This window comes from Conger conger, chromosome 10 (assembly GCF_963514075.1).
Source record: "Conger conger chromosome 10, fConCon1.1, whole genome shotgun sequence".
NCBI lineage: Eukaryota > Metazoa > Chordata > Actinopteri > Anguilliformes > Congridae > Conger > Conger conger.
In genome coordinates, this window is record NC_083769.1 from 48,846,713 (window position 1) to 48,906,712 (window position 60,000).

General features: G+C 45.3%; 6 protein-coding genes across 8 annotated transcripts in view; 2 read left to right on the forward strand and 4 right to left on the reverse strand.

The window, feature by feature from the left end:
- Positions 1 to 7,463, reverse strand: part of LOC133138078 (nuclear ubiquitous casein and cyclin-dependent kinase substrate 1-like) — a 14,603-nt gene extending 7,140 nt beyond the window's left edge. Inside the window, exons 1-4 of the mRNA XM_061256527.1 lie at positions 7,101 to 7,463; positions 3,100 to 3,149; positions 1,505 to 1,598; positions 693 to 736 (exon numbers count right to left, since the gene is read on the reverse strand). Coding sequence (XP_061112511.1) covers positions 693 to 736; positions 1,505 to 1,598; positions 3,100 to 3,149; positions 7,101 to 7,117 — 205 coding nt within the window. The 5' untranslated portion in view covers positions 7,118 to 7,463. The remainder of the gene's footprint in view (positions 1 to 692; positions 737 to 1,504; positions 1,599 to 3,099; positions 3,150 to 7,100) is intronic.
- A 2,716-nt stretch (positions 7,464 to 10,179) lies between these two features.
- Positions 10,180 to 29,945, reverse strand: LOC133138562 (acidic mammalian chitinase-like). The gene is made up of 14 exons (XM_061257429.1): positions 29,811 to 29,945; positions 27,559 to 27,634; positions 26,880 to 26,928; positions 23,866 to 24,094; positions 22,697 to 22,726; positions 21,737 to 21,938; positions 20,912 to 20,968; positions 18,545 to 18,710; positions 17,227 to 17,351; positions 14,356 to 14,479; positions 12,532 to 12,717; positions 12,215 to 12,331; positions 11,748 to 11,889; positions 10,180 to 11,199 (listed from the first exon to the last, which is right to left on the reverse strand). The coding sequence occupies exons 6-14, from the start codon at positions 21,868 to 21,870 to the stop codon at positions 10,886 to 10,888; spliced, it is 1,365 nt and encodes a 454-aa protein (XP_061113413.1). The 5' UTR covers positions 21,871 to 21,938; positions 22,697 to 22,726; positions 23,866 to 24,094; positions 26,880 to 26,928; positions 27,559 to 27,634; positions 29,811 to 29,945; the 3' UTR covers positions 10,180 to 10,885.
- Positions 19,953 to 32,785, forward strand: LOC133138563 (syndecan-3-like). Of its 2 annotated transcripts, none has more exons than XM_061257430.1 (6): positions 19,953 to 20,059; positions 27,742 to 27,783; positions 29,323 to 29,470; positions 29,863 to 29,972; positions 30,611 to 30,669; positions 31,305 to 32,785. In XM_061257430.1, the coding sequence occupies exons 2-6, from the start codon at positions 27,762 to 27,764 to the stop codon at positions 31,485 to 31,487; spliced, it is 522 nt and encodes a 173-aa protein (XP_061113414.1). In that variant the 5' UTR covers positions 19,953 to 20,059; positions 27,742 to 27,761; the 3' UTR covers positions 31,488 to 32,785. The 2 variants fall into 2 exon arrangements, with proteins under 2 accessions (XP_061113414.1, XP_061113415.1); XM_061257431.1 differs by having other exon boundaries at positions 29,398 to 29,470.
- A 4,744-nt stretch (positions 32,786 to 37,529) lies between these two features.
- LOC133139246 (CMRF35-like molecule 8) lies at positions 37,530 to 40,493 on the forward strand. Of its 2 annotated transcripts, none has more exons than XM_061258666.1 (4): positions 37,530 to 37,649; positions 38,592 to 38,933; positions 39,250 to 39,275; positions 39,648 to 40,493. In XM_061258666.1, the coding sequence occupies exons 1-4, from the start codon at positions 37,613 to 37,615 to the stop codon at positions 40,101 to 40,103; spliced, it is 861 nt and encodes a 286-aa protein (XP_061114650.1). In that variant the 5' UTR covers positions 37,530 to 37,612; the 3' UTR covers positions 40,104 to 40,493. The 2 variants fall into 2 exon arrangements, with proteins under 2 accessions (XP_061114650.1, XP_061114651.1); XM_061258667.1 differs by having other exon boundaries at positions 39,221 to 39,275; positions 39,648 to 39,951.
- A 1,168-nt stretch (positions 40,494 to 41,661) lies between these two features.
- On the reverse strand, positions 41,662 to 44,681 carry LOC133139589 (claudin-16-like). Its single transcript, XM_061259161.1, has 5 exons — positions 44,568 to 44,681; positions 43,653 to 43,755; positions 43,271 to 43,435; positions 41,985 to 42,176; positions 41,662 to 41,750 (listed from the first exon to the last, which is right to left on the reverse strand). The coding sequence occupies exons 1-5, from the start codon at positions 44,679 to 44,681 to the stop codon at positions 41,662 to 41,664; spliced, it is 663 nt and encodes a 220-aa protein (XP_061115145.1).
- A 4,661-nt stretch (positions 44,682 to 49,342) lies between these two features.
- The window catches only part of LOC133139474 (claudin-19-like), a 14,867-nt gene continuing 4,209 nt past the window's right edge, over positions 49,343 to 60,000 (reverse strand). The window contains exons 2-5 of the mRNA XM_061259049.1: positions 56,511 to 56,675; positions 55,913 to 55,997; positions 55,354 to 55,500; positions 49,343 to 49,808 (exon numbers count right to left, since the gene is read on the reverse strand). Coding sequence (XP_061115033.1) covers positions 49,772 to 49,808; positions 55,354 to 55,500; positions 55,913 to 55,997; positions 56,511 to 56,675 — 434 coding nt within the window. The 3' untranslated portion in view covers positions 49,343 to 49,771. The remainder of the gene's footprint in view (positions 49,809 to 55,353; positions 55,501 to 55,912; positions 55,998 to 56,510; positions 56,676 to 60,000) is intronic.

Genomic DNA, 60,000 nt, shown 5'->3' on the forward strand with positions numbered 1-60,000 from the left:
GTGTTTTGCTCAGGGACACTTTGACACAGCCCGGGCGGGGGATCGAACCGGCAACCCTCCGACTGCCAGACGACTGCTCTTACTGCCTGACCCGTCGCCCCCTTTGTGACCACCCTTCAGCATTAAAACTGCATCACAGACAGCGTTGGCTAAGACAATCAGCAGGGAGGTTGTTCCACGCATGTTGGAGAACTTGCCACAGTTGTTCTGCAGACTTTGGTTGGCTCCCTGCTTCTGATCTCAGACAGCCTTGATCAAGGTTTTATGTAAAAAGTAGTCAATTGCTTACAGTAATATGTTACTTCTTTAAATGAAATTCAAAAATGTCTGTAAAATGAAATCTTTTGGAAAATGAATATTTGGAAATCTCAAATGTGTTCTTTTATACTAACACAAACAAAAAAATAACATATTTATAATAAAGTCTAGGGTGTCTAAGACTTCTGCACAGTACTGTATGTTCCTCTGTGCAAGATAAGTTACCTGTCTCATTGTACCTCTTTGCTACAATGCAAATTGTTGTTTGTTACCTTAAAGGCCCACACACATCAACGACTTGAATGAGTATGGAACAGAGAGTATGCGTGTGGGCCTTTATAACGTTACACGCTAACGGCCTGAGAGCGTGTAGAGGTGGAGTCTGACCCAGCACACCTGTCTTCTTCAGTTTACCGTGGAAACAGTGCTCTCACCTGCAGAGTCGTTATCTTTGGGTTTAGACTTGTCTTCGTCATCACTGGAAATGGACGAAGAAAATACCGTTTTTCATCGAGACACATGGCACTACACTTACAAAAATACACCTATATCTCATTTTGGATTGAGAAAGAAAATGCAATTACCAGAGTGATACATTATTGTATATTCAGCTGAGCTAAACACTCATTTATAAAACACTCATTACTTTATTAATTGGCTGCTTCATGAAACTCAAAGTAAGGGATCCATTTTGTTTGTTTATGGAGAGTTTTCAGGACTGCAACTGATTCCAAAGTGTTACCCGTTCTTACATACACACACACACATACACACAAACACACACACTCACAGACATTTTAATTATTCAATTATTTATGCTTTGCAGACATGTATCCTGGAGACAGAGACAAAGCCCACATTTCTGACACTGTCCTGACCCACACACACACATGCACACACACACACTCACACACACACACTCACACACACTCACAGACATACATATACACACACACACACACACACACACACACACACACACACACACACACACGCACACATACATACACACACACACACACACACACTCACACACATTCTCTCACACACACATACATTCTCTCACACACACACACACACACACACTCACACACATTCTCTCACACACACACACACACACACACACACACACACACACACACACACACACACACACACACACACACACACACACACACACACACACACACACACACACACACACACACTCACACACACATACATTCTCTCACACACACACACACACCTGTCCTGCTGGGAGTTCTTGTCCGGCCTCTTCTTCTGCTTCACCTCGCGAGGGGACCGCAGCTTCTGCCCCTCCGACCCCTTCCCATACTCCTCTGCTCTCGCACAGAGACAAAGAGAGACACAGAGATACCCGTCTCACACCCACCAGGCACAGAGACAAAGAGAGACACAGAGATACCCGTCTCACACCCACCAGGCACAGAGACAAAGAGAGACACAGAGATACCCGTCTCACAACCATCAGACACAGAGACACCTGTCTCACACCCACCAGGCACAGAGACAAAGAGAGACACAGAGATACCCGTCTCACAACCATCAGACACAGAGACACCTGTCTCACACCCACCAGGCACAGAGACAAAGAGAGACACAGAGATACCCGTCTCACAACCATCAGACACAAAGATACCTGTCTCACACCCACCAGGCACAGAGACAAAGAGAGACACAGAGATACCCGTCTCACAACCATCAGACACAGAGACACCTGTCTCACACCCACCAGGCACAGAGACAAAGAGAGACACAGAGATACCCGTCTCACAACCATCAGACACAGAGACACCTGTCTCACACCCACCAGGCACAGAGACAAAGAGAGACACAGAGATACCCGTCTCACAACCATCAGACACAAAGATACCTGTCTCACACCCACCAGGCACAGAGACAAAGAGAGACACAGAGATACCTGTCTCACACCCACCAGGCACAGAGACAAAGAGAGACACAGAGATACCTGTCTCACACCCACCAGACACAGAGATACCTGTCTCACACCCACCAGGCACAGAGACAAAGAGAGACACAGAGATACCTGTCTCACACCCACCAGACACAGAGATCACACCCACCAGGCACAGAGACAAAGAGAGACACAGAGATACCCGTCTCACAACCATCAGACACAAAGATACCTGTCTCACACCCACCAGGCACAGAGACAAAGAGAGACACAGAGATACCTGTCTCACACCCACCAGGCACAGAGACAAAGAGAGACACAGAGATACCTGTCTCACACCCACCAGACACAGAGATACCTGTCTCACACCCACCAGGCACAGAGACAAAGAGAGACACAGAGATACCTGTCTCACACCCACCAGACACAGAGATACCTGTCTCACACCCACCAGGCACAGAGACAAAGAGAGACACAGAGATACCCGTCTCACAACCATCAGACACAAAGATACCTGTCTCACACCCACCAGACACAGAGACAAAGAGAGACACAGAGACACCTGTCTCACACCCACCAGACACAGAGACAAACAGAGACACAGAGACACCTGTCTCACACCCACCAGACACAGAGATACCTGTCTCACACCCACCAGGCACAGAGACAAAGAGAGACACTCTTTGAAACTGCATACTATTAAAACAAATTTTAATTGAAATGTAGTATGCTAAGTATGTGGTTTGAGTATGCATTGAGTAGTGGTTTTGAACATAGTCCATAATAACCAATGCACTCCAATCTGACTGCTTCCTGAGGCTTTAGGATCAAAGGTTGTCTTCAGCTCCGCTTTAAACACAAATGCAACATCGAGTATAAAATCTCCCTTTTTTTTAGACACTTACCTGCATCATCTGACTCCTGGAACTGTGCGTAATCAACCACCTTCTTGTTCCTGTACAAAGACAACACACACACACACACACGCACGCACACACACACACACACGCACACACACACACACACACACACACATACGCACCACCATCAGGAAACGCACTGCAGTATGTTGCTCTAGCCAGTTGCCACATCCTACAGAAAGAAACAGCAGGCCAATCAACTCGTCTGCCTCAGGAGATCTCGTCACCCCGTCTCTGCGTCACCATAAGTCAGGGACGCACAACTCCGGTCCTCGAAGGCCGGTCTGCATACTGGCTTTTGTTCCAACCAATTGGCTTGTTTTCAATATATGGGGCGGCCTGTAGTGTAGTGGTTAAGGTAAATGACTGGGACACGCAAGGTCGGTGGTTCTAATCCCGGTGTAGCCACAATAAGATCCGCACAGCCGTTGGGCCCTTGAGCAAGGCCCTTAACCCTGCATTGCTCCAGGGGAGGATTGTCTCCTGCTTAGTCTAATCAACAGTATGTCGCTCTGGATAAGAGGGTCTGCCAAATGCCATTAATGTAATGCAATGTAATATGCTGACAGCTCTATAACTGTGTGGGATGCAATTAGACAGTGCATAGTAACTAGAAATTTAGACAATAATTTATTCTCATTTAGATTTGCACAAAATCATCAGTCAAAATAATATATTTTTAAATAGTCGTATGATAAATAAAGAATCAGGGGAAATAAATAGAAGTGGCATGCATGGTATTGTGTTGAGACTGCACTAACCCACCCCAGCTGCCCCACACTTCAACAGTAAAGAGATAACAGCACAGTGGATATGGTCAGGACCGAACCCTGACCTGTCTTACGCAGTTAATGACTCGCATTTAATTCATTTGCATTCACGTAGATTTCAACAGGGATTTGCATTCTCAATTGTCATTGTCAACTGAATATCGAAAGTTATCCGAATATAAATATCTATTTAAAGGACAATATACATTTACACAGTTGAAAGGGAAAGATGCTGAACAAGATCATCTATTAACAACACTACACAAGACATTGTACCTTTTCATCTTTTCTGATGCAAGATTAGCCTCTGATAGTATAACATGAAAATTACATCCCATTCAAGGTTGTGTTTGGGTCTGCTTCACAATCCATAGCGCAGTTATCTCAGGTAGGAAAGGAGAGGGAATTAAACAGCACTATGTTACTGTGTAAGAGTGGGATTATAGGTGACAGGATTATTAGGCGTTGCATTTTTTTTTTTTTGCAGTTATGGATAACAAAAAGTGTACAGGTGACAGCTGACAGCTAAAATACTATTCAAATTAAACGGCAAAAACTAAAAAACGATGGCCACCGTAGACAGAACAGATTAGAGAAAGGACAAGTGTTGGGTTCCATGACGCAAGTAGAAGCCCTCTGAGCTCAGGGAAGTCACCGCCGTGACCACACTGTGGGCCAACGAGGACGCTCCGTCCACACGCTGTGGAGAATTTAAAAAAGTAAAAGTGAACACTGTCACACGTGCCCTTTCCCCTGCTGCGAATGCGTTCGCTTAATCAGGTCAGAGGAGGGAAGCCATTTTGTCACGCTCGGCACAGCCGTAACTATCCTACTTCCAGGGCCAGTGGGAGACCTGCCGGTCAGGGACACGGCCTGTCAGGGACACAGCCGTACAGCCGGTCAGGGACACAGCCGGTCAGGGACACAGCCTGTCAGAGACACAGCCTGTCAGGGACACAGCCTGTCAGGGACACAGGCTGTCAGGGACACAGCCGGTCAGGGACACAGCCTGTCAGAGATACAGCCGGTCAGGGACACAGCCTGTCAGGGACACAGCCGGACAGCCGGTCAGGGACACAGCCGGTCAGGGACACAGCCTGTCAGGGTCACAGGCTGTCAGGGACACAGCCTGTCAGAGACACAGCCGGTCAGGGACACAGCCTGTCAGAGACACAGCCGGTCAGGGACACGGCCTGTCAGGGACACAGCCTGTCAGAGACACAGCCGGTCAGGGACACGGCCTGTCAGGGACACAGGCTGTCAGGGACACAGCCTGTCAGGGACACAGCCGGTCAGGGACACAGCCGGTCAGGGACACAGCCTGTCAGGGACACAGCCGGTCAGGGACACAGCCGGACAGCCGGTCAGGGACACAGCCTGTCAGGGACACAGCCGGTCAGGGACACAGCCGGTCAGGGACACAGGCTGTCAGGGACACAGCCTGTCAGGGACACAGCCAGCAGGCTTCCCTTACTCTCAGCTTTAATGCGCTGCCGGTTTTTAATTGCCCTAAACTTTGTGGCGCTGCCAATGTAGTTTCAATTGCTTCAAATTGTGAGAAATGTATTTTAGTTAGGCCTAATTACTTTCAACAAGTTATTTGTCATATTTTAACAAAAAAAATAAACTAAGACCCCGCGGGACAGGTGATTAAGGTCTTTAGACAATAAAAAACCCCCCAAAAAAAACAGTCTAGATTTTTCTTCAGGTACATCTTCAAAAAGATTAGCTTTGTCTAAAGAGATACCGTGTACGTTGGGTGTGCGATACCACAAGAAAGTAAACTCTGTTGTTTAAAAAATATACTGTCTTCCTGGCATATTAATCAATGCATTGCATCAGTTTATTCAACTGGGTCACCCAATCAGCAAGTACTTTGCTCAAAGGCACTGCAGCAGTTTTTTTCCACCAGGGATTTGAACCTCTAACCTACTGGTTATTCACTCCCTGTTCTTCAGCCAGGTAAAATGACATATTATCCATCTTCACTCCAACTGCCCAGGGATTACTGACCCCCTTTCCTTTTAACGATCAGCCCCACGATTTTCAAATAAGCTACTGGAACTAGATTTAAAATACTGAATTGTATTTTCAAACTGACTGTGGGGTTCTATAAATCCTAATTTGATTCTATCAATCTCTTTGGATCTCTGCAACATTCCTTAAATTTTGTACATGGAGATGACCAATCGTTGAGTCACGAAAAGGCTGGTTCTGAAATGTGGAGGCCATTCTAAATTGCTTGTTAGTGTTGCACTCCAGACTTTCACGTTCATAATGTGATGACGTGACAGCCTGACCTGCACAAAGTAAACAAAAAGGCAAAAATGCCCAAACGCTGTCCGTCACGTGACCGGAAGTTGGGGTAAACCGCGATCTATTTTTCAAGGACATGTAACTTTCTAAAATGAGTGCTGTCCGGTCGTTCACGATTTGTGCGTCTTAGATGCGGAGCAACCCAACGTTCGCCTATGTAGATTCTCAGGTAGCCGGGTACATTGACACTGTAGATCCACTAGAAACTAGTGTGACGTCCACGCTTTGCAGATAAATGCGCAAAACGAAAAGAAGGTGGCCAGTTACCTTTGGGTACCAGTGATTCGTTTTTCCGAGTTAAACCCCATTAGCTAGCTGGGTAACGTTGTCTTTTTCTCGCCACCTTTTAATTAACTAGCAAGACTGCTGCCGGACGATACCTAGCTAATAACCTGAACCATGTTGGGGAATGAAACAATGGCGGACGCTAACTAGGCAGCTAGCTTGCATACATGTCAGCCACAGGTTGGAAGCCAGTAACGTTGGGCGAGAGGTTAACGACCTAGTTAAGCCGACGAGTAGTAGAAGCTAGCATCGTCGGCTACCAATCATTCATACGTGCAACGTTACATGAAATGGATGCACATATTGACAAGGTGCGTCATTTCACAGTTGGCTATTTAAAAACCTGAACGACACTAAACAACGTGACTGACCAACCACCACATGGCAGAATGTTATTCTCAGAGCCAGACGCACAACTAGTAATGTGCTTACTTCGCAGCTTTACCCAGAGGGCTAGCCATCTCAATTTAATTTTCGAGAAACAATACAACAAACGGCAACATCTGCTTGGTAGCTCGCACACTGGTATAAATAACATTAGCCAGGTAGCTTACAACATGCAACTAGCTAGCTGGCTAACTAACAGCGAAAACGAAATAGCTCAGTAAAACGTACCTCGTTGGTCTTGACATTTTGCCGTAACACAGCGAAGGTTATAATTACATAAGAAGAAAACTCCCAAGGAAAATAGCTAACAAGCTCAACCTTGCGGTTCTGCAACTGTGTCTCGCTAGCCAGCTAGACCGCTTGGCGCAGCTAACTAGCTAATTAGCTACAGATGGGGGGAAAAATAAAGCAAGTTCCACCCTTAAAACAAAAAGAAAAATTTGACGGGGGGAAAACAAGAAATGTGTTTTAAATATTTTATTAGATTTTTTTTTTTTCCTTCAGCAACACAAAACGGTGAATAAAACAAACTGAGACAGGCAGGCCCTGCACAACCTAAATTGTCTGCTCGCACTGAGTCACGTCTCTTTTAGCCCAGAGACACAACGACAGCTGACTGGAGCTTGAATTCCTGTAGTCGGCAACTGGACTCAGTTTCAGATCTCCATTGGACAGACTTGCTGCCATTCATAGTTATTGTCCCGCCTATCACCCCCTCCTCATGCTCGGATAGGTTGCGGTGACAGTGATAAGAAAAACAGAAAACGGCGCTTTGAATTCAAGCCGCCGCTATACCACACTGGGTGAGCGGGATAATGATTTACGTTGACAAAATATAGCCTGGGTACCGCTACAGCAACTATCTCGATGTTACACTACATTCCTCGGTATTATTTCAAAATAAACAACCGCTGACGTTTGTGGGAGGGGTTTATTATTTGAAGCGTTGCTTAACGCGTGTGGAAATCATAACCGTTTCTGTCGCCTGTTACTATTTTTTTGGATGATCATAGAAAACAAAACTGCCGATGAAAATATTTGACACTTTTAAAAGCCGTTGGTAATCTTTTTTTACCATCATATCTAAGAGTCCGAATCTGCATTCGGTGAGGTTTACTCATGGGTAGATTGTGAACTCAAAACTCGCACTTCAAAATGACCAAATTTGGCGCAATAAAGTCAGCAGAACTGTGTTATCAAACTGATCTACTGACAGACTGAACGGGCAGGTATGTTTAAAACCATAACACTTATCAAAATCTTTTGAAGCAGCCATGAGTGTAGGCTAATAAATAAATACATGAAAATAGACCCAACAGGCGCAAAAAAGGGCAGATGTTTGCCATGGAAACCAGAATGTTTCCGGATTCTATAGCTATACTTTTTTGTAAGGTCTTTTTTTCACGTCATACTTTTATTTAAAAAAATATATAAAAGTTGGGGACAAATGGAATTCCACACTCTTCTAAAATGATCTTTTTATCTTTATTATTGTTCAAGAGTTATTCAGAGACAAAGCGGGTTGGCAAACTATGGACTGGTTTCACAGATATAGATTAGGTTTAGTGCTAGACTAGATTGATCTTCATATGGAGAACCTAGGGTTGGAGAGTCTGGGACTCGGCTTAATCTGTGTCTGCGAAACTAGCCCAAAGATATGGCGGATTTCCTTTTTTCACCGTTAAAAGACTTTTTAAAATAGGCCATCCTGGATCTGGTTTTATGACCGTGGGTGTCCCAAATTAATCTAAAATTGCATACATACAACCCCTAACTCAGCTTCGTGCCTGAGATGCAGTTTCATACGGTGATTAAAACTAAAGTGTGGTTTGCGGTTGATCTAGAGTAATGCACATTTGTTTTGTTGTTTGCGTTTTGTTTTTGAGTTGTTTGCTAGAAAAAACGGCCCCCTGATGTGCAGATGTCGTCATGAGTCATAGGACTGTATGCGTCAGCATAGTCACAGTGACTATACTTGCTGAAGCATTCACGTTAATCTCACCTGTCATTAAACGTCACAGTCATGTTTCCCCCGTTCTCATTCACAAATGAATAGAATGTTTTCCTGCGCTTTAATTCCACAACAGTCCTGCATTCCAGCATGTAGGACAAAGTGCATCGACCGCACAGTCTGGCGCCCCCTAGTGTCGTAACGGAAGCACCGCATCACACCTTCAGTTGCATTTAAATCTTTACTGACTTAAGTGTACCCACCAAACGGCCAAAGCCAAGCTTCGTTTTTCTAGTCTTGTTGCGAGAAAATGTCCTAGCAATCAGGGGTGGATCTGACAATTTTGCTCCCATTTCGAAGTGCCACCATTGGGCGCCTGTCCCATCCACCCCAGCATAAAATGTTTCCTAAAATACATCGTTGGGCAGCCATTGCTGAAACGAGTGGAACAAAGATGGATCCGCCCCCTGGTAGCAGTATGTGTTTTTTCCGTTCTAATGTCTCCCCCTGTGTCTCCTAATGTTTCTCATCTCTTCAGGCTACACCTTTTCCTCCCCAACGCACCACCATGATTAGCCTTATATATGTCATAGACTGTAATGGCACTTATATAGTTGTATAGATATATAGTTTTTTTTTGTATTAGCTATTGTATTGTTGTACTCAGGGTATTCTAGCTGCCAACTGTGGTATGCTAGTTTGGAAGTTGATGTTTTCTTCAAGGGTTTCGGTTGTATCTGTATGGTCACGCTTGAACTGTACTGTCCTCTCAGGTCCTCTTCGCACTTGTACTTGTCTTTGATCTGCACGTTGTACGTCGCTCTGGATAAGAGCGTCTGCTAAATGCCTTGTAATGTAATGTAATGAATAGTTCAGTCATTGCGTTATTAGAACAATAAAGCAAAGATTTGTGGATGAATCGGGGATAATTTGCATCAGTGCCGGGTCACTATCTCACGTGCTTAGCGGACGAGCTGCATTCACCCTGACTTCATGCCCCTGTAAGGGCTCCCCCTGTTACCCTACTGCAGTCTCTGGCTCCAATTTGTACAACACAGCAATGCCTGAAAACCGCTTCCACAGAATGATAAATGGTTGGCATTTATATAGCACCTTTATCCAAAGCGCTGTACAATTGATTGACAATTGATGAGTTCGACACAGCCCGGGCGGGGGATCGAACCGGCAACCCTCCGACTGCCAGAGGACTGCTCTTACTGCCTGAGCCATGTCGCCCCCCAGAAAGCCCATGGACAGTCTGTGGGTGATTTCACGGACACCTGGTCCTTGTTTTTTATACAGTCAGTGGTCCCCACCCACAGCAGAGTACAGTGATCAGGCGGTCTGAGACGGTGGTGTTTTTAGACTGCTTTTATTGAGGCTGCTGGACAATGGACATCACCAATACACTGGTCCCAAGTGAAGGGAAAGTATTTCCCCAGTCTTCAGTCAGATGTAGCATCTTACAAAACAGCAGAACGAACGCTGGTGACGTTAACATAATGGCAGCAGCGTTGTGGAGACAGGAAAAGGTTTGGCTGAGACCGCAGACAGATGTTGACCAATTCTGAGTTTCAGGAACAAGTGTGGTTCTCACAACAAGAGTTTCGATCATTCAAGCATAAGATGTTCAAACAGACATTGAAAAACACATTTTCTTTGCCTTATTCAGTGTTCTAACATCTTGACATGTGGTAACTACAGGTTGCCAAAAAACAAAAAGCCAAGTCTAAAAGCCAAATGTATTGCAATCATTTCCCTCTATGAACCACAAATAAAAGTTTTTTTTTTTTTTTTTTTTTTTTTTCAATTTGTACACGCCATTTTTGTCAAAGAGCTGCATTAATAAAGACTGGAAACATATATTGTTGAACATTTCCAGGCAACAACAGTGGAGTGTGTACATCATGGCTGGCATCACTGTACACAACGGTGCTATCTTCCCTAACCCTTCCATCATGATCGTGCCGTCATAACGGCAGTCACCGACGGCGTCCAATCGTGCTGTGGCTCTCACTGCTGCGGTGGAGGTTTATGAATGCAGCTCTCTGATTGGACAGGCTTATTGCCAGTTGCAGCAGGAGCAGCTGGTGTCGAAGACCAGGCCTTGGGCGCAGTGCTGGAAGTAGGTGTTGCCCCCACTGCACTGGTAGAACTGGTTCTTGTCGGTGGGATCGGGGTACATCCCGTTGGACTTGCCCACGCAGAAGGTGGCGTCCATGCCACTGGTGCCACTGGAGCCACTGGAGCTGCCCCCACCAGAACTGCCCCCAGAGCTACCCCCACCGGAACTGCCCCCACCGGAACTGCCCCCACCGGAACTGCCGGTGGTCACTCCCTTGATGGGAGGGAGGGGAGTCGCAGGTGGGGAGCAGGCTGTGACAGACGGGAACAAACATGTCAGCGACACTCTCAGGAATAAAGGTAGGAAAGGGGTACCAATGCTTGTCACTGGGACGGGACCCTATGGTGACGTAAGATTGTACCCCGAGCCCCCCTAGTAATATATAATTCATTTGTACATTTTTGGTTTGGAAAATGTACTGGTTCTTACCAAAAGACAACATCACTGAACTTTCAGTGTGCATCACGGGAAATTTGATAATTGAAGAACAAAAATGTACCTCCACTGTCACTTTATTTCTGAGATTCAGATTTTTGTGCTTGTGTGTATGTACAGTATATGTGTGTGTGTGTGTGTGTATATGCCTGTGTGTTTATATGAACATGTTATTGTGTATGCATCGTGCATATCTTCATTTGTCGCGTGATTGAGTACGGCATTTGATATTTTGATATTTTGATATTTCATATGTAACAGCTGTAAAATGAGATGTGTGAGCTGAAGAGGAGGCATGGCCGATTCGCTGGAGCAGAGCAGCGGGGTCATTGTGGAGCTCCGCAGAGCGCCGTCTGGGTCTTACTTGCTTGGTCCAGGCCGAAGGCTTTGTGCAGGACACTGATCAGAGGGTATTTGCCCTGGTTGCAGAAGGTCCCCATGTAGTCATCCATGTCGATCGTCCACACCATGGCTCCGGCAAACTTGTTCTTCATCAGCCACTGGACCTGCAGAGGAGCGGCATCGGGCTAAGAATAGGACTCAGAAGGTTGGTGGTTTCAGATCCGGTATAGCCACGATAAGATCTGCACAGCTGTTGGGCCCTTGAGCAAGGCCCAACTCCCCAGGGGGGATTTTCCCCTGCTTCGTCTAATGAACTCTATGTCACTTTCGGATAAAAGTGTCAGCTAAATAACATGATTTATTTAAGCATGAAGTATCTGCGTCTCCAGGGACATGTAGCAATGTGTCCTGACTCATGACCAGCCTCCCAAGCTCACGCAGCCAGCCGCTTTCCGCTTCAGCAGCGTTCCTTTCTCTCCGCGCACTCACCTTGATCTCAAAGCTCTTGGCGTTGTCGTAGCCCACCCACTGATTGCCCTTGTAGGCGTACGGGACGTCCTGCACGGTGTTCCACACTTCTGTCGCTCCCTCCAAGAAGCCGCAGATCTGAGGCCCAGAAACGAAAAACAGCCGGGGTCTCCTCAACTGGGAAAGGATCTCAGAAGCTACGGTAACGGTTAGTTCGATGTTTTGGCGCTACGGTAACACCGGACCAGTGGATGGCCTCTGTTGGATGGTGTTGCTATAGTAACCCTGGACCAGCAGAAGGCATTAGGCGGATGTTGTTTCTATGGAAACGATGGTACCTCAAAGTAGGCCAGCTCTCCGGCTTCCTGGGTGTACTTCCCTGGAGCTCCGGCCCCGGAGATGGCAGCTCCCACGCCGTGGTTGGCCGCGTTGGTGAGGGTGAAGGTGTTGCCGTAGGTGGGGAAGCCCACCAGCAGCTTCTCGGCTGGGGCTCCGTTGCTCTGCCAGTAGTGCATGGCGTAGTCCTGCCGCAGACCGAACAGCGCTGTGACATCACGTGCTGGAGCAGCCAATCAGCACGTACTACACACAAACACACACACGCGTGCAGGAACACACAAACACACACGCGTGCAGGAACACACACACGCACACGCACAGGAACACACACACATGCACAGGAATACACACACACACACAGGCACAGGAACACACAAACACGCACAGGAACACACACACATGCACAGGAATACACACACACACGCACAGGAACACACAAACACACACACGCACAGGAACACACAAACACGCACACGCACAGGAACACACACACATGCACAGGAATACACACACACATGCACAGGAACACACAAACACACGTGTGCAGGAACACACAAACACGCACAGGAACACACACACGCACAGGAATACACAAACACACACACACACACACAGGAACACACAAACACGCACAGGAACACACACACGCACGCGCACAGGAACACACAAACACGCACAGGAATACACACACACATGCACAGGAATACACACACACACGCACAGGAACACACAAACACACACGTGTGCAGGAACACAAAAACACGCACGCACAGGAACACACACACACGCGTGCAGGAACACACAAACACACACACGCACAGGAACACACAAACACGCACACGCACAGGAACGCACACACATGCACAGGAACACACAAACACACACGTGTGCAGGAACACACAAACACGCACAGGAACACACACACATGCACAGGAATACACACACACACGCACAGGAACACACAGACACACACACGCACAGGAACACACAAACACATGCACAGGAATACACACACACACGCACAGGAACACACAAACACACACGTGTGCAGGAACACACAAACACACGCACAGGAACACACAAACACGCACACGCACAGGAACACACACACACAGGAACACACAAACACACACGTGTGCAGGAACACACAAACACACACACACAGGTACACGCCAATACACATACACACACACGCAGGAACGTGCGAATACACACACAGACCCGCAGAAACAATCAAATGCTCAAACACAAACGCACGCAGAAACACAAATACAAAAACACACCCGCAGGAATGTGCAAACACACAAACACACACAACACCCGCCGAAACACAGAAATACACAAACATACAGGCAGACACACACACAAAAATTACACACAAGCACATGGGCCAAATCACTCACACACATGCACACACACACACGCGCGCGCACACACAGACGCGCACACACAAGCACGCACGCGCACACGCACGCGCACACACACACATGCACACACACGCGCGCACACATGCACACACACACGCACAGTGCACACACATACGCACACACACACATGCACACACACGTGCACACACACGCACGCGCACACACGCACACATGCACACACACGCACACATGCACACACACGCACGCACACATGCACACACACACGCACAGTGCACACACATACGCACACACACACACATGCACACACACGCACGCGCACACACACGCACGTGCACACACGCACGCGCACACAGACACGCGCACACACACACACACACACGCAGGGCTGGACTCGGCAGTGAGGACGGTGTGTGTGGCCGGACACGCTCCACTCACCACGTTGAAGTAGATGTAGCCCCCGTGGTCAGCGGGGCCCCTGTAGAGGGGGCTGCACTCCCCGGTGAAGGGGTCCCATGAGCCATGCATGTCGTAGGTCATGACATTGATCATGTCCAGGGACCTGAGGGAGGGGGGGCGAGGGGGGGTCATGGGGCGGCCTGCAGCATCGTGGCTACGCTACATGACTGGGACAGCCTGCAGCATCGTGGCTACGCTACATGACTGGGGCGGCCTGCAGCATCGTGGCTACGCTACATGACTGGGGCGGCCTGCAGCATCGTGGCTACGCTACATGACTGGGGCGGCCTGCAGCATCGTGGCTACGCTACATGACTGGGGCGGCCTGCAGCATCGTGGCTACGCTACATGACTGGGGCGGCCTGCAGCATCGTGGCTACGCTACATGACTGGGGCGGCCTGCAGCATCGTGGCTACGCTACATGACTGGGGCGGCCTGCAGCATCGTGGCTACGCTACATGACTGGGGCGGCCTGCAGCATCGTGGCTACGCTACATGACTGGGGCGGCCTGCAGCATCGTGGCTACGCTACATGACTGGGGCGGCCTGCAGCATCGTGGCTACGCTACATGACTGGGGCCCGGAGGGCTGGCTGTTCAAGCCCCGGTGTAGCCACGATGAGATCAGTGCAGCTGTTGGGCCCTTGAGCAAGGCCCTCAACCCTGCATTAACTAACTAAATAACTAAATGTGAATGTTATGGGAAAGCCCAAATGGGCAGAACATATATCAAATCCAGCCCTGGTTTTCTTTTCACCAGGGTAATTAACTGAATAGTTAGTGCTACTGATTGGCCCAGGTAAAGGGAGGGTGAACACACCTGACTCCCAGGTAAAGGGAGGGTGAACACACCTGACTCCCAGGTAAGGGGAGGGTGGAACACACCTGACTCCCAGGTAAAGGGAGGGTGAACACACCTGACTCCCAGGTAAGGTGAGGGTGAACACACCTGACTCCCAGGTAAAGAGAGGGTGCACACACCTGACTCACAGGTAAAAGGAGGGTGAACACACCTGACTCTCAGGTAAAGGGAAGATAAACACACCTGACTCCCAGGTAAAGGGAGGGTGAACACACCTGACTCCCAGGTAAGGTGAGGGTGAACACACCTGACTCCCAGGTAAAGGGAGGGTGAACACACTGAGTCCCAGGTAAAGGGAGGGTGGAAAACCAGCGAAGCTCTTGAGACATTAAGTCTTGGGGTGAGATGATCGAGTGGTTGAATGCTGGCTATCTAACTTGGTTTTTTTATCAGTGGAGATGGTTAGAGGTGCAAAATTAATATTGCCATTATTTTCTCTTGGGAATTTTTAAGTGAGATCGGGAGTCTATCATATAGAACAGGGGTAGGTTGAGGAGTGCCACACATGATCATATAGAGCAGGGGTAGGTTGAGGAGTGCCACACATGATCATATAGAGCAGGGGTAGGCAACCCTTGAGGAGGAGTGCCAGACATGTTTCAGGTTTCATTTCCATCTGAGCCTGACCTCAAGAGTCTGACGGATGATTAAAAGTCTGAGGCTGAATATTCTGAATGCTGAAACGCTGAGTGCCTCCAGCACATGGTCTCCTGCATTCATTAAACCTGATTAAGAAAAGTTAATAAATTCATCCAGTTCTGTCGTTACAGGTTTGGACGGAGCAGAAACCAGGACTGTCTCTGGCATTCTGGGACCAGGCTTGCCTCTGATACAGAGCCTGTACTGAAGGCTTGGAGTATTTTCTGTTCTGTTAAGTACACGTATTGTAGTTACACATGGGGCCCCAATGACCAAGCTGCTTTTAGACTGTTACATCCTCAGTCAACCTCATCATGACCTTATCTTTACAGATTAAATGGCACGCACAACATTATACTAGGAACTCTCTGCAACACAAGTGTCCTTCCTGTGGTGAGTGTCATCAGCGGCAACAAATGTCCAGAATGTCAACATCCACAGACAAGGTCATTTACCTAACACACTTCTTTTCTGAAACACGCAGCAAGTTTTTCTGAGACTAGCAGTGGTAGGTAGCATGGGTTTACAAAAATGCAGTGTCCATCTGAGGATGGATGAGGACACTTTTTCAATCATCATCCTGGTTACCATTCACATCTCTTATAAATATCACAGCGATTCAGTGACGTGCTGGACCGTGTGAAATCACACGAGGCTCAATGTTCAATATGTACAGTTCAGCATGAACAGCGTGAACTATAGGTTCCAACCCCAAGCCCCAGTGTGACCACAATAACGCCCATGCAGCTGTGGGCCCTTAACCCAGCATTGCTCCAGGGGTGCATTGGCCCCTGCTTAGTCTAATCAACTGTAAGTTGCTAGTCCTCGGCTAAATGCAACTGCAATGTAATATAAGGTAATGTAAAGCCTGAATCCACTCCTTACAGCAGTTTTTTGGATCGGCTCGTCCCTGTCAGTGAGTAAAGCACAGTCGTTAAGACAAATAACTGGGACCCGCAAGGTTGTTGGTTTGAATCCCGGTGTAGCCACAATAAGATCCACACAGCCGTTGGGCCCTTGAGCAAGGCCCTTAACCCTGCATTGCTCCAGGGGAGGATTGTCTCCCGCTGAGTCTAATCAACTGTACGTCGCTCTGGATAAGAGCGTCTGCCAAATGCCATTAATGTAATGTAATTATGACACTTATCAAACTCTGATTTCAGCGCAAAGCAAGGCAGTGACCACACGAGCCCGACTTGGCAGCAACGCTAAACCTGGCGTAGCCTAGTGCACAGCTGAAAATGAAGCAAAGTTCTAATCATTTAAACTTTGACCTTTCCTAGCACGTCCAATCACGTAACAGCCTTGCGGATGTAGCTGCTATAGGTAGGGTGGTTCTGCCTACTTACTGTCCGAGCTGAGGGATCTGATAGGCTGTGTCGATGGTGCCCCGCCCAGATGACACTGCGGCCGACATCAGGAGGCGGGCCCTGCTGGTCTGCTTGGCCTCAGCTTCAAATGCTTCCTTCATTTCCTGTCAAAATAAAAGTGGGAAAAATATGACATTGGCGAAGTTCCATCTCTGTACAATGGCGCCCTGCAAACTGTAAAGGTACAGCATTCAGCCACTCGATCATCTCACCCCCGGACATTACGTCTCAAGGGCTTCTTCAAAGTGAACTGAATGATGAATGACTCATCTCTTCAGGCTACACCTTTCCCTCCCTAACTCACCACCATGATTAGCCTTATATATGCCATAGACTGTAATGGCACTTATATAGTTTTATAGATATTGTTTTTGTTTTTTTGTATTAGCTATTGTATTGTTGTACTCGGGGTATTCTAGCTGCCAACTGTGGTATGCTAGTTTGGAAGTTGATGTATTCTTCAAGGGTTCCGATTGTATCTGTATGTTTACACTAGGACTCGGAACTGTACTGTCCTCTCAGGTCCTCTTTGCACTTGTTCTTGTGTTTGATTTGCACTTTGTTGTACGTCGCTCTGGATAAGAGCGTCTGCTAAATGCCTTGTAATGTAATGTAATGTAATGAACTTACAGTTCGGCAGATTGTTTTCCTGCAATGTGACGGGTTCAGGAAAGTTATAGCCAGTGCTATGTTGTGCTCTGCTATTAAGTGGGTCACAGATTAAATGATTAGAACTTTGAGGCCCGCAAGTTGGCTTCATTTTGAGGTGTATGGTTTAACCGCTGTTTCCCCACATGACATGACATACTCTATGTTTGGCAAAATGTTAACACAGAGCGCTGAGGTTGAGGGAGAGGGGGGGTTGTGCTCTGGGGGTAAAGACCTATACATTTCTGCTCTGCGCGAGTGTTTTGGGGGCCTTTCAGATACTGAAAAGAGGAGGAGGAGAATGCCGACAGACTTGCCTGACTTGACTATCTGTTGGCCGACCGCTGTAATGGTGATCCACGAAGCTGTCGCAATGGCGGGGTTCTGTATGCTCTCTATGTGGGAAACGGGTCAGCAGGTAGCCTACTGGCTAAGGTGCACAACTGGGACCAAGAAGGTTGCCGGTCCAAGCCCCCAGCGCAGCCACGATAAGATCTTTGTGTGAAGCTGTTGGGCTCTTGGGCAAGGCCCTTAACCCCACATTGCTCCAGAGGGGGGGGGGGGGATTGTCCCCTTCTTAGTCTAATCAACTGCAAGTGGCTTTGGGATAAAAGCGTCAGCTAAACAGCTGTAGTGTAATTGAACTGACCGCCAGCAGGACGGAGTAGAGCTGCTGGTCCTGGGGAGGACTCCCCCTGTTGGCGGGGTACTCCCAGTCGATGTCCAGCCCGTCGAACTCGTACTGGCGGAGGAAGACGATGACGGAGTCGATGAAGGTCTTCCGGTTGGCAGGGCTGGCCACCATCGCAGAGAATCTGGACAGGAAGAGAAGCGAGTGAGAGTGTGAGTAAATGCTAAATGGCAGGCTTTTATATAGCGCCTTTATCCAAAGCGCTGTACAATTGATGCTTCTCCATTCACCCATTCATACACACACTCACACACCAACGGCGACTGGCTGCCATGCAAGGCCCCGACCAGCTCGTCAGGAGCATTTGGGGGTTAGGTGTCTTGCTCAGGGACACTTCGATACAGCCCGGGCGGGGGATCGAACCGGCGACCGGCTGACTGCCAGACGACTGCTCTTACTGCCTGAGCCAATGAGACGACTGCTCTTACTGCCTGAGCCAATGAGACGACTGCTCTTACTGCCTGAGCCAATGAGACGACTGCTCTTACCGCCTGAGCCAATGAGACGACTGCTCTTACCGCCTGAGCCAATGAGACGACTGCTCTTACCGCCTGAGCCAATGAGACGACTGCTCTTACTGCCTGAGCCAATGAGACGACTGCCCTTACCGCCTGAGCCAATGAGACGACTGCTCTTACTGCCTGAGCCAATGAGACGACTGCTCTTACTGCCTGAGCCAATGAGACGACTGCTCTTACTGCCTGAGCCAATGAGACGACTGCTCTTACTGCCTGAGCCAATGAGACGACTGCTCTTACTGCCTCAGCCATGTGAGTGTGGGAGAAGTGTAATCACGGTGGGGCAGCGTTACTTCATCCAGGACAACGAAAGGGCGCAGAGCAGAACAGAGAAGTTGCATTTCAACACATCTCGGTCGAATTACGCACAATTACGTACAGTCGGTTCATGTAATTTCATTGTCTTGGTGCCTAGCTCAGGCGCATGGTATTGGAACTGTTTAAAACACTGCATGGTCCAATCTCCTGAAATGATTTGAATGACTGTAGAGAATCCCACGTTCCACGTCCTGTCGATGATCAAATAGGCCCTGGTCCTTATCTTTGTTGTGCAGGTAGCAGCTGAAACTGTACTTCCCTCTAGGGTCTTTCAGCGCACTTATCCCTGGTTATGGGTATGCACTTTGTTGTATGTCGCTGTGGATAAGAGCGTCTGCCAAATGCCGTTAATGTATTCGTATTTCTCCTTTCTCATTTTACTATTTCAGTTCTTTACTTCTTCAAAGTTTTCTGAAACACGCTGATTTTGCATTAACTACGGTTCGCGTAGTTCCACTTTCAAACATGAATAAAGAAACGGACAAGCAATTTCTAATGAGCATGAATGCCACTTTCTATCGCGCAACTGCACACATCATTTCCTGTGCAGACACACCCTCAAGAAGATTCAATGGCAAGGAGATGCAATGGCTTGGGCAGTGTCAGAGAGCAGAAGGCTGATCTTTCACGTGGTTGGGTAAGTACACTGAATCAGCACTCTATAAAAAAACAAACAAAGGTGTCTGTGATAACTTGAGAACATGAAATGCTTAGCGGCGAGTTTGGTGGTGTCTGCTTTGTAAATTGTTCTGGATAATTCAATTAAACAGGAGGAAACCTTGACAACCTCAATAACAGGATAAGCGGTCTGCTAAATGGCATAAAAATAACGATGGTATAATGGCTGTGGTGGATAACCACTGTAGATTCTCAAAACCCAGTGCAGGTTGGGTGTTATTGTCACTGCATATGAAGAAATGAATCACAAGAGACCTTACTAAGTTCATATTTATCCATATTAATACTGCTTCTGTAATGTACGACTGTATAAACGCACTGCATGTAAAAGCTGGACCAGAGGTTGCTAAGTGCCTGATGTGTAGTTGCATAAGTCTACTGTTCCTGTCTGAGAGAAGCCAGAGAACATATTCAATTTCAACATACTGCACATGTGCAATGGTTAACAACTGCAAGCCAACTTGCTTCTGTGATAGCGCTATATTTTACCCAAATAAATCGAGGCTACCCAACGCCTCATGTAAACTCAATAAGGACCCCAAAAAGTACGGATCGACAGCTCATCATAAGAAACGTTTACACAGGTAGCCATTGTAAAAACAGAGCATAAGCAGATTTAAGCACTGTGCAATTTAGCCTCTAGGTTAGACTTCTCTCTGTTGATTCTCTCGGATAGCACTTGTCTGCTGAATGCATATGGTGTGAGGAATCTGAGCTGGTTCAGAGCCCTACGGGAGGGATGCTGGAGTAAGTACACGCGATTAAAGGAATGGTATTTCATCTGAAAAGGCAGCTGAGATAAAGGTCTTACCCGGCCGAGCCAAAGTTCCACCCTCCCACAGACAGCAAAGTCTTCAGGTTTCCGTTCCTGTCGGAACGGAATGAGTGGGGAGAGCAGAATGAGTGAATAAACAGATAGATGGGTGCAGTGGGTGAGTGTGTGAGTAAATGAAGGTGCAAGTGAGTGAGTTGAGGAATGAGAGTGAGTGAGTGTGTAAATGAAGGTGTGAGTGTGTGAGTAAATGAAGAGTGAGTGTGTGATTAAATGAAGATGTGAATGAGTGAGTTGATTAATGAGAGTGTGTGTGTGTGATTAATGAGTGTGTGAGTGAGTTGATTAATGAGTGAGTGAATGAAGGTGTGAGTGAGTGAGTGAATGAAGGTGTGAGTGAGTGAGTAAATGAAGGAGTGAGTTGATTAATGAGTGAGTGAATGAAGGTGTGAGTGAGTAAATGAAGGAGTGAGTTGATTAATGAGTGAGTTGATTAATGAGTGAGTGAATGAACGTGCACTCTCAGAAATACAGTGACGGTGGAGGTACATTTTTGTTCTTCAAGGATCAAATCGCCCAAATGTACAGTACCCTGAAAGTACAGTAATGTTCTCTTTGGGTACGAATGAGTACGTCTTCCAAGAAAAACAGGTACAAATTCATTATAATTTGCTGGATAGGGGTACCTAGCATAAAACTGCACCCAGGGACAAGCATTTGTACCTTTTTAACCACTTTACTTCTGAGAGTGTGTGAGTGTGAAGAATTTAATGAACGTGCGAGTGTGTGAGCTAAAGCTAGGTTTTGAAACAGCTGGTAGCTGGTTGACCAGCTCACACCCAGCTAGACCAGCTCCAGACTCACTGGTTCTTCAGGGCATTGAACTGGCTGTAGAGCTGCACGTCGTTCCACTCGTAGGTGGCCAGCCTGTTGTTCTTCATGGTGGCGAAGGCATAGAGCAGGTGCGTGCACAGGCAGGGGTCGATGTCAGTGGGCATGTAAATGGTGGGAGGGGGTCTGTACTGTGCCCAGTTTGTGAAGTAGCATGACAGGATGTAGGAGGAGCCTGAACAGGAAGCAGAAGGCAGGTGAACTCATCGACAGCGAGGCGGTAACGTACCGCACATTTCAGCTCGGTTCCAGCCTGATTTTCAGCTGGTCCAGGTGGCAACAAGACGGCTGACATAGAAGCCATAATGGCAAGACCATGTCCAGTTTGTGGGCCAGCTTGGTACAACAGACCATCACTAAAATCCAGATGGAGTCCAGCTGGAGCAGAAGCTGGTTCTCGCTAGACTCCATCTTAGGCCGGTAGCTGGAATTTGCGCCAGTGTTACACCGAAATGCAGTCAGTTGCCTTTTTTTCCAATGCACATTAAGCTGGAACTCCGCAAGAGCAAGCAGCAGATTTGAATAGAACATATTTGTTTGTTCATATGGTATCACCAAATGCTATTTTACGGCACACAATCAGCATGGACCATTTAAAAAAAAAAAAAGTATTTATTATTCTGCAGTCTGTACCTGAAATGTGAGTTCTGACTGTCTCTCCCCATCCCCCAGAATTTGCAATTAAAAATACACCACAATAGCAGTGTTCCCATGGTAACCAAAGAGCAGACGCAAGTTGGAATGCTGAAGGTTAGAGTGTGTGCTGTAGACAGTCTATAGTGCCACTCTGGGTATACACTATCCTCTGCACCAGACTGCCCATGGGATGAATTGGCCAGTGTTATTATTTAATGACTAGCTGATACAGGCCCCAGAACCCAACAGGACGGGCGGCCATTTTATCACACCCCAAGCAGTGAGACGCACACTTACCGAGCTGCGCATGAAGCAGCAGGGCCAGAGCTGTGAAGACAAAACACACACACACACGCACATGCAGGCACACACACACACGCGCATGCACACACATACATACACACACACACGCGCATGCACACACACACACACGCATGCACGCACACACACACACGCATGCACACACACACGCACATGCACGCACACACACACACACACACACGCGCATGCACACACATACACACACGCGCATGCACACACACACACACGCGCATGCACGCACACACATACACACACACGCATGCACGCGCACACACACACACATACACACACGCGCACAGGCACACACAGACACACACACACGCGCATGCACACACACACACACACACGCGCATGCACGCACACACATACACACACACGCATGCACGCGCACACACACACACATACACACACGCGCACAGGCACACACAGACACACACACACGCGCATGCACACACACACACACACGTGCATGCACGCACACACATACACGCACACGCATTTGTTTAGTTTAAAAATAAAGAAATGATTTGAAATACGCTAAGCCTGCCCAGAGACAGAAATAAACAGTGCTGCTGCTCTGAAATCAGGTCACAGTGTACAGTAGTATTGATAATACAAATATTAATGCTACAAATAGCTGACTCCATCTTATTATTACGATCAAGAGTGTGCAGGTGCTGGATCAAGAAAAAAAACCAATGAAGCATTATATCTGCTCACACTGAAAGTGCTGCACGCTGCATAATGCTTTCAGAAATGTTCATTTCAAAATAAAGGAAGTACGGTGGTTTGATCTTGAAGGGAAGTTTCCCAGGTATATATAGTCATATATACTCTCTACAGTATTTATAAAAAATTGAACTGAGAACTGAGAAGCAATAATGGGACACTTCGTCGTACGTCGCTCTGGAATGTAATGTAATGTAATGTAATGTAATGTAACCAATTAGGTCAGCGTGTATTTAGTATAGTGATGATATTTAGCTCTAAGAGTGTAAATTACTGCTCGGAAATTTCAGGACTACTCACCCGTCACCAACAGTAGTTTGCCCATGTTTGCCGTGTACAGAGAGAGCCTGGGCACGCTGGGCTTTTATACCCACTAGCGCTGGGTCTAAATGTTTTTCGGCCTGGCTTTTATTTACCGTGCGATCGAGCTCCATCACCGCAGATTAGGAACGTCAGGGGCTGGGGACTCTCAGGAGCCGCGATTGGGTATCGCTGAATATCTCCAGGACAGATTCCGCAAACAAGGAGCGGCGCTCTTTCGTTATGTACAGTTTGATACAGCGAAGGAGACTTTCCCGCGTCCCGCGCAGCCCACCGTTCTCAGAGCAACGCCTTCCTACTGCTACTCTGCTGAACCCAGCAGAACTGTATGAACGGGACATAATGGCATTTGTCTCCTTTGTGTTGTGAAAATGTTTTACATGTACAGTGCTGTGCAGAAGTCTTAGGCACCCGAGACTTTATTATATATATATGTCCTTGTTTTTTTGTGTGTTAGTATAAAAGAACACATTTGAGATTTCCAAATATTCATTTTCCAAAAGATTTAATTTTACAGAGACATTTTTGTATTTAATTGACTATGTTTTAAATAAAAACTTGATCAAGGCTGTCTGAGATCAGAAGCAAGGAGCCAACCAAAGTCTGCAGAAGAACTGTGGCAAGTTCTTCAACATGCGTGGAACAACCTCCCTGCTGATTGTCTTATAGAACTGCAGGACAGCGTTGGCTATCTCAGAGAAGTGATGCGGTTTTAACACCGAAGGGTGGTCACAAAAAATATTGATTGATTCAGTTTTTAACTATTCTGCCAAATTACTACGATGTAATGTCAAATGTATAGCATGTTTATTTAGGACCTTTCATTGAATTATTTTTGAAAGAATCTTATCTATACAGAATGTTATACAGGTGCCTAAGACCTCTGCACAGTAGTGTCAGAGATTTGCTTGGTAGGCTCTAGTCAGTGGTCTCCAACCCCGGTCCTGGAGAGTTTTTGTTTTCACCTTCAAATCAGCACCCTGTTGAGACCCAGGTGACCAGGTGAGGTGACTTAGCTGTGTAATCAACTGCTCCATTTGATTAATTAAGTGCAGAGTAACAGTGAAAACCAGTAGACCCTGGAGCTCTCCCGGACCAGGGATGGAGACCACTGCCCTCGATGAAATATAAGTAGGTAATGCTGGATCAAGAAAAAAAAACAATGAAGCATTATATCTGCTCACACTGAAGGAGCTGCACGCTGCATAATGCTTTCAGAAATGTTCATTTCAAAATCAAAGAAGGAAGGACGGTGGTTTGATCTTGAGGGGAAGTTTCCCAGGTATATATAGTCATATATACTCTCTACAGTATTTATAAAACATTGAACTGAGAACAATGAAGCAATAATGGGACACTTCGTTGTACGTCGCTCTGGATAAGAGCGTCTGCTAAATGCCATGTAATGTAATGTAATGTAACCAATTAGGTCAGCGTGTGTTTAGTATAGTGATGATATTTAGCTCTAAGAGTGTAAATTACTGCTCGGAAATTTCAGGACTACTCACCCGTCACCAACAGTAGTTTAGTTCTACTAATGTAGAAGAAAATCTTTCCTGGTACTGAAAAACTGAAACCTGAAAGCATAATGTTATAGGTAACATTAAGGGCTGTAATTAGGTCTGTAAACACTTATATTGGAAATAGTTTTACACTCCATGGATGACTTATTCCTCGACTTTTAATTCATCTGCAAAATCCCACAAATTTTCCATCGTACTATCGTTCTAAAATCAACGGTGCGTAGATTGCTTGCTGTTATGCAAGGGAATGCTGAGCACAGTATTCCATTGTTTGAACAGTGGTGATAGTGCTATCCGAAGGGCTGATTTTAATGTGAAGTACACACAGATAAACAGCGTGCGCTTTGATGTGTGACATTCAGCATATGCAGTGCAGCCGTTTAAATACTGTAATTCATTTTAATAGTAAGAGTAACCTCACAGGAACAGGAAACAAACATACCTAAACGAAAAGTAATTGCACTTAAAATGAATGGCAGTTTTTTATTGCCCTCCTCATACAGGACTGATCTGTACTTTGTTACCCGACAGAGTTTATTAATAACTTAATTCAAAGATAAAACAAACAGACCCAACCCCCTTTCACTCTTTCATTGAGCGGTGTTTTTGGAGTAGTGTGAGTCCAGACTCGAATATTGCAGTTCAGGGGGCTGATCACTGATAAAACCCAGGCAAGCAACTTCCTTGATCCAGGATTTTGCATAAGCAGAAGTAATATTAATAATGAGACACGTTCCAATGTTCAACATACTGTGCCATAAAGCTCGGAGCACCTGGACTGAAAACAACTGTCATTCTAATTCGCTGTTGGCACCCTGCACTGGGCCTCTGCAGGTGCACCACCATCAAAAAATACTGAACGATAAAATGCAGAAGGCCACTTTGAACAGATGAAGGACAGTGAACTGGATTTCACAGTAAGTTACGCTGTGGTGGTCAGCCACAGTTCATGACTTCCTGTGAAATTGTAAGCTGTTGAGACCGGTTGCACCATTCTGGAGTGGGCCGTCTGAGGCAGCGGAAGTCCTGGGACGAGTGAGTGGCAGGACTTTTTGCCTTTTGATTACATTGCATTGTGTGCTACAATCTAAAAAGTGTAAAAACTTGGGTGTCTCGGTGGCGCAGCCTGTAGAGCACTGACCGCATGCTCATTGCGAGCCGCGACGTCGGCGGTTCGAATCCGACCGTCCGACATTTGTCGCATGTCTTCCCCTCTCTCTCGCTCCCATTCTTCCTGTCTCTCTATACTATACTGTCCAATAAAGCTGAAAAAGGCCTAAAAAAGTGTAAAAACTTCTGCAATGAGAAATACGTAAGAGCGAGTTTACCAGAACCTCAGGGGAAGTGAAACTACTACCACCCCTGATCAGTGTCTCTGGTCAATGTATCTGATCCTTACATTACTTGTCATTTGGCTGATGCTTTTATCCAGAGCGACGTACAGTTGATTAGACTAAGCAGGAGGCAATCCTCCCCTGGAGCAATGCAGGGTTAAGGGCCTTGCTCAAGGGCCCAATGGCTGCGCGGATCTTATTGTGGCTACGCCAAGGATCGAACCACCGACCTTATGGGTCTCAGTCACGTACCTTAACCTCTACGCTACAGGCTGTGTGGTCCGGTCAGTGCGTGGTCATGCTGAAAGAAAGACCAGATCTTCATTAGCGATGTTAGTCTGTCTTGATAACTTTATGATTCATGCTACAGTGTCCTGTAATAATTCAATATCTCAAGGGAACATAAATGTAATATTAGACTGATCTTACTGGACAAATATAAGGTGACTGCATACTGTAGATTGTCAGTCATATGAGATTAGAGGATATTGTTTGTTACATGCCGAGGGTCTGATGTACTAAGACCTTTAGCAAATGCAAAACCTTTTATCACACAGAAAACCAATAACACCACTCATGTCTGGCCGTGGCATTTGCTTTACACCAATCATTTGTTGTGTTGTTAGCTTTGTGTGTGCTTTGCATATTTCTTTTCACTGATTAAATATTGAAAATAGTGAAAAACAATGGCTGCTTGTGAATCACCAATGTACAGAGTATGCAGGTCATTTTAGAGGCCCTGCTTATCAAAATAATCTTTCAATCTTCACATTCTGTGTGAAGCTGCACACGGTACGTTATCACTTTTTACTCCTCCAGCCTTTTGAAGGGATAGTTTTCTGTGGTGAAAAAACATATTTCAGCTTCAGTGCCAGTTAGTAATTAGTGCAAACTATTTCTGTGTACGACAAAGGACATTTTAGATACTTACCAAAGTTTCTCACGATCTTCTGGCTTTGCGTCCGTTGGCCTTACAATGGCAGGTATAGGGGTATCAGGGGGTTTGTCTAAAGCAGGAAAATATACTAAAGTAACTACAAGTAACTCAGTATGTTATATTTCCAGAGGCTAGCTCCCATTTTGTTATGATTGATCGTTGCTTTTTACTTCACAGATAACACAAAGCAAGCAAAAATGGGAGGTTCTTCATCCAAGAGTAAGTAACATGTTTAATACATTTGATTAATTAATTTAACACAAATTCAAAACTGAGTCACATATTCTGTTGTATATATTGTTGTTATATATGTTGGTTATTTGTTTTTAAGCCAAGGACATATTTACAACTAATTGTTCAATTCACCATCACAGCTAAAATAATGCTAAATTGCTAAATTGAATATTGCACATTGAACTAACAAAAACGAAAGAACAAATATTTTCTTTGAAATTTGAGTAATTATGAAAGGTTTTCTAAGCATTAATGCAGATAAGCTTGCCTCTGATCCAGAACTGAACATGCAGTCCCTGCTGTAAAATCCAGCTTTGACCAGCTCTGAATTACCACTAACCGGCAGTTTCAAAACCTTGGTCAAGCCTTGGTCAGCTAGGAGCTGTTTCAAAATGTAGCTTGGGCTGTTTTTTGTTTTGTTTTAGTAGGGCTGTTAAAGTTATCACAAGGCCATCTGTCTAACACTGCAACTATGACAGATAAAAATACCACACGGTAAAAATACCACAGGGACAGCGGAAGGAAGTTTTGATATTGACATAAAACGTGTTAGGCCTTTTTCCTCTAGATATGAGGAAGAGTGTAATACAAAACAAAATTCTCCTTTTGTGGTCCTGAAAGCATTTTTTCTGGCTCATATCACTTGTTGCAGGTACTGAGAGTTATATAGGTGTCTTATGTCCCAACCTGTTCACTGTGTGTTCCTATCTGGGTCCACTGTGTGTCCCAAACCTTAGACCAAAGGTTTAGGCAGCAGTACCCCTGCACCTTGACATGACACAGATGGTAAATGGTTGGCATTTATATAGCACCTTTATCCAAAGCGCTGTACAATTGATGCTTCTCATTCACCCATTCATACACCCACTCACATACCAACGGCGACTGGCTGTCATGCAAGGCACCGACCAGCTCGTCAGGAGCATTTAGGGGGTTAGGTGTCTTGGTCAGGGACACTTCGACACAGCCCGGGCGGGGGATCGAACGGGCAACCCTCCGACTGCTCTTACTGCCTACCCAAATCATAACCTTAATCCTAGGAGGCTAATATGAAAAATGGGTACGTGCGAAAAGCCAAACATAGTGCCAGAGGTGAAAGGTGATGTTTCATTTACCCAGTAAGGGGCCTGTATCACAAAGCAGGATTACTAGGTTTGGAGAACAACTGCACTGAGAATAACTGAGTCAAAACCAGAACACTTGCGGCAAAAAGAGCTGTCCCAGGTTTTACTCATGCAGTTATCCAGCTAACTCAGTAATCCTGTTGTGACACAGGTCCCTGGCAACACAGGGAGTCTCCTGTATTCTGTATTCTGATGTTATCTGCTTTCAGATAAACCAATAAATCTCATATTACAAGGGTGTTTGTACATCTGATAAACTATGCATGTCTTCTTGGATGCTGTAAGCTGTTATATCATTCAAATCTATGTAGTCCTAAATGCACAATATTGCCTCTTAATCGAAAATACTAATAGTATTCTTTATTGTGTTTGCTGCATTTTGCTACATGCATAAATGCAGCAACAACAACCACAACCACCACAACAACTACAACTACAACTACGACAACAACTACGACAATGCCAACAACATTAGCACCAACAACGACAACAGTACCAACAACAGTTCCAACAACAACAACAACAACAACAACAGCAGCAACATCAAGGTAAAAACCTTAATCAGTTCTGTTATTTAGCAGAAGGGTTTTAGCAGAATGTTTAGATGCTGCAGTAATCTCAGTAATCCTGCTCCCTGATCCAGCACCCAGGGGCCTGTTTCACAAAGCAGGATTACAGAGAAAGCTGAACACCTCCACTGAGTAACCTGGACCCCGCCCAAATCTGGAACATGGACTGAAGTAAAAACAGCCGTCCCGGGTTTTACTCAGCGCAGTCGTCCTGCTTTGTGGAACAGGCCGAGGTCTTTGTCGGATGACTCGGCACTGACCTCCTGTGGCTTCACGGTGAAATTAAAATGCGTTGAAAAGGCCGGCACATGGCACAGACCTCAGTGTTGTGCGGGAAGGCTGATCCCCGTCATGTTTTCTTCCTCTTAAAGGTTAACTCCAGAGCGGCAGCTTGTCATTGGATTCTCCTGCGTGGGGTTACTACTGATCATCGCAGCGGTGGTGGCTATAGCTTACTTTCTGTGGAGAAGAAAATCTTTGGGTGAGTATATTAGATAAACTAATAATAATAATCCATCCATTCATTCATTATCTGAACCCGCTTATCCTGAACAGGGTCGCAGGGGGGCTGGAGCCTATCCCAGCATACATTGGGGCGAAAGGCAGGAATACACCCTGGACAGGTCGCCAGTCCATCGCAGGGCACACACACCATTCACTCACACACTCATACCTACGGGCAATTTAGACTCTCCAATCAGCCTAACCTGCATGTCTTTGGACTGTGGGAGGAAACCGGAGTACCCGGAGGAGACCCACGCAGACACGGGGAGAACATGCAAACACCACACGAACTCCCCGGCCTAATAATAATAATAATAATAATAATAATAATAATAATAATAATAAAAACCATAATATGCTTTATATAGCACCTTTAATACAGCACTGGCAAATGTAACAGGGCGGCAGCGGTTGGGTCAATGTGTGTGCGTGCATTTGTGTATTTTGCCATGGTCAGCAATATCAAAAGGCATTGCATTATTGCAACATATTTGGCATCCGAATGTATGGTATTACATGTAATATACCCAGAACCATGTTCAGCTCCTCGTCACCATGGTTACCAGCTCCTACACAGCAATGCACACAAAACCTCACTCTGCCTGTCCTTTTCAGCCAGGAAATCAAAGACGGAGAACGCTGACATCCCAGAAACACCAACATTCGACAGAGAGGTGAGAACAATCACATTTAACACCTAAAGCCCAGTCTCCACCGATCAGCCGAGATGAAACGAGAGAAGACTAGAGAAATCTCGGAACGTCCCCGTTTGAATCTCAAAACGTCCACGACTAGGCAGTCCACACCACAGCGCCAAGTAAACAAATAAACGCTTCCTATGTGCCTAATATAGTCAAAATGGCGGTGCTGCTCACCCATTGGCTCTTCCCAGGTTCCTATGTGCAACAGGGCGGCCTGTAACGTAGTGGTTAAGGTGCTTGACTGGGACTGGGTGGTTTGATCCCTGGTGTAGCCACAATAAGATCCGTACAGCTGTTGGGCCCTTGAGCAAGGCCCCTAACCTTGCATTGTTCCGGGGAGGATTGTCTCCTGCTTAGTCTAATCAACTGTACGTCGCTCTGGATAAGAGCGTCTGCCAAATGCCATGAATGTAATGTAATGCACTGTAATGTAATGTAATGTAACAGAGTCGAAATGGCGATGCCGTTCACCAACTGGCTCTTCCCAGGTTCCTATGTGCAACAGAGCCAAAATGGCTCCGATGGTCGCCCATTGGCTCTTCCCAGGTTCCCGGGTGCATCAGAGCCGAAATGGCGGCGCCACTCTTTCACCCTTTGCCTCTCCACAGGCTCCTGTGTTGATGGAAGAGTGCCCGTATGCGAACATGCCGAACGGAGTGGGAGTCGGAGTCGGAGTGGGAGTCGGAGTGGCAGATGTGGTCGTCTACAGCGACCTGGCGTTCCGCAAGGAGGGCGGCCGGGTGTCGCAGCGGCCCGCCGAAACCACGGAGTACGCCTGCATCCGCGCGTGAACGCCGAACGCCGAGCGCCGCACTCTGCCCCGCGCGCGGTGTGCTCCGGAGACTCCAGCTTCGCCCCCGACGCACAAAATCCCCAAAATTCCCAAACGAAGTGTGGCAGCCACACCGTGACGGTGGAGGGAGAAATTGCGCTCCGTAGATTCCTTGTCCTTCCGCCCCCCCCCCCCCCCCAGCCAAGGGGTTATGAAGCACAAGCTTCCCGCAAGAGGGCAATCCCACAATGCAATGCTGCACGTGAAGAAGAATTCAGTTCCATTTTTGTTTGTTTGTTCTTCATCCAGAGTATCTGTTGAGTTCACGGGTTGCAACATCACAAATGCTGTCACAAGATAACTCACTTACTGCCAGCGAAAGAGAGCAATGTGTTAAAATGGATCCAACTGCAGCCATTTTGCCCAACACACATCTCCTGAGAGTGCAGCCAGGGAGAGGCCATTTTAACCTGTGGGGGTGTAGTAATCAATTTTGACTTTACTATATATTATAGAGTTTATATACATATATTTATACAATATACAACATATACAGTGTATATATAATATCAGTGTGTGTATATGCTGTTTGTTTCTGTGCGCGTGTAATTTGGTTTTGAAATTGTTACGTCTGTTATGCTTTGTCCTGTTGTTCGTTTTTTTTCCTCTAAATTGTGAGATTGTGTATTTCCCCTTCTCCTAAACTGAGTAAGTTCTGCCACACCGGCGCTAACTGTGAAACGCATTCACCTGCGCTAATTGTTAAATATGTACATAGACCTAATTGCGCTAATTGACAATGACCTTCACCTGGACTTCTGAAGCTGGTATAATCTCTCCACCACTGTCCCAATCTTTTGGTCGCCCTACTGACGGCCTGTCTGCTAATTTTCCACCTTTTCTCATATTTTTATTTTTGCTGAATTCAGTGGACTCTCTCTGTTTTTTGGGGTTTGAACTGAACTTTTACAAACCCCAGCACCCCCCCGTTTTTATATTCGTTGGCTGTGATTTAACTTAACTTCAAAACTGCTGATGTAACAAAATTATTATAATTAAGGATTATAATTAAAGATAATTATCATATTTGGAGGAGAAATTATGCTCAAGAGCTTCAGCCTGAGGGGATTGGATATTATACTTGTATTTTCTTTTTTTGTTTTATTCTCTTTTCTCTCCAGAGAGCATTTAAAATGCTATACACATGAGCTGTGACTCAAATGTATGTCTGTACAAACGTCTGTTAAGAGATTTTAGTGTAACTAAAATTGTTTTTAAATCAATAAAATTGGACAGAAATGCTGTCTGTACAGCTTAGTGGTTTGTAGTGGGGAAATGATTCAATATGAAGTTGTCAAAGACTTATAGAGAAATATTAAGCAACTGTCTGTCGCCTATGTTGCCACATCTTACGATCTGGAGCCCTTACTGTATATGGGCATGGGCTCTTTCATCAAGCGAGCAAGTGACTCTGATGCAGTGATGCAAACTCTGCCAGACGTCCACGGTGTATTACTGCATCAGGTGAAGAACAAACGCCTACTACCTACCGCCTACAGGGCGGCCTGTAGCCTCGTGGTTAAGGTACATGACTGGGACACGCAAGGTTGGTGGTTCCAATCCCAGTGTAGCCACAATAAGATCTGCACAGCTCTTGGGCCCTTGAGCAAGGCCCCTAACCCTGCATTGCTCAAGGGGAGGATTGTCTCCTGCCTAGTCGAATCAACTGTATGTCGCTCTGGATAAGAGCGTCTGACCAATGCCAGTAATGTAATGTACTGCAACTACATTTTCTTGTGCGGAACAAACAGTTGCCTTTATGGTATTTTCATGCTCATGTTGGCGTTGACTAAAACTGAAAGAGGTGGCTGAAACCTCAACACTGGAGCTAAGCACACTGGCTAGTGAGCAGCATCTCAGAACGAAACCAGAAATTCTATTAATAAAGCCCGGTTTTGGCCGCTTGGAGGCTCTGTATCTGACTTCCTTTCTCGCTATACTCCCCTTGTCCTAAGGGTCAAAAACGACCCGCCTTCACTAGAATAAAAGCAGCTTAATTGAATCTTTCTCATTTTTATAAATCTGTTTTGCTGTCACTCATCACAAACTTTGTCATCAAATTTCAAGTTGAAAAAAGATCACTTAGGGGCTCTATTCTGTTCCAATCAACCCCCTCCCCCGGTCTTTGACTTGACATCCAGATGTATTCAATGGCACAAGTGCCACCTACTGGCCATAGGGTGAAATAGCCCACTGAATGAACCGCACTGAAACTTTCAATCTGCAGTCTCTCGAACTCAGGTCCATGGAGGGCCGTGTGTACGCTGGTTTCTATTCCAGCATCAGATCTTAATTATATAATTAGTTGAATTATTTTCAGAATTAAAGGCGGCACGGATGGTGCAGTGGGTAGCACTGCCGCCTCACAGCAAGGAGGTCCTGGGTTCGAATCCCCGTCGGCCGGGGCCTCTCTGTGCGGAGTTTGCACGTTCTCCCCGTGTCTGTGTATGTTCCCTCCGGGTACTCCGGTTTCCTCCCACAGTCCAAAGACATGCAGGATAGGCTGATTGGAGAGTTGCCCATAGGTATGAGTATGAGTATGAGTGTGTGAGTGAATGGTGTGTGTGCCCTGTGATGGACTGGCGACCTGTCCAGGGTGCATTCCTGCCTTTCGCCCAATGTATGCTGGGATAGGCTCCAGCCCCCCTGCATCCCTGTTCAGGATAAGCGGGTTAGGATAACGAATGAACGAATGAATGAATGAATTTTCAGAATTAGGGTGGTAGGTTTGCAATATAATGGTAAATGGTTGGCTTTAAAAAGCACCTTTATCCAAAGCGCTGTATAATTGATGCTTCTCATTCAGCCACTCATACAAACACTCACACACCAATGGCGAATGGCTGCCTTGCAAGGCACCAACCAGCTCGTCAGAGGCATTTGGGGGTTAGGTGTCTTGCTCAGGGACTCTTCGACACACCCAGGGCGGGGGATTGAACCGGCAACCCTCCAACTGCCAGACAACTGCCCTTACCGCCTGAGCCAATTTCGCCTAAAATCACAACTCTGGAACCATGGAATCACTACTCCTTGTGTTTAACTAGAAGTTCAATGCGCTATCCGTTACGCCACAGAGCTGAGATTATGCACGTAAGTGTTAAATGGAATCTTTTACGGCATTAATAGGTTGGAGTAAAAACCTGCATATACATGTGAACCTATATACTCTGTGGCAATGCGTTTGAGGTCACTGCTTTAAATGGTTCAGTTTTTCTTTTTTTGTGGCCTTCAGTGCCACCTGCTGGACGTCCCTGAAATCACTTCCTTACCCATTCGGTATTTAAAGATGTATAGAGAGGGGTCCTCACTCCTGGTCCTGGAGAGCCGCAGGGTGTACTGGGGTCCTCACTCCTGGTCCTGGAGAGCCACAGGGTGTGCTGGGGTCCTCACTCCTGGTCCTGGAGAGCCGCAGGGTGTACTGGGGTCCTCACTCCTGGTCCTGAAGAGCCGCAGGGTGTGCTGGGGTCCTCACTCCTGGTCCTGGAGAGCCGCAGGGCGTGCTGGGGTCCTCACTCCTGGTCCTGGAGAGCCGCAGGGTGTACTGGGGTCCTCACTCCTGGTCCTGGAGAGCCGTAGGGTGTGCTGGCTTTTGTTTTTGCCTTAATATCAGCAACCAATTCAGACCCAAGAAACCAGGTGAGGTGAGTTAACTGTGTAATTAACTGCTTTCATTGATCAATTACGTGCTGAGTAACAACAGAAGCCAGCACACCCTGTGGCTCTCCAGGACCATATGAACCATGACGGATTCACTCGGAAATTAGAATACAATAAAATTCTACAATACATGTATCAGTTGCTGTTTAGGCTAGCCTATATCACGGAATGTGGCTATAAATGACAGATCGTGTTGACTGGGCTAATTCAATATTTAAGAGCAGAAGTTAGTCTGGAGTCCAGAAACTTCAGACCAAGACCCTGCTCGCGTTTCTTCATGCAATGAACGCGCTTTGGCTGATGCCGCCTTCAACGCCCTCGCTGCGTGTGCCGGTTTGTCACCGTGTCCGTCAGCGCCTGATGGCCGTGAAACCCCGTCAGCCGAATACTTTCACTTCCTCTGTTTTACTGTCTCCTGCCTTGGTAAGTCAAAAACACGGTTATTGTGGACCTACAGGTCATCCCCGGTCATCCCTGGGAAACCCCCGGCGGAAGCCCTAGATCTTTTTTCTTGAACCCTGGATGTTTTCACAGTGAATCTATTCAGGCTTATTTATTAAACAACAACAATAATAATAATAATAATAATAATAATAATAATAATAATAATAATAATAATACTTATAGCGCTCACTATAGCCTATGTTTGCGTTGGTTGGCACTTCCATTCAAAACGGCACATTTTGAACCTCAATATCTCATCCGTTTCAAAACCGATGTCAATGCCATTTCGCAGGCCTATAATGGCAACGGGTTCGCCAACTACTGATTTTGGCATTCCTACATTGCGCCATTTCTGTGTTATGGATACCTTTAAAAATAGCACAAAACATTGAGACCTTTCTTGGGCAAAAATAAATCAATTTAAATCCAACGGATCCGCTCACAAGAGGACTCCTATGTCCGTAATTCAGAACCATGCGTGCTTTTTCTAATTTCATGACTGAACAATTTTGTTTTCAATATGAATTAGCTAGACCTCGAAATTGTAAATAACGACGATTCATTGTCCATAGACTTCTTAACACGGCGAAACATGATGCTAATGATGCTAATCTGAAGTTCGAAACCGTTATGTTCGGCAATGTTATCGTGTGCAGGTCGTACTAGTAGAAGACAGACAGTAGCAGCACTTCACACTGAAAACGGATACAGTACGCGAGTGTGGCCAAAGTCAGCTCGGTCGCTGTACATAAACAGAAAACGTACAGCTAAACTTGGTCTGTAAAGTCCAAACTAGTGAGCTGCGAAGTTCTCTACAACAAAATCGGCTAATAAATGTTGTGGCACCATGATCACTAACTGGTTATATACGCACTCTTCTGGACGTACCTAAAGCCATTGCTAAGAAGATGAGACGATCAACGATGAAAACGTTATCTCCTCCTCGCGACTTCACCTTGGCATCATAGCTAGCTAGTTGGCGAGATTGAATTATCATACCCATAAATGAAATGTACTTGATTACCGAGTTGCAAATGCCATGGTTTTACCGAACGATTATGCCGTGTGCAGCCACCCACTCAAAGAATACATGCAAGGTTCTCAAAGCTAACTAGGCACATTGCGCTGGCTGTGTGAGCCACATTTTACGTGTTTAGGGTAACCAGGGAGGTCTGGGATAGCTGATCACTCTGGAAATATTGAGTTAGCGGTTAACTGACAGCGTGCGCTTCATCCACTGGACCAACATTGAATGGTGATATTGGAAGATAGAGGAATTGAAAGTCATGGCATTTTGTTTACACTGTGAACACACATCAGATTGGTTAATTTAGGAAGGGCAGGACAGGGTTGCTGGGATGCAGTTCCGTTTTTCTATGGTGAACTGTTTCCGATTCCACATGAATCACAAACGTCCTTGCTTGACTAATGTCCTTTTCCAGGGTAACTTGCTTTCTTTGCAACTGTCACTTAATTTTTAGTCACTTAAAAATTAGTTTCCCCAAAGGAAGCACAATGCATGTTTACTTCTCATGTGCTTATGGGTGACAAACAAATGTAAACTAATGTAAACAAATCAAGCTGTCTGAACTGAAGTTGCCATTTTCCTTTCATGAAAACACAGAAACTGTATTCATAATGCTAACATTGTTGAGCTGAAAGGAATTACAAAAGCTGTTCAACTTCCTATTTTGGACTCTGTGTGTGTGTGCCACTTAATATCTGAAAGCACGGTGTAAACACACACAAACATACGCGTCTTGTGGGCAAAACAGATTCTTTATTTCTCAACACTTACGAAAAGTTTGAGGAAGGAAATCCAGTAAAAAAAAAGGCGCTTCATCTGAGCCCACAGTCCGCTCATAGTTCCTCAGACCAGCCAATCGCATCTCTGCACTCTTGAGTCCCTCGCTAGCCCCGCTAATAACATTAACTTCCTCAAAGTCATAGCTCAGTGCTGTGAATTTCTTTCCCGTACCAGCCATGAACAGCTTAGCCACTTTCACACTTTTTCTCTCAGGTAAAGAAGATGCAACTTTCTTATTGACATTACCGATTTATTCATTGATTACTGTAGTCGGATAGATATAAGAACCACAAATGCTTTGTGGGGCAAACTCAATTTTGTCAGACTGCTAATGATACCTGCAAGAAATAAAATCTTTAATTACGGATATTTTTTATATAGTAGAAAGCATATCTAATTGTATTGTATATCACGCAGTAGGTACAACTGCCTGCCGTTTATAAGTTGATGTTTCATAGTGGAAAAGGGTTTGAATACAGATATGACTTTTTAATATAGTGCTATACATATTTATTATATATCAGGCAATAAGTATGTATGTTTGCTTATGGATTGCAAGTTGGTGGCTCATTGTGAAAAGGGGATTGAATACTGACATTGTAAGTATGTTTGTGGTACACACTTAAAGGAAAGGTTCCAATAGGAACCCTGTGATTCCACAGTCAGAATCCTATAATCCTATAGATGGGCAAAATGGTTCTTTGTCTGGGCGATTTTCACACTTCACACCTATGATAGAGGGTTCCATAAAGAACTAAAAAGGGTTCTCTGTGGCAGCTATTCCATTCCCCGGAGGGTGTGTCTGCAGGATTAACTCCAGTCCTGGAGGGTGTGTCTGCAGGATTAACTCCAGTCCTGGAGGGCTGGTGTATATGCAGGATATTGCTGCCACCAGTTACCCTACCACAATCAGCTAATTAGCCATATGCACCATGACCGATTCACTCGTAAATTTGACCCACAATAAAATGCAGCAAGACGAGGAAAATGTATTGCCTGTTGTTTACATCGTGGAACGTGGCTTAAAATGGACAGATCATGTGAACGACTGGGCGAATTGAATAACTGAGAGCAGAGGTTGGTCTGAAATTCAGCAGCAGATACGGTCCCCCCGTGATGAAGCCCGCTGACCTCCCCCTCCCCCTCCCCCCCCAGCGTGTGGCAGCGTCGGGGCGGCCGCTGTCTCCGCTCCGCGCGAGGTGTCCGGCGCGGTGGGTCAGACGGTCACGGTGCACTGCGGCTACGAGCGCCGCTACGCCCGCCGCGCTAAGTACTGGTGCCGGGGGAAGCCGTACGAGTCCTGCAGGGAGGTGGTGAGGACCGGCGGGCCCGCGGAGAGGGACCGGACCTCCATCACAGACGACCGGAACGCCCGGGTCTTCAGCGTCACCATCAGCTCCCTGCAGCCCCACGACCCGGACAGCTACTGGTGCGTGGTCTCCCTGCCCTTCAGAAACGTCTTCGCCCCTGTGCGTCTCTACGTCCACCAGCCCACAGGTGAGCCCCCGGGAGAGACCCGCCTGGTGACCCTCCCCGGCAACACTACCTCGCTACACCTTAACGACTAACCCTCTCAGTCCCAATACTGCATTACAGTACCAATTTTACATTACATTATCGGCATTTGGCAGACGCTCTTATCCAGAGGGACTTACAGTTGACCAGAGGTCAACATCCAAAAAAAGAATTTAATCATTTTTATACAGCTACAGTATAATCTAAATTCTAATGCCTTTTTAAGCTAAATAGTTATTGACTTTTATATGTAACCTGTTCTTAAAAAGTGCCTCCCTTCACCACTACTGCCACCAAGGGGCCGGAGGACTGCAGAGCACCCCAGTGAGTCCTGTCAGAATTATGGCCTTTCCTCTCTCTCTCTCTCTCTCTCTCTCTCTCTCTCTCTCTCTCTCTCTCTCTCTCTGTCTTGCACTCGCTCTCTCTCTCTGTGTCTCTCACTCGCACTCGCTCTCTCTCCCTCTCTATCTGTCTCTCACTCGCTCACTCTCTCTCTGTCTCTCACTCGCTCTCTCTCTGTCTCACCCTCTCAGGCTGTTCTGGACCAACATTTCCATTGTTGTTGCTTTAGTTTCTGCATTTGAGTCTTTGAAATCTATGATCTTCACATTCGCATATAAAAAATTGAGACCATAAAAATGGCTACCCGCTGGCAGTGCTGGTCTGATGGGTGTGGCGTGTGTTCCTCTCGCGCAGTTCGGACGCGTGGGCCACCCTGCGCTGGGTCCTGTTCTTCCTGATGCTGGCGTGTCCGCTGGGCGTGTGTGCGTGGGAGAGGAGGGCGGGGCGGTGCTGTGGTTCTCCCTGTCCCAGGACGTGTGTCCCCTCCTGCCCCTCACGGCTGCCCCCCTTTCCCCGAACCGGGTGACTTCCCCTGGCCTGCCACCAAGCTCAGAGGACCAAAACCAGACTTTTACCTGCAGTCAGTTTCGGAGGAGATTACCTGCTGAGTACCTGCTAAGTGCATACCAAAGGTATACTGGGAAAAAAAGATTTTTGACGAGAGCAACATCACCAACTACCAACAACATCTACAACACATATGGTGGTGTAACACCGATGGTAACACCGGTGGTTCTCAACGTGGGAGGGTGGGTGAATTTTATTACCAAAAAGGACCGGACCAAAAAAGGTTGGGAACCGCTGTTGTAACATGTTATAGATTCTACCTGTTTTTATTTATTTCTGTGTGTGTGTCTGTGTGTGTCTGCGTGTTTATGCATGCGCGTCTGTATGTGTGTGTGTGTGTGCGTGTGTCTTTGCCTGTGTGTGTGTGTTTCGTGTTCATGCATGCGCGTCTGTGTGTGTGTGTGTGTGTGTGTGCGCGTGCGTGTGTCTTTGCCTGTGTGTGTGTGTTTTGTGTTTATTCGTGCGCGTGTGTGTATTTCCATGTGTGTGTGTGCATGTTCATTTTACCTTTAACCGACTTTATTGAATGTATGTTGTAAATGAAGGAGTGGTTGTACACAAAGTGAACAGTGATTCTGCTCCTGTTGAAGCCTCGGAAATGTAAAACATTAAAGTGATGTACCAAAAAAAGAAGACGGTCTGAATACATGATGTTGGCGACACTGACAAAGCTATACAGGCTGGGCTGTGTGTGTGCATGTGTGTATGAGAGTGCATGTGAGTGTGTGTGCATATGTATGTGAGTGTGTATGTGTGTGTGTGCTTGCGTGTGTGCGTGCGTGCGTGTGTGTGCGCGTGTGTCTGTGCGCGCGTGTGTGTGTGTGTGCACGTGTGTGTGTGTGCGCGTGTTAACCTGGTTTAACAGAAATGCTTAATATGCAACCAATGCACTACAGCTTGTATATTGTCCCTATAACAGTTTTCATATTTTAATAATATATAGTCAAAAATATATATTTATATTATATGGTACTGTTGTGGTACAATCGCCCCCTCCCCCAAAAACCGAAAAATTAAAAACCAAAATGAACAGTGGTTAATACTAACAACATGGGTCGATTTGAGTCAATAAATATTCCAATATTTTATTTCATAGCTGCTGTCTAATTAAACACGTGCCTAACAGAACTACTCATTTTTTACATGGCTGTTGGAAATGAGAACAAAACAAAACAACAAGTACATATACAAGAAAATTTGTGGAGCCTCTTCGCGTGGATAGGTGACACTTTGGTTTTGTCGTTGCTGATAAATGACTGATAATAGTGACGTTGGCTGTTGGGAAGGCTGACAGTGTTTTACGTCAGTATGCACAGTACTGCTGAGCTCACCAAGGTTGCATATGTGGCCTTGGTGTTGTCAGATAAGAAGTTCTGTACTGTATGTCAATAGAATAAGCTTGTGACTGACCTTTAGAGGAACACGCTGGGCAGGGATGTCAGGATTTTAGAGGGATAAGGCGAGTTGACAAACAAGTTAATTTACGCTTCCCCCCACTTCTGCAGAATAAATGTCCATGAAAAACAAACAAAAAAATTAAACCTTTTTTTATTTTTGAACCCCATCTATGAATTTGAGTGACACAATGTTAACCTGGTACGCAGTCCGGACGGAATGTGGTGGACTCCCGTTGCTGGTTGGCTAGCTCCTTGATGACATCACAATCACATTCGGGGGCCATGGAGCCCCCCCCCTCCCCCCTTCCCCTCCCTCTCTCTCTCCCTCGCTCGCTCGCTCTCTCGCGCCTTGCTCTCTGTCGCCTCACTGTGGTCATCCCCAGTCACAGCAGGCTGTCCCTCCCTCACACACGAGAATCCATGGCGTATTTTTTACCCGCTGCTGTTCTGCCGTACTTATATATGGACCTGTTGTACTGTGAAGATCTGGCATCTGTAAGAAGAAAAGAAAAAAAAGCAAGGAAAGACAACAAAAGTGGCATGAATATTAAGATGAATCTTTTTGTTGTTGCCGTTCATTGGGATGAGGATTCAAACAATCCAACTAAATCTACAGTATTAGACAAGGCAAAAAAAAAATGGAATTACTGGAAATCCAGAGGTGCCAAAATGATTGTTGAAAATAAATAGCACAACCCGTATAATTGAATAGCGTTGATTGGCTGACCTCTGAAAATGTACAGGCAGCACGTGAGCACGATGGAGGCCAGGAAGCAGCCGGTGGAGCCAGCCATGGCCAGCCAGCAGGACCAGCCGAACTCGTAGTGCATCCCCAAATACACGTTCTTCAGCACCAGAGTGGCCCTCTCCACATACACGTCCACCGCATACCACACCGAGCCCGTCATCCCCGGGATGCCTGGGGGAGCAGAGAGACGGTCACGCATTTATCCATTATTCTTCTGATTTAACCTTCATTTATCCCTTACTCTTCTGATTTAACCTTCATTTATCCCTTACTCTTCTGATTTAACCTTCATTTATCCCTTACTCTTCTGATTTAACCTTCATTTATCCCTTACTCTTCTGATTTAAACTTCATTTATCCCTTACTCTTCTGATTTAACCTTCATTTATCCCTTACTCTTCTGATTTAACCTTCATTTATCCCTTACTCTTCTGATTTAACCTTCATTTATCCCTTACTCTTCTGATTTAACATTAATTTATCCCTTACTCTTCTGATTTAAACTTCATTTATCCCTTACTCTTCTGATTTAAACTTCATTTATCCCTTACTCTTCTGATTTAACATTCATTGATCCATTATTCTTCTGATTTAACCTTCATTTATCCCTTACTCTTCTGATTTAAACTTCATTTATCCCTCACTCTTCTGATTTAACATTTATTTATCCATTATTCTTCTGATTTAACCTTTATTTATCCCTCACTCTTCTGATTTAAACTTCATTTATCCATTATTCTTCTGATTTAACCTTTATTTATCCCTCACTCTTCTGATTTAACATTCATTGATCCATTATTCTTCTGATTTAACCTTTATTTATCCCTCACTCTTCTGATTTAACCTTCATTTAGTCATTATTCTTCTGATTCTCTGGGTGCAGCCTGTAGCCTGGTGGCTAAGGTGCTTGACTGGGACCCAGAAGGATTGCTCTGCTTAATCTAATCAACTGTAAGTCACTTAAAAGCATCAGCTAAATAACTGTAATGTAATGTAACACCCTGTTAATCAGGGATTCGAACCGAGAACCTATAAATTATGAGCCTCTCGCTGACACGCAGTCCGTTAGATGTAATTTATTTGATTCCACTAAGACAACGGATCTGTGAGGCTTCGTCAGTGAGGAACAGAGGCTCTTTGGGTGGATAGAGGAGCAGCCATCTTACCTCCCTGTCCTCATGCTCTGTGGCTCTGTGTGCGGCAGCCATCTTACCTCCCAGCCCGGAGATGAACCCAGTGAAGTCCCACATCATCAGCCATCTTACCTCCCAGGCCGAAGATGAACCCGGCAAAGTAGCAGATCCTCAGCTTGATGTGGGGCTCCTCCCGTAGTAGTTTGATGATGTCGAGCCCCAGGACGAGGATGATGAGGGCGAAGCTGGCCAAGATGTCCGCCGTGATCATCAGTGCCCGCGTCAGAACTATCTTTACTGCGGGAGGAAACCACCATCACCTCCTTTTTCAACACCAAGTCACGATTATGGCAAGACACAGCTTATCGTCTTTCAATGAGACAGACCTTGAAGTTGAACACTGCGAAACACCAAATGCAATTTTACAAAAAGAATGGAGAAACAATGAAAGAAACAATAAGTCATTATTAATCAATTAAAGAGAATAAAAAAAGCTAGAAAGCTAAAGACGTACGTGGGTGTTCGGCGAGGATGGTGTCGTACTGGTCACATGTTCGAATGCCGTCCTGCGTGTTGGTGACGCACTCCCACCAAAGCCCCCGGCACTTCTGACTCACCTGTGTGGGGAGGTTGGGGGAAACAGAGAAATATTTTCTCACACACTCGCACACACTCATCACTGGGGGGTTTGTGACGGGGGCAATATTATCTCAGGAGGTAAGAGCGGTCGTCTGGCAGTCGGAGGGTCGCAAGGTGGGGGTGTCCATGTGCCAGCTGATCATTGAGCCCTACAAAACCTTCAAGGACCTCCAGGGGGCCATAGAATAATGATAGAAGTCCCTCCATCCATCCATCCATTATCTTAACCCGCTTATCTTGAACAGGGCTGCAGGGGGGCTGGAGCCTATCCCAGCACACATTGGGCGAAAGGCAGGAATACACCCTGGACAGGTCGCCTGTCCATCACAGGGCACACACACCATTCACTCACACACTCATACCCACGGGCAATTTAGACTCTCCAATCAGCCTAACCTGCATGTCTTTGGACTGTGGGAGGAAACTGGAGTACCCGGAGAAAACCCACACAAACACGGGGAGAACATGCAAACTCCGCAGAGAGGCCCCGGCCGAACGGGATTCGAACCCAGGACCTCCTTGCTGTGAGGCGGCAGTGCTACCCACTGCACCATCCGTGCCGCCAATAATTGTTGTAGTAGTAGTAGTAGTAGTAGTAGTAGTAGTAGTAGTAGTAGTAGTAGTAGTAGTAGTAGTAGTAGTAGTAGTAGTAGTAGTAGTAGTAGTAGTAGTAGTATAATAAACAGTATTAATTTAATCAGAGTCTGGTCTGAAATGCCTCTTGCAGGCAGACGGTATCAGGGGGAGAGGTTGAGCTGAGGCTCTCGGGCGTGGTCCAGTCCTCTCTCACCTCCAGGTCATCGTCAGCGTTGACCATCCAGCAGTCCGTCCAGGTGGCCACGATGAGGAACACGGTGGAGACCAGCGCCAGGACGAACGCCATGAACTGAAGAACCACGATCATCCTGAACTCTGGAGGACTCCAAAGACACAGCACTTTTTAACCGCACGTTTCACTCCCCAAACGCCATGCTGTGGAACGTGCTCATCTACGTTAAAAAAACGTTTGAGATTACCGACAGCGGCTGCACTATTAAGTATTATTAAGTGTATGGGACTTCAACTGATTAAGTGCTTTTACCAAGAATTTAATCAGTTGAAGTTGTGGATACTTCATGATATTGTCTGCAACCACTGTCCGTTCTTTTTTTAAAGTAAATCCAATGATACATTTTTGGATTTATTTCATTCTGTTCGAGTCAAGTACAACACCCCCCCCCCCCTCCCCCGCTCAATCCCCCCCACCCTGGGAATGCTGCCCTCAGGAGACCCTTAAGACTCTGTGAGCAACACCCTCCCCCAGCCCCAAGCCCCCCACCTGGTTAAAACCTCTCTTCATGCAGCTTTCAAGGAAAATAATCCAGTGGGATTCCACAAAAGATTAACTAATTTGCCCCAAAACAAAAGAGCAACATTTCTACTTGGAAGATACAATATGTATCAGGTGGTGTGCGAACATGAACTTGACCCACTAAATTATTATTTGGAAATATTTTCAGTCAGTGTTCAAGAACCCCATTGCTCTCAGTCAACTGTAGTTATGGTTACGTCAGAATTAGAATGTTCAGTTAAAAGTTTGTGATCGTGTAATCTTACCCCATATTTGAAAAGTGCTTTAAAAGCCTTTGGGTATCTGATACCGACTACAGACACACAACGCACGCAGGCCAAATTAAATCTGTAATTCAGGACTTCTTCTCTGATGCAGTTTTTGTTTGATCTGTGACCTCAGAACTGACTACTTTTATTTCATATTTCGTATTTGTTCAGACCATATTTTAATCCAGTTTCTGTTTTTAACTTACGTTAAAATCACCCAATCAATCACCAATCATTTTTCCCTCAGTCGCAACTAAAATGATAAGACACATAGCTAGTTCATTATTAAAATAAAAAATTACGTTCTGGTAGATTTAATTGTTATTTATTAATCATTTTAACCGAGGTGCAAAAACGCTTTGAAGCTATGGTAAAGTTAATTTAGTTCAGCCTCTGAAAACCACTGTAGGAGAAAAAGTACCATTTAAAAGTTAAATTCCTTTCATATTTAAGTTACATTATTATTATATCATTATTTTATATTATTCATTAAATGATACCTCACAAAACAGCAATAACAGCAGTCACAACATAATAAGGTTATCGCCATTCCGTCAACCCATCATTTATGGTGCTATAAATACACATTCTGAAAGTAGTACAAACAAAACACCCAAATTGGCACATGCTTGGCTTTCACAAATAAGAAATTATATCGAAAAATATGTAGTTTAAAATCACATACAAAATGTAACTTTTGACCACAAACTGCAATGTTGTTCAAAATGTCAAAAATGAGAAGACAGCATAGAACCCCCCTATTCCGTGAAATAATCTACATCCCGCAATAAGGTGGTGAGTGAAAATGAATTCCCCTTTCTCTCCAAAACCACGCTGAATCAAAACCACACTGAATCAAAACCACGCCACCAGGCAGCAGCAGCAGCTGTGATCAAAACACGTCGAAAATCTCTTCCTGAGTCTGCCTTCGAAAACCACACCATGTCAACTTACATAACCTCTCCCTCTGATCTCACAGAGACATTTTCTTTATTTTCCCTCCAGAACATGTAGACACAGGATATATAAAAGATCAGGTTTACCTCCACTTTGACCGCGCAGGACTCATGTTAAGGTTCTACATCAAGGTTTGCAAGTTGAAAAACTCTTCACCTTTGCAAACTACGGAAACAGGAATGTTTTTTTGTTTTTTTTGGGTGGTGGGTGGGTGGGGGTTTGAGAAGGGGGGGGGGGGGGGTCGCTGAGCTGGAGTGACCCCAGCCCCGACCCCCCCCAACCCCCCCCCAGCCCCGACACCCCTCCAACCCCCCAGGCCTGGTTATTATGCTGAATGGGAAAATGTTTTATTTATCTACTTTTTCTACAGCAAAAAAAACGTGGTAAATAAACCAGGTCTTTTTTTTCCATGGCTATTTTTGAGGCTGGTAAGTGCCGGGGTGTGTGCGCTGAATGCTTATTAGGAGGCCGTTTCTCAGATAATGCCATTAACGCTTTCATAGGCATGCCTAAGATGGCCGCCTAGTATTGCTCCAGGCCACAAGACCGAGCTCTTCTCCCCCCCCCCCCCCCTTGGTAATTTTCCTTTCTCTCACCCTCAAACAGCTCCAAATTACATGCCATCGCATTTCTACTGGGGTCAGACACGAGTTGCTGTCGATGTTTAATCAGGCCCGTGTGTGTCATTTACTATGGACCCAATGTCTTGTTTTTTTTTTTGGGTTTTTTTTTAACGAGTTGTTAGTAAACGGGGAACGGAGTTGTAATAGTGGTGGAAGCCAAGAACGTGCCTTCTGTTTACATTGAAACACCTATATCCACATCCACCTCACCTGGCCTACGTCACTGATCCTCAGACCAAACGCCTAGACTGCCATCCTTTTCTGCCATTCCAAACATGAGAGGTGTGGTTGAACCTCAGATTAAACTCAACTGATTAAACCTTAGTCCCAAACTTTGCCTCACAAATACAGGCACATTCATTTTGTTTTTGGGACATTTTCTTGGTCATGTTTGGTGATTGCTGAATTTGCCAAACTACGGCTGAATCCAGACTAATGCTCCATTGTTTGGGCCTGAATTTCCCAGCCCATGGAAAATATTTTTTCTAGAAAGATCTCCCATCGCATTTACTGAAGAGTGAGGCCCGTAAATGAATGAAAGGACTCAGTGAAGCACACGTTATAACAGCAGGCAGAAATCATGGATTTATTTTTTATGGAACCTCGATGAAACACCACATCAACGATTTGTATTTTTAAGTCTCAATAAAGAAAAGCTGTTATAAACTCTAGTAAGCAAGGCTATTAAAATCTATCTAAAAATTTTACAATATTAATGACTTTAGGTGTATTTCTTTTTTAATTACTTACTTACTTTTAATACTCCTCTTCATCCCCAAAGGGACACAAGGCTACATTGAGTTTTCTCCACCACATTCGGTCCTGAACCTCTCCCCACAGCAGGCTCATCTTGGCCCAGTCACTGTCTTGCACCAGGTGGTTTTTAATGACTTTAGGTATTTATTTTTTATTTTTATTACAATATCTAAAAATGTCAATACTACATTTGCCCATAATATTTTGAAATGACGCATGGCCTTTATCATACATACAGTATATTTCTTTACTGACAACACAATACATTATACCCTTCATTAAATGAGCTCTGCTGCCCACAGACTGTATCTCAATCCATTCACATTACAGTGTGGAGTTAGAATTGAACACTGTGAGTTACCTGAGGAAATAGTGTTAGTGTAGGGTGTAATAGTGTACAGGGGTGAGTTGTGACTATATTGTCTCGTTATGTATTATTGGATTTGTGTCTTGGACTTTTACAAAATATTTTGCAAAAATACAAAAGCATGAGTTGGATTTCCCACTGCTGATTCCAATAAAATGTGAATAGCATGTGAATATGATGGCCATCACACCACTCTACAGAACACCAGCCCCAATCTTATCTGGACAGTGAGGTTGATAGCAACAGTTCCTTTCCCATTGATGTTACTTAATTATTTATGCATTATCCAAGAATTGATCACTCCCAATCTACTGACACTCTGTTGTGGGTTATTGTTTGTGATCATCATGGCGGTGGAACGATAACATCTGTGCCGACTGTTTAAGTGACTTTCACACTTACAGTCACCACTGTGTGTTCAGTGTTCAGTGTGTGTTCAGTCAGGTCCCTGGCTGGTTGTTGTGTTACTGGCTGCTATGCAGGGGAGTGTGGCCCTGTTCCCCTGAGGTGGGCTGTGGGGGGGGGTCTCATCGTGACCACGGTCTGCTTTCAACAGGGTTACCTGCCAGGGAGAACCATTCCTCATCCTGATGTCATAAAGTATAACCACACTCAACCGGGTTTATTTTAAATAAAAACTACCGGGTAAAACTGGCTGTTTTTCCTTGTCCAGGCTGTGCATTAGTTTTATTAAATGACAGATATTACAAACACGGTGCAAACAGACCATTCATTTTATTCATAACAATACATTCCATCTTATGAACAAGCTACATAAATTGGGACTTCGCAAATGCGTTTTTGCACGCCACAGTTTTGACACTGAGCAGTTGATATTTGGATCTGTTCATTGTGGAAGCTGGCCAACACAAACAAGCATTATTTTTTATTATAGTTGTCTTTCATTAATTTATGTATTCTTATATTACCCAACAAATGTATAACTGCATTTGAATGTTATACAATTGAACAGCTTACAACATGGTGTATGGTGTCACAGTTTGGGCACAGACACATTCTCAAATGTATTGATCACTGTACCCAATAACCACATAGATGGTGTCCCGCACAGATATGATCCATTGTGTTGTGGCTTTGGATGTGTACCTTACAACTGTATTGGTTTAATAGTACAGAGTATCTACACACCATGGGAGAAACAGATCTTTCTATAATCCCAAACTGGCCTGATCGGAACACAGATTTAAAGGAGTGAATGAAGGAAAAACAAAGAACTGTGCATAAACACACAGGAATCATGCTGTGAGCGCAGCCCGTGTCCTCGCAAGGGTCACACAGAGGTCATACAGAGGTCAAAGGGCAGTGCAGAGGCTGTGAAGGAAGATGCAGATCTCTTTGGGGGAGGGTTAACTTGGCTTAAGCACTGAGATGAGGGCCCATATTATACACCATCATATTAAATGGTAAATGGTAAATGGTTGGCATTTATATAGCGCCTTTATCCAAAGCACTGTACAATTGATGCTTCTCATTCACCCATTCATACACACACTCACACACCAACGGCGATTGGCTGCCATGCAAGGCACCGACCAGCTCGTCAGGAGCATTTGCGGGTTAGGTGTCTCGCTCCATATTATACACCATTGTATTATACACCAGGACACAGGACTAGGAGCAGAGCTGGAGAGATCTTCAGCGGCAGGGCCGGGGGGGCCGGGGGGGGGTTCATCAGTCAGGGGAGCTGCTCTCAGTCAACAACTCAACCCTGGATTAGATACACACAGAGACACACAGATACACACACAGAGACACACAGACACACACAGAGACACACACACAGACACACACACAGACACACAGAGACACACACAGACACACACACAGACACACAGAGACACACACACAGACACACACAGAGACACACACACAGACACACAGAGACACAGATACACACAGAGACACAGACACATACACACACACAGATACACACAGAGACACGCACGCACACACACACAGATACACACAGAGACACAAACACACACAGACGCACACAGACACACACAGAGACACACACACACAGAGCGACAGAGACGCACACAGAGAGACAGAGAACATAATCAGAAGAGAGAGGACTCAAATCCATCTTATTGACGCTTGATTGCTTTGTTCTGTTTTAGCAGAAGGTAATGGACAGAGGAGATGCTAAACGACACAGACATTAAAAGTAGAGCAGTGAGTGAAACAGTTTTAGTAGAGGCACATGGGGATGTCAAAAGAAACTGTATTTGTAACCTTTAGGTGAGGCACATTCAAATGCTGGCTTTCACTCCTCACCTCTAATCAGGACTGATTTATACTGGAACACCAGGTGAGTTCAGTGTCTGGTAATCAATGTATTGGGTGACATTAGTCAATCAATTAACTTTCAGTAGTGTGTGTGTAACTGCATGGTTGATCAGTAGAGTCAGGTGTGTAACTGCATGGTTGATCAGTAGAGTCAGGTGTGTAACTGCTTGGTTGAGCAGTAGAGTCAGGTGTGTAACTGCATGGTTGATCAGTAGAGTCAGGTGTGTAACTGCATGGTTGATCAGTAGAGTCAGGTGTGTAACTGCATGGTTGATCAGTAGAGTCAGGTGTGTAACTGCTTGGTTGAGCAGTAGAGTCAGGTGTGTAACTGCATGGTTGATCAGTAGAGTCAGGTGTGTAACTGCATGGTTGATCAGTAGAGTCAGGTGTGTAACTGCATGGTTGATCAGTAGAGTCAGGTGTGTAACTGCATGGTTGATCAGTAGAGTCAGGTGTGTAACTTCATGGTTGATCAGTAGAGTCAGGTGTGTAACTTCATGGTTGATCAGTAGAGTCAGGTGTGTAACTGCATGGTTGATTAGTAGAGTCAGGTGTGTAACTGCATGGTTGGTCAGTAGAGTCAGGTGTGTAACTGCTTGGTCAGTAGAGTCAGGTGTGTAGCTGCTTGGTCAGTAGAGTCAGGTGTGTAACTGCATGGTTGGAACAAAAGCTTGCACCCACACCAGCCCTTTCTGGATGTGACTGAGAATCCCTGATTTAGGTAATAGGTCTGAAACTTGCCCTGTAGTTTTTTTTACCTTAAGGATAAAAACTTCAGTTCTTTCTATAAATATGTTGCCATATAAATGAACAATATGTGAACCAATACCAGTTTTAGTCAAATTGCTTTAAATTAATGGTCACCTATGTTGATGTTTAGTGACTGTAGGTGATTCAGAACAGTGTTAATGCTTTGAGAATGAACATGATGGAGGTTCATCTGATCCGTAGTGAATATGGTATATTTGATGCTGTGTTAATGTTTTGAGTATATTTGGCATTTAGGGTTTGATTAATGCTTAGTGAATACAGATGAATGCAGTGTGAGAAACTGTTACAGGGTGGAATGATTTTTATGAATCAGACCTGGGTCAAATACGCCACTGTTTTGGATTCAAATATTTTCTGTGCTCGATTGATCTTGTGTGGTGTAAATGAGCCAACCACGAGGACCAGAAGGCGGGCTTTACAGTTTTTGAGACAATTTCATAGGTTCCAATACACCAGACGAGCTCAGAAAAGCTAATAAAAAAAGATTTCATTCCAAAACAATGTATTTGACCCAGGCCTGTTGTGAATATGGACGTGATCGTGTATGAAACAGAGTGGTCATCAGATTTGACTTAATTCGGACTGTAACACATGATCTTACATGATGACAATACAAAGGGCCCGGATTCAACCAACAGGTGCTCTTGCTTTGATTTAAACACATATGCTCATTCCTTTCACCGTCACAGTTAACACCCTTTCTCTGGCGTGTTGAGAATGCCCCCCCTGGCTCTGCTGTTTGAGAGGTAAAGCTTCCGCGACGTTGCGCTGGTAAAAAAAAAAAAAAAGACCCGATGGAACATGGATCTGTTAACTGAGTCCAGAACATATCCCAACGATCAGGCTGTGTAGGTAACGTTAACGACTGACTCCGTGTCCCCTGACACGTACGGTGTGACAGTTGGCTGATATATTTTAACGTGACAGGCGCGGATGTTTGTGTTACAGGCAGTGTTGTGTTTGTCCCTGATACACCAGCCAGTAGGAAGGAGAGCTTTGGCTGGAACATTCTGTAAGGGTTTGATTGAATAGCACTTTACAGTAAGTATGCTTTTGTGGTTTTGATAGAATACAGGGGAAATTAATCACTGGAAACGTGAGGAGACATTGGAAACAAGAGTGATGCCCTGCCGTGGTTTTGAATAAATGCTGTTACTCAAGTGCAGAATTCCACGTTTCATCCCCACCATCCTCACACACACTCACACACACACATACACACATACACACACACACACACACACTCACACACACACACTCACACACACACACACACACACACACACACACACACACACTCACACACACACAGACACACACAGAGACACACAGAGACACACACTCACACACACATACACACATACACACACACACACACACACACAGACACACACACACACACATACACACACAGACACACACACTCACACACACACACAGACACAGACACACATACACACACAGAGACACACACGCACGCTCACACACACATACACACATACACACACACACACACACACACACACACAGACACACACATACACACACAGAGACACACACACACACACACTCACACACATACACACATACACACACACACACTCACACAGACACACACACACACACACACACACTCACTCACACAGGCTCAAGAATAGTTTCTAAGATTTTTCAGAGTGAACTGCATACAGGTAGAGGAGATGCTGTGTATGATCTGTACACCTTGCTGGCCAAAACATACTGACATTATTAATTCTGTGAATAAATGTGTTAAAACAGCCTCTTTCTGAAAAGGAACCATTTTAATAAACTGTGTGTAGATAATAAATGCTACTCGCTGCACTGTGATGTGGTTTCTGAACCTGACAGATTGTTTTGATGAAGATAAATGCTGACACATGCATTTCCTTATTGTTGGCAACTGTTGACTGAATCCAGGCCATTAACTAATATTTCACCTGGCTGGATGACATTAATAGAGTGTAAACGTACCAAAAGCAACTTATGATATTTAAGACATACTGTATTGCAATATATGATTTTATACATAACAGCAAGCTATATAATCAATATTCAGATCCTTTATTGTTCTTCATTCTTTCAAAACCTTTTCAGAATTTACCGTTTCCTTGGTTTACAATATCTAAAATGCTGTACATTAAAATGACACTGTAAAATCGCAAAATGACCCAATTTAATGATGCATATGGCATTTGTGCAATGCAGACAGAATTAAGCCAAAGCTACACAGACAAAATAAAAAGTGAAAACGTTTGTCACAATATTCAGTTGCATCACAGAAAGTGAAAGTTATTATTTTTAAAAACCAAATGTAACACAATGCGCAGCGTAACACTGCAGATAAATAATGAGCTTCAACTGTGAACAGAGACCAAAAGAGGGCGAAAGACTTCCGCTCTGTCTTTCGCTTTTCCCCAACGCCCGAGTCTCCCATCCTGTTCTTCTCCTCAGCAAACACCCCAGGGCTCATTCTCTCTCAAACAGCCGTGATATCCAACACACTGTTTGTCTTCCTACTTTTCTGTTACTGTCACCACATTATTGTACTAGATATTGTATTGTTGTATTCGGGGTATTCTAGCTGCCAACCGTGGTATGCTAGTTTGTAAGTTGATGTATTCTTCAAGGGTTGCAATTGTATCTGTATGGTTACACTAGGACTCGGAACCGTACTGTCCTCTCAGGTCCTCATCGCACTTGTTCCTGTGTTTGATCTGCACTTTGTTGTACGTCGCTCTGGATAAGAGCGTCTGCTAAATGCTTTGTAATGTAATGTCATGTCATTTTGAGTCAAAGTCGCTAATTTTGTGCTACAACTATACAATTTGTGCTACAAAAGGGGACTTCAACACAGATTGTGTTGAAAGTGACACAAAATGTGTTGTGTAGGGGTCGGAGCCTTGTCATGATCTTTTGGATTTTGACGTCCATTTTCTACTGAACACAGTACATTCTCATTCTCAGTGCCATATTCACAGAGACTCCCAGTATCAGGCTGCTCTCCCAGGAACGCGTGGTAGGACATTACTCATCTATTTCAATATATTGTGTTTACAGTATGTACGGAATACATAAATTAACAACACATATTTTAATATATTTTTAACATATTATTAAATATATGTATGTCACATAAATTAACAACATATTCATTTGCAAAAGTGGCCAATTTTCAATGTTGAAATATTTGTTTACGTTGAAATGTGTAGTAGACATATTTATATCAAATGTATGTAAATATGTGATGTAAAACTATAAGTATGCACATCCCATATATTTCCAGATATGATTTTTCCATAAGGGCTTATTGAAATGAGCAGACAGAAGCTGATTAGTTCAGTACTCCCACTTTGGGAGGCTCTGTGAATATGGACCTCTGTCTCCCTCCCACACACACTATGGGGCTAACTTTATGCTGCAGGGTTATGTATTTACTAATGCTGAGTAAGTTATGTGTTAACAGCTACTACTGGTTGTGACCCTAATGAACTGGCCCCAGATCTCTGTTGCCTGAACGTGTTTGGATGCCCTGAACGTGCTGTAATGTCATGTGGTGTGTTGGCAAAAGTCCCAGAATGCTGTGTGTTTTTTTTTTTACAAAGGTTTTTTTTCAAGATAAATCAACTGTTTTCTTCCCTTTTAAACAAATCAGTGCATAAGTGCTGCTGTGGACTTATTAATGTCTAAATGTAATCAGTTTTACAAAACCTTTTTTCCTCTAATAACAATAATAACATTAATTCATCATTTTTCCTCCCAACAACAGTCACCATCATCACTAATATCTAAAAACAAATTTTTAATTGAGTAGTCTTGTCTGTACTTACTCAATATAATAAATCAGCAGTGCTTCCTAAATACTGTGTGAAGGACGTATGGCTATTGCTGGTCTTACTTTTGGTTATTATTTATGGTGCCCGTCAGCCTGTCAGTAAGTGTGTGTGTGCGTGTGTGTTTGTAAGTGTATGTGTACTATATGTGTGTGGTCCAAACACAGTAAAAACAGCACATTCTCTGGGTAAAAGATGAGGTGTGTGTGTGTATGTGTGTTTTGTAAGTGTGTGTGTACTATACATAGTAAAAACAGTGTGTTTTTCTGGGTAAAAGATGAGATCTCTGGCCTTCAGCTCTGTCTGTTCACCGTTAGTTTACTTTGGGCAGTTTACACGTACTCCCTGGCTGTGGAGGGCTGTGATTGGCTGTAGTACTGCTGCCCTCTCCTGTCGTCAGGGGAACAGGAGCAGCATAGGAAAGACCCGCCCAGCATGGTCAGACTGGCCGCCGCCCAGCCCACAAACAGGGCGGAGCCAAACTCGAACCTGCAACACAGAGATGACATCATCACTGGTCACTAAGCCACTCCCCCTCCGTTGCAGTGCATTGTGGGTATATCTAATATACAGTAACTACTGCATTTGTACTTCATAATGCATTAGATTAGCTTAAAATGTGCTTGTGGGTAAATATATATATAAATATATAAATATAATATTAAATTGGTCGCACACATGTGAGAAACTAGTTCCTTATAGTGACTGTAGATAAAAAGATTTAAAGCAATTTAAAGCATTCAAGAATAATAAAAAGTAAAGGTGAAAAGCTTTGAGGGGGAGCTAAACGGATCTGTATGAATTGGTGTCATATGCATACACCGTCAGTAGGCCTACTTCAAATGCTTAAACTCCTTTCAGTATCCATACAATCATCACGGTGTAAAAAACTGGACCTTACCTGGCATTTACCGGTGTGTTGGGGTTAAAGAACTGGTGGGAGACTTGCGTGGCGTACCAGGAAACAGACACCAACGTGCACAACCCTACAGAGGAGGCAAATTTCATATTAATGAATGCACTACAACTCCGTGTCCTTCTGTGGATCACCATCAAGCTCTGTAAAACATTATTCACTCAGCAGGTACCTCCATGTGCTTTGTCTTGAGGGCTGATCCCACTCATTGGATTTCTCATTACTAGCACTGCTTCTTGTAAATAACACTGCAGTTAACACAGCTTATAGGTTTTCACCAGAATGACCTTATCCTCCTCTGATCCAGCTATACATTTTTATGCCCTGTAGGGGATATGTGTCTCTGGTCTTAATGTCAACAGTCATATATTCTACTACAGTGTCATATATTCTACTACAGTGAAGCCTACGCAACAACAGATGTCTTTCAGAAAACATTTTTGAAATGATTTTTCACTTTTATATTTCCAAGACACTCTGTCATAAAAAATGAATCAGTTCTTAGGCAAGGATAAGGATAAATCATCGGTGTGCCTTGCGGATGGTGTTCTGGGTCACTGGTGCATGCTGGGAAGGATCTCACCTGCGAGGAGGAACAGGACGCCACCGGACACGGCGATGCGGCCCTTGATCAGGGGGTTACTGTCTCCCACCCGGGTGCACTTCATCCCCACCACACTGATGATGATGGCGAAGAACCCCAGGAGCACCGACAGCACCATCAGGGCCCGGCACGTCTGGACATGCACTGCAACGAGCCACAGACCACTTAGTACAGAGGACACACTGCAACGAGCCACAGACCACTTAGTACAGAGTGCACACTGCAACGAGCCACAGACCACTTAGTACAGAGGACACACTGCAACGAGCCACAGACCACTTAGTACAGAGGACACACTGCAACAAGCCACAGACCACTTAGTACAGAGTACACACTGCAACGAGCCACAGACCACTTTGTACAGAGTACACACTGCAAAAACCACAGACCACTTTGTACAGAGTACACACTGCAACAAGCCACAGACCACTTTGTACAAAGTACACACTGCAATGAGCCACAGACCACTTAGTACAGAGTACACACTACAAAAACCACAGACCACTTATTACAGAGTACACATGCACTGGAATGAACCACAGACCACTTAGTACAGAGTATGCATTCACCAAAACACACCACATACCACTTAGTACAGAGTATCCACTGCAACACACCACAGACCACTTGGTACACAGTACACACAGCAACGAACCATAGACCACTTACATTTACATTTTACATTTTAGTCATTTGGCAGACGCTTTTAATCCAAAGCGACTTACAAGTGCATAGGTTCTACCATAAGTCAGAGCATCACATCCAGAAACTAGCAAAATACACAGGAAATGCTGTTGTAAACATAGTTGTCATCAGAAGTGCATTTTTTTTTTTTTTTTTTTTTTTTTTTTTGGGGGGGGTTCGACAAGGATAGGGATATCAGAAAGGAGGGGCAGGGGAAATCAGGAGGGAGGACTAAGGTAGAGTTTGAAAAGGTGGGTTTTGAGTCTGCGTCGAAATAGGGGGAGGGATTCTGCTGTTCTGACAGTGGTAGGCAGGTCATTCCACCACTGAGGAACCAGAACGGAAAACAGGCGTGAACGTGCAGCTCGACCGCCACTTAATACAGAATACACACACTGCTACATGCCACAGACTAGTTAGTACAGAGTACACACACCACAGATTCAATCAAACCCTATGGAATGAAACAAAACCTTTTGATTCAATCAATCCTTCCAGCCACCAAGCCACCAGACAGTCTCTATTTACTTCATCGCACCTTCTCGGGCAAATAGGCAGGGGCTCACAAAAACATCCTCCCACAATGAAGCGTGTACAACCACAGCTCTCTCGTAATCACGTCCTCGTAAAGTGTACCATATACGTAGTGCACATTTGTACATTAAAACTACACCCAGGTAGGCTGATTAAAACTACGGCTGCCTCCATTCTATAGGCCAGGATATTAGATTAGATTCGGCAGGATGCTAGACTGTGCACAGATAAACACAACGTCACCGCCAGCCCATCGGAGTCGTTTCTGCTCTCGGCGGGAGGGTTTGGAGAAGGGTAGCGCGAGGGCATTCTGCCGGCCCTCGTACCCCCCCTCCCCCCGGTGCGGACGCCCCCGGTGCCTGGTATGGGCCAGGCGCGGGCATGGTCCCTCTCAGGCGGGCACCCGCCTCCATAGGGCCGCCATTGTGCCGGAGCAGGGCTGGGGGCCATTGTTCATTGTGAGAGTCCCTGTGGCCCTCGGGGACAAAATGGCCGCAGACACTCCCCTGCCTCTCTTTTACAGCAAGAGATATTTCAGCCACAGCTTCTCAGCGTTCCTCCTAATCGGCTCAAACTGTCTATTTACTGGTGCACAGGGTCATCAAAGCTTGAGAGATCGCCTTATGCGAAAGGTTTTAACGGCATGACTTTATGATGAAGTAGGCTAAATTACTGTCAGAAAAAAATCTATGTTTGTTTTATTTGGTTTTATTTTGTTTTGGTGAGGCAGGGTGAGGACCCAGACAAGGATATATGGTTACTTTAATGTGGCTTTTTTTAATTTAAAAAGACCTGCATTAAAACTAAACACATTAATAATGCCTTGTCAAAATCATCAGTCACAATATTAACCAGTAATATTTAACTAGTCAGTTTTCAGGTGGACTATACAATAATGAGCTGTGGCTATAGTGGTGGTGAACTAATATACTGTAAATCAAAATAATAAAAAATGATTTATTAGTGTTCTCACTAATATAGGCAGCACTGGCAGCTCTGGGGAGTCTGCACCTCCCTACAGAGTTCACTCTCTATCCTCCCTAATTTAAAATATTCTGTGCTACCCAAAGCATTATAGCTGTTTATGTTTATATTGCATGCTATGCTTACTCCTTTGTTTCAGAATAGAACTTCACTAGGCAGCCTTAGGTACATGACTGAGACCTGAACTGTTGGTGGGTCAAGCCCCAGTGTAGCAAGAATAAGATCCACACAGCTGTTGGGCCCTTGAGCAAGGCCCTTAACCCCACATTGCTCCGGGGGGATTGTCCCCTGCTTAATCTATCCATCCATCCATCCATTATCCTAACCTGCTTATCCTGAACAGAGCCGCAGGGGGGCTGGAGCCTATCCCAGCATACATTGGGCGAAAGGCAGGAATACACCCTGGACAGGTCGCCAGTCCATCGCAGGGCACACACACCATTCACTCACACACTCATACCTACGGGCAATTTAGACTCTCCAATCAGCCTAACCTGCATGTCCTTGGACTGTGGGAGGAAACCAGAGTACCCGGAGGAAACCCACGCAGACACGGGGAGAACATGCAAACTCCGCACAGAGAGGCCCCGGCCGACCGGGATTCAAACCCAGGACCTCCTTGCTGTGAGGCGGCAGTGCTACCCACTGCACCATCCGTGCCGCCCCTGCTTAATTTAATCAACTGGCAGCGAAATAACTAGTTATTTATTATATTTATACATAATTCATGAACAATCTCCCGCTGACCACTGCTGGGGGCACTAGAGGGCCATTCGCCGGAGCGAAGGTCCACACCATCAATGCGCACGTCGCTAAAATCTCAGCTGGCCCCTCGCACAACAATAACGAACGTAGTAAAAACAACCCCGCTCTCTCTCCCCCTTTCTGCCTCTCTCTCTCTCTTTCTCTCTCGCTGTCTCAACAATGCCGGCTTTTACGGGTGCCAATACATAGTACAAACAACAGCATTGATGGCACAGTCCCAATCGATGACCTTACATAGGGCAACAAAGCGTGGGGGTTTTTGGGGGGGGGGTATAGAGGCAGCATCTCGTCACTCTCCGGGGGAGGGGGGTGGGTCTTCAGATTCCTCGTTCCTCAGGGTCAGAGGTCACTGTTACAATGTTAGCTTTTTTGGGGGTTTAGAGTGTGGAACGGCCATTATCGCTCAGCGTTCCGCCACATTAGCCTTACCGCCAGAGGTGTTGACGCAGACCAGGGGTGGAATAACTTCTGCGTTCCACGAAAACCTTTTAAAGACACTTCA

Excerpts from the sequence above, each read along its gene's own strand:
- LOC133138562 (XM_061257429.1), bottom strand. The coding sequence starts at position 21,870 with ATGCCCACTGACATCGACCCCTGCCTGTGCACGCACCTGCTCTATGCC. Across the intron at positions 20,969-21,736 it reads TTCAATGCCCTGAAGAACCA|GAACGGAAACCTGAAGACTT; the intron begins GTGAGTCTGGAG and ends CCGTTCCGACAG. Across the intron at positions 12,718-14,355 it reads GCTACATCTACTTCAACGTG|GACTACGCCATGCACTACTG; the intron begins GTGAGTGGAGCG and ends GGTCTGCGGCAG.
- LOC133138563 (XM_061257430.1), top strand. The coding sequence starts at position 27,762 with ATGGGAGGTTCTTCATCCAAGA. Across the intron at positions 27,784-29,322 it reads GGGAGGTTCTTCATCCAAGA|CAACAACAACCACAACCACC; the intron begins GTAAGTAACATG and ends GCATAAATGCAG. Across the intron at positions 29,973-30,610 it reads GTGGAGAAGAAAATCTTTGG|CCAGGAAATCAAAGACGGAG; the intron begins GTGAGTATATTA and ends TGTCCTTTTCAG.
- LOC133139246 (XM_061258666.1), top strand. The coding sequence starts at position 37,613 with ATGAACAGCTTAGCCACTTTCACACTTTTTCTCTCAG. Across the intron at positions 37,650-38,591 it reads TTTCACACTTTTTCTCTCAG|CGTGTGGCAGCGTCGGGGCG; the intron begins GTAAAGAAGATG and ends CTCCCCCCCCAG. Across the intron at positions 39,276-39,647 it reads GAGGACTGCAGAGCACCCCA|TTCGGACGCGTGGGCCACCC; the intron begins GTGAGTCCTGTC and ends CCTCTCGCGCAG.
- LOC133139589 (XM_061259161.1), bottom strand. The coding sequence starts at position 44,681 with ATGATCGTGGTTCTTCAGTTCATGGCGTTCGTCCTGGCGCTGGTCTCC. Across the intron at positions 43,756-44,567 it reads ACGCTGACGATGACCTGGAG|GTGAGTCAGAAGTGCCGGGG; the intron begins GTGAGAGAGGAC and ends CTCCCCACACAG. Across the intron at positions 41,751-41,984 it reads CTGCCTGTACATTTTCAGAG|ATGCCAGATCTTCACAGTAC; the intron begins GTCAGCCAATCA and ends TTCTTCTTACAG.